Source organism: Humulus lupulus, chromosome 6, assembly GCF_963169125.1.
Source record: "Humulus lupulus chromosome 6, drHumLupu1.1, whole genome shotgun sequence".
NCBI classification, from domain to species: domain Eukaryota; kingdom Viridiplantae; phylum Streptophyta; class Magnoliopsida; order Rosales; family Cannabaceae; genus Humulus; species Humulus lupulus.
In genome coordinates, this window is record NC_084798.1 from 22,947,457 (window position 1) to 23,011,149 (window position 63,693).

A 63,693-nucleotide genomic window follows, 5' to 3' on the forward strand; every position below is an offset into this window, starting at 1 on the left:
ATAGTTATATCAATGGACAACTTAAGATAAGATTTCTGTAAAAGTATATCTATAACATAAAGAGTGCAATTCTGATTTATAGTGGAGAAATATCAAAATTAATAAATTAACTATTATAATTAAAGAGTTTAATTATTTAGTTTCAATTTATTGGAGCTTAATGTTATAGGTCCATGGTCCCCGAAATGGCTCAAATAAACACTGGCAAAGGTAAAACAAAAATGGGCAAAATGACTTATTTGATAAGTAAAATATTTTTCTATGCATCAAACATAATTATTGTATAATTATGTGTAATTAATTAATTAATTATTTGATTTAACGAAAATATAATTAATTTTGAATTAATTTATTTTTGGGATTTATATAATAAGAAAAAATTATATAAATTCATATATAATTTATGTTTGGGCTAGTAGGAACCTTTCCTATGCAGGGCGGGTTCAGTTGATTCAATCTGTTTTGTTGGGTATTAGGAACTACTGGATGAGTATCTTCCTTCTGCCTCAGAGTGTTCTTAAGGAGATTGATCATCTTTGCAGAATCTTTCTATGGGGAGGTAAAGGAAATAGGAGCAAGTTTCATCTTACTTCGTGGGAGCTGGTTTGCTGCCCTAAGAGTCATGGTGGGTTAGGTTTCAAGGAGGGGCCTATTTGGAACAGATTGTTGTTATCTAAATTTATTTGGGCTATCTCTTCTAAGCAGGATTTGCTTTGGGTAAAGTGGGTTAACTGCATTTACTTGAAGGGGGCTCAGATTTGGGACTACAAGTTGCACTCGGATGCCAGTTGGTACTGGAAAAAATTGATCAAAATTAGCAAAGAGCTTTCTTCTTCTTTGTTGGTTTCTGCTTCAGCTAATGGGAAGCTGATTCTGTCTTGGCTGTATCATCAGGTGTTGTCTAGTAGCCCAAAGCCTATCATGAAATCAGTTTGGTGCTCTATTTCAGTGCCTAATCATAAATTCATTCTTTGGCAAGTGGTTCTTCAAAAGTTGGCAACTAGGGATCTGCTAAGTTTCTGTCATATCCCTCTTCCCTCCTTGTTGTGCCCGATTTGTGATCTTCTTCCTGAAAGTCGCTCTCATTTATTTTTTGAGTGTGTCTTTTCTAGGAAAGTAGTGCAGTCTGTTTTTTGGTTGGTTGCAAGGTCTCTGTTGGCCTCCTATTTTCTCAGATTGGTGCAGATGGCTGGAGGCAGACAGGAAGAACTATAAAGACTGGATCACTCTTGCAGCTCTAGCAGCTTCGGTCTACTACATCCGGTTTACTAGGAATAGATGCCATTTTGATAGTAATTGTCTTATGGTTTCTACTGTAACCAGTTTAATTAAGTCATCTGTTTCAGCTAGAATTCTTGGCTTAAATCTTAGAGCTAAGTTTAGGACATCTAGAGCAACTCATATGATTCAATATTTGTCTAATATGTCTTGACTGAGAGCTGTTTTGCTCTGGTTTTGTTGGCTGTAATTTGTGTGTTTTGATCAATAAATTCCTTTTTCTTGATCAAAAAAAAAAAATTGGGAAAAATCACATGCCATCTCTGGCATGTGGTACACGTGTAGCACAGTGCACAGTCACTGTGCTACACGCATAAGAGACTCTGAGTAGTTTCTTGGTTCCACAATTTTAGTTATTTAAATATTAAATAAATAATGAGATATTGTAATATGATTAAAATATTATTATATTAATCAAAATCTGATAACTGATTAGTTATTTTCAAATTGTTTAAAATAACTAATATTTTATTTTTAATATATTGGATATATTAAACATAGGATATCAATTTTTTCAGAACGTAACTTTTCAAGGATAGAAAAATATCTTGAAATCTCTCTAAGAGAAAGAGAACAGTGATACAATCATAGGTCACTGTTCTTCACAAACTTAGGTCCAAACTTTATCAGATCTCATGTGTTGAGAATATCTGATAAATAGATTTTGCCTATTATTTTGTATAGCGAGCCCACACTCGTTCTTTGTGTGCTGAGAACATTTTGGAAGATCTTGGTGTGAGATCTCAAGGATTTTGCCATACAAAAAGATAGCAGCAAGGAAGGACCTGAGGTAATTTTCTATTCATGTCTTTGATTCAATATATATATATATGCATGTGAAGAAGTAGATCTAGAAATCTTGAGGGATTAAATTAACAATTTTGATTGTTGTTCCGCTGCGTATAATCTCTGATTTGATCTATAAAAACCAACAGTAGTCACCGTAGGGGTGAGTCTAGTTGTAACGCCCTACTACCTAGGGACCGTTACACTATGTCTTTTAAATAGTGCTAAACTCGCTAAATGAGTCATTTGGCCATAATCGTGTAGCTAAACATAATTAACGGTTTAGGGTTAAAAATTTTGGTCAAGGATACAAACGTTTCACTAAAATGTTTATTGTATACATGGGATCCCGAAATACATTTAAAATGTTAATTACAATAAAATATTTACAACCAGTCAACCTAAGCGACAAAATAGGGCTTAACCCTAGTTCCTCTTTAAACCATCGGTCGTGGTGGTCAAGCAGCCGCATATGTACACATCGTCACCTAAGCTCTCCAACTCAAGGATTTTCCAGTTTTATTTTACCTTTACCTACACCACAGAGCACCTGTGAGTCGAGGCTCAGCAAGAAAACTTAAACATGCTCATAAGCAGTCAGTAATACATCCTCAAATAATAATAAGCATGCCTAGCAGTAATAACCCTATTCATGCATGCGACAAGTATAAATAAATGATTATGAAGTCATTTTGGCTTGACGCCCTAGAACATGGGACTAATAAGTCACCCTGGGGATCTGCCCTGTCCTTTGTATAACCAGCTTTCTAGCTGATCTAGCGTACTCGACGCTAGGTTGTCTTCGACCAATAGGTCGGTAAAGCGTATGATGCGGTTCAGGTTAGGCTAGATCATATGGCCCAGTGCTTATCACGCTAATGCCCTGCTTGACTTATAAGTCAATCCCTTACGACCAGTATTCAGTGTGTTATTGCCATACTTGACTAATAAGTCAGTGCCTTTCGACCAACACTCACTATGCTAATGTCGTCCTTGACTAATAAGTCAGTGCCCTTTTACCAGCGCTCAACGCTATTGCCGATCTTGACTAACAAGTCAGTGCTAGGATATGGGACTAATAAGTCACCCTGGGTCCCATTTCTCTATCCTCTATATAAGCGCACCTAGCGCTGACCAGCATTCAACGTGCTAAGGTTGTTCTTGACTAATAAGCCAATGCTAGGATATGTGACTATTAAGTCACCTTAGGTCTCTTAGCCATATCCTATGTATAAGCGTACCTGACGCATTTGGTTAACCTAACAAATACGACTAGCGCACCGCACTATTGCCGCTCTTGACTCATAAGTCAATGCCATACGACCAGTACTCAACACTATTGTCGTTCCTGACTGATAAGTCAGAGCTTCATGACCAGCGCTCAGCACTATTACCGCTCTTGACTGATAAGTCAATGCTCTTCGACCAGCACTCAACACTAGTTCCGCTCATGACTGATAAGTCAGAGCTTTACGACCAGCACTCAGCACTATTTTCATTTCTTACTGATAAGTCGGTGCGTTTCTCAAGTAAACAATGCATCCAAGCATATATCATATGTCAAATATCCAAATATAAGGCATTCAACATGCTTAATCAATAATCACAAGAATAATCATAACCATGCACATTTACAGAGACTTAAGCTCTGATCAATTCCATATTCAACATTCATGTCATGCCATAATCACATGTATCACATACTAGGTGCAGTTTTCTTACCTTTGGTCCAAGCACAGGTTACCAATAAATAACCCTCGAGCACGATCCTATTTCCAAGCCCCTAGCATTCACCTAGTCACAACCATAATATAGAATCCCATAAAAAATGAGTAAATAAAGACTTCCAAACCGAGTCCTAGCCTCCGGGATGTCGAATCCTACCAAACCGGGTAGTACGATCAATCCCAAGCCCTTAGGTATAAGTTCCCACGACTAAAAACACAATCTAGCCAAAGAAGCACAGGCAGGTCGCGACCTGGCCCTGAGGGTCGCAGTGCGCCTCCCAGACAGACAGCCCTCTGCTTGGGCTTTAGGGCGTGGGTTGCGACTTGCCCCCTAGAGTCACAGCGCTCCCCGAGGTAGATCCCCACCTGGTTCTGGGTTCACACAGGTTGCGACTTCCTAGAACAAGGTCGTGACCTAACCTCGAACCCAGCCATTTTCTTCATTTTTTCATTTAAAATCCTCCAAAAACCTATCCAAACATCACCAAATCCCAAAAACAAAGTTCCCAAACATCCCAATGGACCAAAACCATAAAAACCTACACTTTGAACAACTCAAAAACTCATCAAAGCATAAAATCCAATCAAAGCTTAGAAACTCGAAAACTCAAAATTTAAAAGTTGGATTACCTCTGATTGAGTCGTTTCCCAGCTAAATCCTCTGACTAATAAGCTTCTAATATTCCCTAGAATCGATATGACTCGATCCTTTCTCGGATTTGAGTCCTAAAACTCGAGTTCCTTTCAAAAATGCAAACGACGTCAAAAAGGGATAACGAGAGAGGGAGAGAGAGAATGTACTGAACGTTTTTTTTATGTTTCTGACAAGTTACTTCAAGCTTAAGTAACCTCAAGCAAATCCTAATGCTCGGGGTCGCAAAAACGCCCCCGTGGTAAAATAGTCAAAATTCCCATAATTCCCTCCTGATCTCACTAACTCCCAATATATCATCAAATAATCATTCTCATTACCCAATATCTCGGTAATGTGCTAAATACCCAATATACCCCTTGACTCACTCTAAGTCAAGTATGGGTCCCGTTGTGACTTTCCCACTAGTTTGCTCTCTAGGATTGTCTCGTGATGAGTAACTTAAATATATATATCCACATAATAATGTGGTCTCACTCACATATATCACACATATGCCAAATATACCCAAAATGGGCCAAATTACAACAATTACCCAATTAAACAGAAATGGCCTCACATGCATATTTAATACACCAAAATACGCATATCAAGTCATATTATAATATAACTCACACAATCACATATTGATACACATATATATCATATAATCACATAATTTTCATAATTTTCCATCTGAGCCCGCTAATCAAGGCCCTAAGCCTTATTAGGAAATTTGGGACATTACACTAGTAGAATTTAACCTATAATTATCTATCTTTCAAAATCTAATCTTGTCAAAATAACTAATGAACACCTTTCGTAGGGGGATGAATCAAAGCGTCTCGAGGCCCCATTAAGTTATTGACCTTGTTAAACCAACGGTGGAGATCGAATATAATTCTTAAAGTAAGCTCATTATTAATACAATATTTTTATTATTAATTTTCTAAAATTAATGACTATGGTTCTCTAAAAAATTGTAATAATTAATTTTTAAAACCAAAGTCCTATAATTTTCTATTAATTATATAGTCACATTGAAAAAAATTCAATTAAATTAGAATTAATTTGATGCTAAACAATATTTAGGTTTAACTATTATAATGAACCTATACAATTAATCCAACTCAGGCAAATGTGCCTTAAGAATTGGGCTTGCATTGAGGAGGGTTGGGTCCAGTATGCCGTTCCCACTACTAAGGCTCTCATACTTCCATACAAGGTCCAAAAGACAGGAATTTAAAAAAAAAATTTATTAATTGATTAGGCCTACTATAGTCATGTAAAACAAATGGACATTCACAAGTGGAACTGCCCACAAGAGAGGAATTTAAACTTTACATTTTCTAATGGGCCCAAATGAAATCTATCATTTTATGAATGTTTTATTTAGTAAGATCCATATATTAATCTAGCATGTGGGCCACTATATGCATCTAAGCCTAAGTGCAAACAGACATGTGTATAATTGGATGGGCCTAATCATGTTACTATATGAGCAAGTCTATGAATTTATGCAAAAATACCACAATTTATTTCATTTGCAAAAATACCACAATTAATTTTCTAGAATTTATACAAAAAATTGAATTAATTAAATTTTGCAAAAAATAATAAGTCTTGTCTTTAGTGACGAGTGTACATGCCTAGCTTGTTTATAGGAACCCTTAACCTTGGCTCGCTCTGATACTAAGTTCTAACGCCTTACTACCCAAGGATTGTTACACTGTGTATTTTAAACAATGCTAAACTCGATAACTGAGTCATTTGGTCATAATTGTGTAACTAAATGTGATTGACGGTTTAGGGTTAAAAATTTTGGTCAAAGAAACAATGTTTCACTAAAACGTTTACTGCATACATTTGGATCCCAAAATATATTTTAAAGGGTTAATTACAATACAAGATTTACAACCAGCCGACCTAAGTGGCAAAATAGGGTTTAACCCTAGTTCCTCTTTAAACCCTCGGCCATGGTGGTCGAGCAGCTGCATATGTACACATCGTCAGCTAAGCTCTCCAACTCAAGGATGGTCCAACTTTCTTTTACCTTTACCTGCACCACATAGCACCCGTGAGCCGAGGCTCAGCAAGAAGACTCAAATATGATCATAAGCAAACAATAACATGTCACCAAATTATAATAAGCATGCCTAGCAGTAATAACCCTATCTATGCATGCATGCAAGCCTAAATAAATGATTATGGGGTCCTGCACCCTGTGTAGATGACTGTCAAGCCAATCTGGGGTCATGCACCCTAAATAGATGACTATCAAGTTTATCTTTTTGGTACCTGCGCTCTGAATAGATGACTAATGAGTCTACCTCTGGGGCACTGGGGGCATGCACCCTGAATAGATGACTAATGAGTCTATATCTGGGGACATGAGCCCTAAGCCATTTGACTTTCCAGTCACCTAAGCCTTTTAGCCTTGGCTCTGAGTAACTAGCCTTAGACTAGCCTTAGACTAGCCAAGCGCTTTAGTTTTCTTCGACCAATGGGTCGGTCAAGCATTTAATGATCATGTTGATTAGATTTAATCATTTCGGCTCTGCGTTCAATATGTTAATGCCACTCTTACTCGTAAGTCAATTCCATACGACCAACGCTCAGTACTATTGCCGATCATGACTGATAAGTCAGAGCTTCACGACCAGTACTAAACACCGTTACCATTTCTAACTGATAAGTCAGTGCCACTCATAAGTAAGCAATGCAACCAGGCATATATCATATGTCAAATATCCAAATATAAGGCATTCAACATGCTTACTCAACTATCACAAACGTAATCATAATCCTGCACATCTACAAAGACTCAAGCTCTGATCAGTTCCATATTTTACATTCATGCCATGCCATAATCACATGTAGCGCATGCATCACATGCATCACATACTGGGTGCAATTTTCTTACCTATGATCCATGCACCGGTTACCAATAAATGACCCTCAAGCACGATCCTGTTCCAAGCCCCTAGTCACAACCTAGTCACAACCATAATATAAAATCCCACAAAAAACGAGTAAATAAATACTTCCAGACCGAGTCCTAGCCTCATGGACGTCAAATCCTACCAAACTTGGTGGTAGGATCAATCCCAAGCCCTTAGAGTTAAGTTCCCACGATTAAAAACCAAATCTGGGAAAAACTACATAGGCGGGTCGTGACTTGCCCCCCTGACAGAGAGCCTCTGCCTGGGCTTCAGGGTGTGGGCCGCGACTTGGCCCCCCTTGAGTCGTGGCGCACCCCCCAGGTAGACTCCTCCTGGTTCTGGGTTCATCCAGATCGCGACTTGCTAGAACAAGGTCGCGACTTGACCACGAATTCAACCATTTCCAACGTTTTTTCCCATTTAAAATCCTCCAAAAACCTATCCAAACATAACCAAATCCCAAAATTAAAGTTCCCAAACATCCTATTTTCCCAAAATCATTAAAACTCAAGTCTCAAACCATCCAAAAACTCATCAAAACATAAAATCCAATTCAAACTTAAAAACTCGAAAACTTAAAACTTAAAACTCGGATTACCTCTGATTGAGTCGTTTCCCAAATAAATCCTACAACTAATAAGCTTCTAATCTTCCCTAGAATGGCTATGCCTCGATCCTTGCTTGAATCCGAGTCCTAAAACTCGAGTTTCCTTTGAAAATGCGAACGGGTGTCAAAAAAGGAACGGGAGAGAGAAAAAACGTTCTGAATGTTCTTTTATAATTCTGACAAGTTACTTCGAGCTTAAGTAACATCAAGCAAATCCTAATGCTTGGGGTCTCAAAAATGCCCCCAGGGTAAAATAATCAAAATTCTCAGAATTTCCCCTTGGTCTTACTAACTCCCAATATATCATCAAATAATCATTCCTATTACCCAATATCTCGGTAATGTGCTAAATACCCTATATACTCCTTGACTCACTCTGAGTCAAGTATGGATCCCGTTGTGACTTTCCCACTAGCTTGCTCCCTAGGATCGTCTTGTGCTGAGTAACCCAAACATAACCATATAATAATGTAGTACCACACACATACCACATATATGCCAAATATACTCGTAACGGGCCAAATTATGAAAATTACCCAATTAAACGGAAATTGGCCCACATGCATATTTAATACACCTAAACATGCACATCAAGTCATATTATAATAATATTCACATAATCACATGATAATACACATAAATATCATATAATCACATAATTCCATAATTTGCCATCCTGGCCCCCTAATCAAGGCCCTAAGCCTTATTAGGAAATTTGGGACGTTACATTGTCTCCACTTCACATTCATGCCCAACTCAAGCCTTTGTTTCTGTTTCTACAACTCCGTCTTTGTTTCAGATTTGGCATGGTCGATTAGGCCATCCGTCTTCAAAAATTGTAAAGTCTATACTACAGAAATGTAATATTCATTCAATCGATAAAAATGCCTTTGAGTTTTGTCATGCTTGCTGTCTTGGAAAGTCTCATAAATTACCTTTTCCTAATTCTAAAACCATCTATACTAAACCATTGCAGCTCATACATACGGACCTATGGGGTCCTTCACCAAATCATTCATCTTGTGGCTACTCCTACTACATTAGCTTTGTTGATGCATATAGTAGATATACTTGGTTGTATCTCTTAAGATCCAAATCTGAAGCTTTTCAGACTTTTTTAGTCTTCAAAAACCAAGTAGAAAAAAAATTTGACACACAAATTAAAGCCATCCAATCTAATGATGGTGGTAAATTTAAAGCATTTGATCAGTTTTTACAAGCCAGTGGCATTTTGCATAAAATATCCTGCCCTCACACACATGAACAAAATGGTATTGTAGAAAGAAATCATAGACATTTGGTTGAATGTGGTTTGTCTCTACTAGCACATGCTTCCATGCCTCTAAAATTTTGGGATGAAGCCAAAATACTATCACTCCATAGTAGGGGCCCTACAATACCTCACAGTCACGCGACCAGAAATTTCATACAGTGTAAATAAGGTCTACCAATACATGCAAAATCCCTTACAAAGTCATTGAACATCAGTGAGACGAATCCTGAGGTATCTCCCTTGCACTATTGACTATGGTCTGCACTTACAAAAGTCTCCCTCTCTTAATCTTGTTGGATTTTGTGATGCAGATTGGGCTGCTGATCCCGATGATAGACGATCCACAAGTGGTTTTTGTATCTTCCTTGGTGCTAATTTGATTGCCTGGAAATCAAAAAAACAACAAACTGTTTCGAGGTCTTCTACAGAAGCAGAGTTTCTGAAAACTTGCAAATATCACAGCTGAACTCACTTGGGTTCAATCCTTGCTCAGTGAACCCAAAATTGGTCTCCCTCGTCCTTCTGTGGTCTGGTGTGATAACCTCAACACAGTAATGCTATAATTTCTAATCCGCTTCTTCATGCTAGGACTAAGCATATCGAGCTTGACTTATACTTTGTTCAGGAAAAAGTTTCAATAAAATAGCAGGAAGTTCGACATGTACCAGCATTTGATCATATTGCATATTGCTTTATAAAGGCCATTTCCAGCTCAAGGTTCCCTGTTCTTCATGGCAAACTCACTGTTGAGTCTCTCTCAACCATGAGTTTGAGGGGGGCTGGTAGGGCACCTCTGTAACTGTCTTGTAACTGCATTAGTTACCACTGTTAGTTCTGTTATTTGTCCTATGCTTTCTGTTGTTCTTTCTGTTGTACTCAGTTGCTCACTTGTATATATACTCATATGTAGTCATTTGTTAGCAAGGAATGATAATTTTCTTCATTCAATTCGTTCTATTTTACAAGTCTTAATAGTTGTCATCTTCCTTTGAAGAATGTTTCTCTGCACCATCAAAATTGAATATATTTATATAAATTATATTTGTATATGGCTGATATGATATGTATATGCATTAAGGTCTTCTGCTGGTTTATTTATGAGTTGTTACGTAATATATGTTAGAATTTAAATAAAGAGAATGGAGAAAATTAACAAACATAATAATATATTATTAATTGAAGAACAGAAAAAATAAATATAAAATAATAAATTATAAAACTGGTAATTGAAAAGAAAGCCGAGGCACGTAAAACACGCTTTCCTTAAAGCAGATTTGCCCCCTCTGCCTGATTGGTGTTAGAGGATACGTGAGCAACCACTTCCCAGGATACAACAACTAACGAGTAGAGGAATACACCACTTTCACTACTCCAGCGAACTCGGATTAATACATTCACTCTATCACCTTAAGACTTACGAAAAACAAAGAAGAAGAAGACAAGAGAGCTTGTTAGTGAGTGACTCTATTTGTTGGTGTCCCTAGAATGAAAGGTGAAGCCTCCTTTTACAGGCTTCATATGGGGTGGAATACCAAGTGTGGACACAAGGGAATTAATGCCAAAAATCCCACAAAATTAGTGATATTGATCAATCACAATCTTTACCATAATTTCTGATATCAATCAGAATATTCACCATTATTACGGTGATTACATCCTTGACCAAATCTGCATTTATTAGCAGCTATCAATGGACCACATTTAAGGCATCAATTTACATTCACACATTAGCCTAAATTGGCTATTTATTATATATAAAATATAATTTTTCCAACAATCCCCCACATGAATGAAATTGATCAACGATAAGGAATACACAGAGAAAAGACTCACAATGAATTGACAAGACTCGACTCGACTCAACACCGTGATAGAATTCTACGGTAGATACCTGCATAGGATAGGTGGGTGTTAACCTTTGAACCTTCCCTTGTGAAAATATATTTACCTTACTAGCTGATCAGTGGACGCGATGTCTTTGAACTATCTGCTGTTGATGTAAATGATGATATATCTCACACAGATATCTTCCTGGCATCATATCGGTTCTCATGATTATGTTCATTTTGGCCATGAACATCCGCCTGGTTCTGCGAGAGGTTTTAGAGAATTTAGCCCCCACAATTCTCCTTTGAAGCGGCCCCACTTCTCTCTCACATAGGTGACCTCTTAATTAAGAACAATCCCGCATTGCCCCATTCGGACTTCCGACGCATAAAGGTCATTAAAAGCTTAATGCTTATCCTTTTTCCACAACAGGAATCACTGTTTCATCAACAGAATGGGTAGGGTTAGTCCCCACAGTGATCTTACAAGGTTTATATAATTAGGTTGTCCCATTGAACCTAGATCTTGGGATCTCCAGTCAACTAGGTTGGGTTTTCCTTTATATCTACCTTATTTCTTCTGGGCTTAAGTCCCACTCCTTCTGATGTCTTTTCAACTTGATCTCTATTTAACCCTTTGGTTAGCGGATCCGCAATATTATCTTTTGACTTCACATAGTCAATTGAGATAACTCCAGTTGAGATCAATTGTCTAATGGTATTATGTCGTCGACGTATATGTCTTGACTTACCGTTATATAGAACATTCTTTTCTCTGCCAATTGTTGCTTGATTATCACAATATATACATATTGCAGGCATAGGTTTAGGCCAATCTGAAATATCCTCTAGGAAATTACGTAGCCATTCTGCCTCTTCACTACATTTATCCAGAGCAACAAACTCAGATTCCATTGTAGATCTAGTGATTACAGTTTGTTTCGAAGATTTCCATGAAACCGCTGCACCACCTAGAGTGAAGACATATCCACTAGTACCTTTTGAGTTATGAATATCAGATATCTAACTTGCATCATTGTATCCTTCAAGCACAGCTGGATCTCTGGTGTAGTTTAGCCCATAGTCATGAGTATACCTTAAGTACCTAAGTACCCTTGCAATTGCTTTCCAGTGTTCAACACCTAGATTACTCGTGAATCGACTCAAAGTACTTATAGTATAGGCAATGGCTGGTCTAGTACAACTCATCAAGTACATTAGACTTCCTATTACTCTAGCATATTCTACTTGGGACACACTTTCACCATTATTCTTGGATAAATGCTGACTTGTATCAATTGGTGTTCTGGAAATTCCAGAATCATCTTTACCGAATTTGTCAAGTATCTTGTCCACATAGTGTGACTGACTCAAACTGAGTCCATCTGGCGTCCTTATAATTTTTATCCCTAAAATTACATCAGCCAGTCCCATATCCTTCATGTCAAACCTTGAGTTTAACATTGTTTTGGTGGATTTAACCATTCGATGGTTGCTTCCAACAATGAGTATGTCATCTACATACAAACATAGAATGATGTATCCCTCGTTTGTGGTTTTGATATACACACATTTGTCACACTCATTGATTTTAAATCCATTTGTCATCATGACACTATCAAAAAAAAAAAAATTGTGCCATTGCTTTGGTGCTTGCTTAAGTCCATATAGTGACTTAACAAGTTTGCAAACTTTCCTTTCTTTCCCTGGAACTACAAAACCCTCGGGTTGTTCCATGTATATTTCTTCATCAAGATCTCCATTTAGAAAGGCAATTTTTACATCCATTTGATGGACTTCTAGATTTCGCAATGCAGCAATTGCCAAAATCATCTTGATAGAATTTATTCTCGTCACCGGAGAATAAGTATCAAAGTAGTCATAGCCTTCTTGTTGTTTGTAACCTTTTATTACCAATCGGGCCTTGTACTTATCAATTGTTCCATCTGTTTTCATTTTTCTTTTGAAAATCCACTTGGAACCTAAAGGTTTACATCCAGGAGGAAGGTCAACTAGTTTCCAAGTATGATTTTGCAGGATGGAAACAATTTCACTCCTTATGGCTTCCTTCCAAAAAGGACCTTCAATAGAGCTCACAGCTTCTTTATATGTTCGAGGTTCTGCCTCTATCATATAAATTAGAAAATCTGGTCCAAAATAATTTTCTATCCTTGCCCTTTTGCTTCGCCTTGGCTCTACTTGGACTTCATCAATTTCCTCTTCTTGTTCTCGATCATCCATCATTTCAGATGTTCGCTTAGAAGAGCTTGGTCCAACCCCATTATCTTTGCAAGGAAATACATGTTCAAAGAATGATGCATTCTTTGATTCCATTATCGTATTCTTGTGAATGTCCGGGTTTTTAGACTCATGTACAAGAAATCGATATGCATTGCTATTTTGTGCATAACCAATGAAAATACAATCTACTGTTTTTGGACCTATTTTCATTCTTTTTGGCAATGGTGCAATCACCTTAGCCAGACATCCCCACACTTTTAAGTATTTGTATGAAGGTTGTCTACCTTTCCATAATTCATATGGTGTCTTTTGATCTTTCTTTCGGGGAATCTTATTTAAAAGATAATTAGCTGACAAAATACCTTTACCCCACATGTTCTGCGGTAATCCAGAACTTAATAACATGGCATTCATCATCTCTTTTAAAGTGCGATTTTTCCGTTCTGCCACTCCATTGGATTCAGGAGAATAAGGTGGTGTTACCTCGTGAATGATTCCATTTTGTGCACAAAGTTCACTAAATGGTTCTACATATTCACCACCACGATCACTTCTTATCATCTTAATTTTCTTATTAAATTGATTTTCAACCTCTTGCTTATAGAGAGTAAATTTCTCTATAGCCTCATCTTTGCTTTTTAGCAAGTACACATAACAATACTTTGTACTATCATCAATAAAAGTAATAAAGTATTTGTTACCACCTCTTGTTTGAACAAATTTTAAATCACAAATATCACTGTGAATTAAATCAAGGGGTTCAGTGTCTCTTTCAACTGTTTTGAACGATGACCTGGTTAATTTCGCTTCTACACAAGTTTCACACTTATGTTTTGAATCAATATTGAATGTGGGTATGTGATTCAAGTTAATTAATCTACGCAAAGAATTATAATTAACATGACCTAGTCTACCATGCCATAAATTTGAAGACTCAAGAAGGTAAACAGAAGAAGTACTAGCTTTATTATTATTATCAATAACAGCATTTGGCTTAACAGCCATTACATTCATCTTCCACATGCCCTCTTTTACATAACCCTTCCCAATAGGAACACCCGCTTTAGTGAGTACAATTTTCTGAGATTCAAACACCATCTTGAACCCATGTACACTCAGCAAAGTTCCAGATATCAGATTCCTACGAATGTCAGGCACATACAGTACATTTTACAGCTTGACATTCTTTCCAGACGTCATCTTCAAGAAGACAGTTCCTTCCCCTTTTATCTCAGAGGTTGCCGAGTTGCCCATGTAGAGCTTCTCTCCATTTTCTAGTGTAGTCAGATCAGAGAATGCTGACTTGCTTGCACATATATGACGAGTAGCTCCAGTGTCGAGCCACCATTCCTTTGGATTCTCATCCACCAGGTTGACTTCAGAGACCACGACACATAAGTCTAATTCAGCGACCTCTTGGGATATCGCGTCCACCATATAGGTCTCATTGCCTTTCTTCTTGCGCAATTTGCACTCAGATGATTTATGTCCCATCTTGCCACAGTTAAAGCACTTCCCTTGGAACTTTGGCTTCTTTACAACTCCACATTTCGGTCCCAACTTGGGCCCTTGCTTGTGCTTAGGATTCTTCCCCTTTGAGCCTCTATCATGCTCCATCAAGTTTGCCTTGGCAGCATTAGGATTCAAGGTTCGCTTCTCATTACCTTGGTTATCCTCTTCAACGCGAAGTCTGAGAATGAGATCTTCAACACTCATTTCCTTTCGCTTGTGCTTCAAATAGTTCTTGAAGTCTTTCCATGCAGGGGGTAGCTTCTCAATAATTGCAGCTACTTGGAATGATTCACTCAAAACCATTCCTTCAGCATGGATCCCGTGGATGATCAATTGAAGCTCTTGCACTTGGCTTATCACATTCTTGGAGTCTACCATCTTGAAGTTCAAGAATTGACCAACCAAGAATTTCTTGGTGCCAGCATCTTCAGCCTTATATTTGTGGTCCAAAGAGTTCCACAATTCTTTGGTTGTTTTCTTCACACTGTACACACCATACAGAGTGTCAGATAAGTCATTCAGAAGATAATTCCTACACAGGAATTTAGCGTGCTTCCAAGCGTCAATTGCTTGCTGAGTTTGCACATCTATCTCATCCTCTCCAATAAAGGGAGGATCCTCTTTTAAGAAAGAATCTCACAAGATTCAATGTTGTCAGATAGAAAAGCATTTTCTGCTGCCACGTTTTGAAGTTCACCCCAGTGAACTTATCCGGTTTCTCATTATGGTTCACAGGAACCGTTGAGACCGTTGGTACCAATGGTACCGAAACTTGCACAACCTGACCCTTAGATTGGTCCTTGGTGGTTGAAGCTGGAGTTCGGGGAGATCCTTCAATGCTTCCAGTAGCAATGACATCCATATTTTCAGCCATATCTGATTGGTGTTAGACAAAATTTAGTTATTTTACGTTTCAAACAATAGTATATGATAATTTATAAATATGTATTCACTACCTAAAACAGTACTAAAACTATAAAAAAAATCGCATAAACTAATTGAATTAGAGAGATCCGAATGAGATAATAAAAGCATTTATACAATCAAACATGGAAAAAAAATATTAAACATGAGGCATTAAGAGCATATAGCTGGCCATCAAAATACAAAAATAACATAAATAAAATTATATGGATTTTAAGGACGTGAAGACAATTAAAATAAAAAAGTTATATTGATCATGTGTAAATAATGTAAAAGGTAAGAATCAAATCAATATATATCATTATAAAATCAGAGAAAGGATGACAGAACAATTTTTTTTTTTTTAAAAAAAGAAACTAATTACATTGTATCATAAATTACACATATTTATAGCATAATATAAAAGATATCCTAAAGGAAAAACAGATATGTAGAAAGAAAGTATATAAATACTATAAATCAAACATAAATTGATACAAAAGAATATGACAAATAATATGTCGAATAATCAAACATAATATATATATATATAGAAGTCACAGAAAACATAATCATGCATACAAACTTTATATATAAATATATATGATATGAAGTGGTTGAAAACACTGTAATGAAACCGAGATCAATAGTTCACAGTATATATACATATAAATGGAAAAAAAAATACACCAAAATTTATTTATAACGAAAGAAATATGTCCTTCAACCTGTTGATCTTCTCCAAAATGAATCTGCTTTAAGATTGTTAGAATTTAAATAAAGAGAATGGAGAAAATTAACAAACATAATAATATTTTATTAATTGAAGAACAGAAAAAATAAATATAAAATAATAAATTATAAAACTGGTAATTGAAAAGAAAGCCGAGGCACGTAAAACACACTTTCCTTAAAGCAGATTTGCCCTCTCTACCTGATTGGTGTTAGAGGATACGTGAGCAACCACTTCCCAGGATACAACGACTAACGAGTAGAGGAATACACCACTTTCACTACTCCAGCGAACTCGGATTAATACATTCACTCTATCACCTTAAGACTTACGAAAAACAAAGAAGAAGAAGACAAGAGAGCTTTTTAGTGAGTGACTCTATTTGTTGGTGTCCCTAGAATGAAAGGTGAAGCCTCCTTTTATAGGCTTCATATGGGGTGGAATACCAAGTGTGGACACAAGGGAATTAATGCCAAAAATCCCACAAAATTAGTGATATTGATCAATCACAATCTTTACCATAATTTCTGATATCAATCAGAATATTCACCATTATTACGGTGATTACATCATTGACCAAATCTGCATTTATTAGCAACTATCAATTGACCACATTTAAGGCATCAATTTCCATTCACACATTAGCCTAAATTGGCTATTTATTATATATAAAATATAAATTTTCCAACAATATAATTACAATAATAAATAGATTTTATAAATATTATACTCTATTTTGGATTAACGATAAATTATTTATGGATTATCAAAATTATGATCAAATTCCTAATTCAGCTAATAGATTTTACAAACACCATTTATTAATTGAACACTTTTCCAGGCGCAATTTTTATTTGCGTCACTAAAAGTGTCCGTAGAAAGCGGCAAAATTATTTTCCGTAATTTGTCATCCTTATAGAATGATACAAGAGTAAGAAAAAAATCTTTTTTTTATTTCTTTTAACATTTTATTCATGGTTTTTATATTTCATTCATAATAATTAATATATTTTCTTTACTGATCAGAATTGTTTAAAAACGATTTGTTCATGACATGCATAAATAGCATTTTGGTACATCTTTTGTACTTGAGAAAGATCTCTTAATGAAACCCATAATTGTATAAGTGTAAAGGAAGAAGAAAAAACAAGAAAACGATCTGAGGACTACAAAGCTCTGACTTGTGCCCAATCTCAAAGCTAAAGATTCAAATACTTAATTAACATTAAGGAATTCAGCGTTTATGTCATAATTTATACAATTCTATTTTGACATATTCACATAGTATTTTCCTTGTTGCAAATCTTATATTACAAGTGGGCTCTGTTGTTCTTTGTTCTCTTGTTAATGCTTAGACAGATCACATGTAATAATGTCTCCGTCATAACAAAACTTTGATTTTGGACTTGGAGAGACAAAGCCATGTGAACTTTCAAACGCTAATGGCTCCGCCAAATACCAAACGTACCCAAATGCCTTCAGAACCAGTTATTCATAAGCCTTAAATGTAAACTTCTCCATATGAATCCATTCCTCTCTCTCTATATATATATAGGTAACATAACCACTCAGCTAAATCATCAAGTCCTAACATTCCCTACACCAGCTAGAAAATATTTTTGTGAACCCCATACTCATTTCTCAAGAAAATACATAGGAAGATCAACATGGCTTTTGGATTGCCTGGTTTTGTTCAGGGTAAGAAGGCTCTTCGAAGATCACCTTCGGGCATTAAAGAAGCTGATTTGAAGTCCAAAACCATCCCAAAAGGCTACTTTGCAGTGTATGTTGGAGAGGAGCAAAAGAAGCGATACGTAGTACCTCTTTCGTACCTAAATGAGCCTGCATTTCAAGAATTGCTAAGTATGGCTGAAGAAGTATTCGGATATGAGCATCCGACTGGTGGACTCACAATTCCCTGTAGAGAAGACATCTTTATTGATCTCACTTCTCAGTTGAATTGATTGTAAATCATAGAACCAACATAATTTTGCAGAAACAATTTTGTAGATCATATACTTTTATCCCGAAAAGGAAATTGCTTGACTACCTGTAAAAGTTGTATATAGAAATTGCTCATTTCACTCGAGTCTACATGTTCTCCTTTCATTGGAAATTAAACTGAGATCTTTGGAAAGATTCATCTCTTCGTGTCATACTTCGTTCTGTTTTGCTTACACCGCCATTTTCTATCAAATAATATCTCTTGCAGCTGTACCAGCTTCAAAAGCCATGGCCTTTATCTGATAAGTCACACATAGTACTAATTTAAAGCATTCATCCTTAAGAAGACTAGCAGATTCTTATAAAATAACAAAGGCAAGTAATTGAATAAGTTCAGCAAAAATTTGAATGTAATTTTTCAGTTGTTGATCATATATCGGGCCATTTCAGATCCTTATAAGCTCCCCATATACAGACAATAAGTTAAATCAATGTATTCTTTAATAGTGTGTAGTTTTAATTCTTGAATCAATGACCAAAAATTATACCATTTTGATTTAGAGACTGGAAGTTAAATGATATAACAATTAGTTGCATACAATAATTCACATCGAAAATAAATAAAATAAAATTAGCAAGATGGGTTTATGACTATAGTCAAAATCTTCGCCTTTCTTTATTATTAAGTTAAAGAAAGAAAAGCAACTTCTTTCAAGAATTTGAAATATAATTTTGTTCTGAAGCTTTGAATACAGTATACTCATTAATGATGAAACATACACTCAATTTCTTAGTACTTTGTGCTTTAATTTTTTTGGTTTTGAAAATGCCAAAAATGAATGTAGACCAAGAACATGGACAAGGATTCCTTAGAAAAAAAAGTTCCAATCACACAGAATTCATGGAAGAAAATTTCCAATAATATTCATTTGTATCAATCTTGGAGACAACTTTTTGTTAGTCCCAAGGAAAAAATATATACAATGTATATGGCATTGTCTGCCTAAAAAATTGTAACAATAATTAGTGTTAGCTGTTATCATCTATAGGTATCTAAACTCATCAGACTAGGAGCTTAAGCGAGAAATAAGATCAATGAAGGCATCTTCTGTGCAGGGAATTGTAAGAGCTCCCATTGGATGATCGAATCCAAATTCTTCTTCAGCTTGACTTAGAAAGTCTTGGAATGAAGGCTGGTTCAAGTATGCCACAGGGATCACAAATCTCTTCATTCTGCTCTCACCTCCAACATAAACTGCTAAAAATCCTTTTGGAATATCTTTTGTGCTTGAAAAAGGCCTCTGAATGAGTTGCTTGGCATGAACTAAGCTTGCAAAGCGGAAACCCATGATTGTAATAAGAGTGTCTAAAAGAAGAAGAATGAAGCAAAGGTGGGCAGAGATATCTAAGAAAACTTGCAAGGAGAGCTTTTAATCTGGGAATTTGAGAACTTGGGATGGTATAGATCCCAGTCTTGTGTGTATTTATAATCAATAATACACTTGATAAGATCGATATGGGGTCTAATGAATGGTCAAAATTAGAAAGCAAATTAGCTGAATTGTCCTTGTGCAATCACATGGTGTTGTCTTCCTAGTCATTTTTATAGATACAAATACAATACCAATTCAAGTTTTCTCTGCAATTTTCTTACTCTTCTTCCCAGCCCCACCACACTAACTCAAAACAAAACACTTGTAATTAGATGTGTTAGGCATGTCTCATATCCACAGGGACACACATTTTCATATCAAAACTAAAGCAACCCTTAATGTGAAGTCTTTATCTGATCTTTCAATAGCTATTGCTGCATTATGGGACAAAGTTTCTTCTTCTTAATTAGTTGTGCTATTCATTGCTTATAGGCCACTCATAATGTTCTTAAATAAATTTTTTTTTTTAAAAAAATAAACGAATATCTTAATAAGTATTCTATCCAAATTCATTATTTAATTTCAAGTAGGAGTTTCTAATAAGGTTATAGTTTCAGTCAAACCAAATTCTTCTGAGATAATCTCAAAGACAACTTCATGCATTGATGTTTCATAATCTCAACCAAGTCCCAGCACCAAACTACCTCAGCACAACCTATTACATATACATACATTCATTATATGTATTACTAAAAATAGTTGAATAACTATTCATCACATCAAATGGTAAAAGCGTATTGAAAGGCATGCACAGCCTACATAAGACTCTTATTCATTAGAAAACAAACCTCAGATTTATGTGGCAATGACAAAGAACATAATGAGTAGCCTGCAAGGAAGAGAGAGGTTGTAAATAAAATACTATCAGAAAATCTTCTTTGTCAACCGGTAAATGGGCAATGACAGCATAGTTGATGATGACAAGGCCATTAATGCAGCAAAAAAGCCAGTCACCTAACATCATATCATAAAGAAGACGATTTCTTATTTTGTAGGTATAAATATGTGGCCCCTTGCTGTAGGGTGTTGGACGCCACAACACGTGAAAACGTAATTACTTTATTGATACAGAAGTAATTACACCAAGACTTGATTACAATTCTTGACCACACACACTAAACACTCTAGCTTACACTCTTTGGAACACTTTTAGATGCACTTTGTGTACTCACTCTTTTTACACACTTTTGGGACACTCACTTTGCTACTAACTTGGACACACATTACATTTGTATTTATAGGCTACCAAGGAAACATCTACATCTTTCTAGAATTTTCTAACTTTATAATTTATTTAACTACTTTCTTCATTTTTCTAAATGTTTCTAGAACTTTCTTTATTGTCTAATTAGTTCTAAGTTATTCAAGAACTTTCTAGAATGTTCTATGTTCTTCCTAGTATATTCTAGAACATTCTAGAATTCTAGAGCATTCTAGATACGGTAATGACTTTTAACATAGGGGACATGTCTTGGACACTTCATTATACAATTTATGTTCAAAATAGATGAAAGATTTAGGCATCAAATAGAGATCTCAATCACAAAAACAGAAATAATGAACAAAAATGTACCTCTGCATGTTCTGTGATACCAGTGAAGGTATCATTGCTTCCTGGATGTAACAATCTGTACCCTTTTTTTATTTATATTTATGAATATTATTTGAGTTGGCCAAATCAGAAAAGGACTGTAGGACCTGATGCTGTTCTACTTTCTTTTCAACAAGCTGGACATACAGGTTTATGACCACACAACTATGAGAGCATAAAACATAAGCATTGATGAGTAGGATGTCAATAGACCCCAATATCCCATCAACATCAAGGGTCTTGAATGTGTATATATACATATAAGATTGGGATCATTTGCACCTCAAACTTTTACATTCTCAAGTATTCAGCTTTCCTTACAAACCCTTTGAGATCTATTTTCTTTCTTCACATTTTCTTCTTTCTTTTTCCTTTAGAGACATATACAAGAATGGGTTTCAGATTTCCAAGCATAGTTCATGCTAAGCAGCTAATTCAGAGACCTTTTTCAAGTTCAAAAGATGTCCCAAAAGGACATTTGGCAGTTTATGTTGGGGAAAACAGAATGAAGAGATTTGTGATCCCCGTGGCATACTTGAACCAGCCTTCATTCCAAGACTTTCTAAGTCACGCTGAAGAAGAATTCGGATTCGATCATCCAATGGGAGCTCTTACAATTCCCTGCACAGAAGATGCCTTCATCGATCTCATTTCTCGATTGAATGCCTAAAGAATGGCATACACATTGACTATTGACAATCTCTAACAAAAATGATTGTTACAATTTTGTAAGGAAAACAATGCCAATACCATGTAAATATTTTTTCTTGGGGATCAACAAAAAAAGTTGTCCCTAAGATCAAGATAAATGAATAGTACTACACTTTATTCTTCAATCAATTGTACCGTTAATGTTTATTTCATTTATGTCTATATCCCATTCTATTATTGTCACATAACAGCACCCAACTTTTATACTTAGTTATAAGTGTTTGATTTTTATTATATACTATGTATATTCTCATTCAGGTATACATGACTCATTATTTATTGGATAAAATTATAGACCAAGGGCAAAAATATTGAAGAAATTTACGTTTGAGTATTGGAGTCATATCCATTTCAATAATTTAATCTGTATTGGATTTACAGCTTTATTAGAAGTGTTTTTTGTTTTTATTACAGTTTTATGATATCTAATTTAGTCAAAACAGAGAATACTTGCTACTATCCCAGGTAGGTTTTATAATTAATTTTATGCAGGATAGAAATTCTATATAACAAATTCTCATTTTCACTAGTTGACCCATATGCATAACATTAACTACCAGAATCTGAACGAAACTTGTTACCTAACTTACTTTTAACTAAATTGGGATACCTTTAACTACATAAAAACTTGTTACCTGTACTAATTTTGATAAAAAGAGCAATCCAATTTTTGTTAAAATCGGGCTGTGAAATTGGGTTGGGGTTGTAAAATTGGGTTGGCAAAACTTGTAAAGATTGGTTTGCAGCTGTACAAACAAAACCATTATTTGCATTATATTCATGTTTAGTTGCCGGCTAAGACATTACATGTGATTATATATACTAAGATAATATTTCTCAATAGTCCACATCAAAATGTCTGTATTTAGTCATTCAAGAATGGTTGCTAGCAATAAACATTTTTTTGGCGGGTCCAAAAAAACATCAAGGCCTTGCAATGGACATGGTGTCTCCTTAATTAAGCTTTAATCCATCCACCACTCATTCAAGCCAACAGATGATATCCTTCCTTTACTTTTTTTCAAATATAAATAAGCATAACATTGGAAGCTAACCATCAACCCAACAAATCACATAACCAAAGCTTTCCACTTTCTTTGAGATCTTCTCTCCATTCTTCATTCTCATCTATTCTTGTTCCTTCTCTACATAAATCAATCACTATGGGTTTCAGTTTGCCAAGAGTAGTTCCAGCTAAGAAATTGCTTCGACGATCTTTGTCCAACTCAAGCAAAGCAGCTTCAATGGCAGTAGATGTCCCTAAAGGCCATTTAGCAGTTTATGTTGGAGAGAACGAAAAGAAGCGGTTTGTTGTTCCTGTGTCATTCTTAAGCCAACCTTTATTTCAAGAGTTGCTTATCCAAGCTGAAGAAGAATATGGTTATGATCATCCAATGGGAGGCCTAACGATTCCCTGTAGAGAAGATGCATTTATTGAGCTCATCTCAAATCTGAACATTTCATGAAACTGATTAAAATGATGCAGATTCATTGAAACATTTTTGTAGAGTGAACAATATAGAACATTTTTTTTCCCACCTTACATTTTATTTTCTTTTCCTTGAGGAGTGAAATCTTTCTCCCAGAGTGAGAAATGTATAGAGGATGTTATCAAACATGTTATTCGTACTACTATAAAACTAATTTTTTTTCTATTTCTTTCAAGATTTTGTTGTTTATTTCCATCCAATTCATTTTTATTCATGGCAACATGTTTTAATCTTCAGGACTCAAAATTATGCAGTAATTTGGCTATAGTCTCTCTCATTAGTTGACAAATCAGTCACTTTCGAAGTTTGATCTTATTCCCAGACATTACATATACATAGAAATTACTAATCTAATTCATGTTGTCAATAAATAATATTCTGTTGTTATAATTATAAAGTTTCTAGATGTACTGAACAGAGGAACTTTAACTAAAGCTTAGCTGTTGCTGTGTTAGTATTACAGAACAACATCACCTGGTAGGTCATATAACCCATGTAACCATTGAAAACTTGTAGGCCATGAAAGAGGTGGCCAGAATGGCTCTAATCCATAAATCCATGTGATTTTTCAACCAACTAATTTTTCAAGTTGATATATTGATTAGTCACTTAGAAATTATCCAAGTGGTGTGCGATGATGTTTATCTTATGGAAATCCATTTAATGATTAATAGTGTAGAAAGAAAAATCCATGTGGTTCTCACGAGTCATGACACCATACCTTTCCAATCATCATCATTCAGTTTATTGTGTTTGGATATTAGATTCAGGGCAAGACGAGCCTTCATTTCTTTTAGAAGTTTTATTGTTCTGTAACAAATGGATAAAAAGTATTTACGTTAATATGATTTGAATCTTCTTGTTTTTCAACCCTTCTCTGTTTCAAGAAGTCAAAATTTACCCTTTTATTTTTTTAAAAAAATAAAAATATAGAGAAAAAATAATTTATTTAATTTTATCATTTTGTTTTTAAATTATCATTTATTTATTTAATCAATATATGTAAATTCATAAAGATATAAAAGTAATTAAAAAATTAATTTATAGATAAATTTATTGTATTAAATACTATATGATCGTAATTTTAATATAATGTATATTCTTTCAATAAAAAAATTATTTTTGAAAAAACTTACCATAAAAATTTAGTAACTAATAATCACTCCTAAATAATATATAATGGAATGGGTAACTCCACAAACTAACCTTATTCAGCCCTATATTTATAACTCTAACCCTTAGTTAAAGTTTTTCACATTTTTAACCCTTTAAGACAAAATTACCCCTTTTGTTAAACAACCCAAATAAAACTCTAGTTTCTTCCCCTTCCCCCTTCTCGTCCATTGAAAACCCTCCCTCCCAAACCCAGATTTATTCCCGTCGAAGCTGCGATGGTACTCCGGCCAACACCCACCTCGTCCCTCCTCCCACTTGCGTCATCATCTCCACAACCACCAGCCCCTTTTACACGCTTGGTCCCGAACCCACGAACCCATCCTCTCCGCTTGGTCCCGACGCCGAACCCACCCACATTTCAGCCATATCGTCGAGCCCACGTCGCCGGAGCCCACGTCGCCGGAGCCCAAGGTTTACAACACCTAAGACCCCACACTCCCCTTGCAAGCCCGATACCCTAGCCCAAGGTATTGTTGTTGGGATCCCTTGTTGTTATTATGACTCCTTTGTTTATTTTGAATTTGTACTTTGGTTAAATTTCTAACTACTTGAGGCATGTTTTAATTGGGAAATAAGGAGTGAATTTAGTGTGAATTTGGTGTGAAGTGAAGTTATTGTGAACCATATGTAATTTCAGTGTGAACAATGTGTGAAATTGGTGTGAACCATGTGTGATTGTGGTGTGAATTTAGTGTGAACCATGTGTGAAGTGAAGTTGTTGTGAACCATATGTAATTTCAGTGTGAACAATGTGTGAAATTGGTGTGAACCATGTGTGATTGTGGTGTGAACCATGTATGAAGTGAAGTTGGTGTGAACCATGTGTGATTTTAGTGTGAATAGTGTGTGAATTTGGTGTGAATAGTGTGTGAACGATGTGCGAACCATGTTCCGAAATTATGGTGAACAATGTGAGAATGATGTGAGAACCATGTGTGAATTTGATGTGAATGGTGTGTGAACCATGTTTTGAACTTATGGTGAATAATGTGTGAATTACAAAAGGAAACTACACTAACTAACCCTATTAAAAGTGATTCTTGAACCTTTTCTTGATTATAATAAGTCATTATTAGACTTATTTCCTTGTAGTGAGGCAAGAGTATGATGAGAAACTTGTACATACTGTCAATATCAAATTGTACTGTCTTATTTTGAAGTGTTGAAATAATTTCTAAGTGATGTGTATTATGGTATGGCCTCGGCTGAAATCATGAATATATATATACATATATTTCTTTAATATAACCAAGAAAAGGTTGACTAGAATGAGGAATGGGACTGTATTTTGGGAACTTTTGAGGAAATATGTGTGAACTGTGTGTGAACTATGTGTGAACTGTGTGTGAACTATGTGTGAATTGTGTGTGAATTGTGTGTGAACTGTGTGTGAACTGTGTGTGAATTATGTGAGGTTGGTGTGAATTTGGGTGAGCTATGCGTGAACCATGTGTGAACCATGTGTAAATAATGTGTGAACCGTATGTGAAGAAAGTGTGAATATATCTGAGTTACGTATTAAGCGCTTATTTAATTTACCTTTTCAGATGTCACTCCTCATGCTTCCTACTGAAAGGCATTATCCAGCAAAGGCTGCGTATAGGGGAGGGAGCATTATGAGTACAATAATAGCGAAGTTCACGACATTTGACTTGTTGGAACGAGCGAAACAGTCACCATTCAAGCAATTCTTCTTAGCTCCGCCTCTACAATATTTTGGAGTTATTATTCACCAGTTACTGCTTAGGAGAGTTGTTGGTAGAGGAAAGAACGAATACTGCTTGAATTTTAATATTTGTGGTCAGAATACAAGGTTTGGAATTAGTGAATTTGGTTTGATCACTGGATTGAATTGTGGAATTTCTCCGGATCAGGCAAAGTATAAAGAAATGACCAAGAGTAAAAGACTTCTCCAGACATACTTGAACAATAAAGAATGTTTGTCTTCTGAAGAGTTGGAAGATGGATTCAAAAGGTGCGATGTGAAAGAAGACGTATGGAAATTAGGTCTATGTTTTTTGGTAGACTCTCTTTTATTACCTAGTGAACCAAAGAAGAAATGCTTTATTGATGTCCTTTCCATCGTGGAAAATGAAGATGACTTCTTCAACTATCCTTGGGGGAGATTATCGTACGAGAAGACATTATTCGGCTTGGCAAAAGATATGGAAAGGCTAAGGAATAAATACTTGAAGAATGTTGAGCAAAAGAGAAAAAGACCAGCACCTCAGTACACAATTTATGGTTATGCCATTGCTCTGCAATATTGGGCCTATGAAATTTTCACAAAGTTCTCTGCATTTGCTGATCAACAACCCCTGGCCTTTCCAAGAATGCTTAGCTGGTCAGCGCATAAAATGCTGAAAGAGAAAGATATTGAAGGTGTATTTAAGAAAAAAAGTGCAAGTCGTTAAGATTTTATTTGAGTTTGTGATTTATAAGTAATGTTTATACCTTATTAATTTATTATTTTGTTGCAGAATCTTGTGAAGGCCACGCTCAATCCAAGACCCGAAGAGAAAGAATTTCATGACTCTATTATTCAAGGACCAGATGAACTACTCATGGGACGTGTTATTAGCTTTGTAGACGATGATGTGAAATTGGAGTTTGAAAGGGAAGAACGTGAGGAATCTCCCACAAAGCCCGATGTAGCAGATGGGCATCGTCACGAGCAAGACAAGAAAGAGATACCAACTCCAATTAACACCCACCATGAAAAGTTGTTAGCTGATATTGACACTTTGAAAAGTAACCAACAAAGAATGGAGGAGAAGTTGGATTATCTAATTGAATTAGTGCTCTCGCAACGTAAAGGTAGTGATTTTGAGGATTCATTATCAGATGAGCATCTTGCTTCACCACACCATACATTTATTATGGAGCACGTTGTTGGAGAAGATAGCCCTAGCTGTAAGGTGGTATCTCCTGAAGATATGGCTGGGGTGGAATTCAAGAGAAGGAGGGTTCCAACGAAAAGAATTTTTGGTTTCGAGTTTACTGATCCAACTAAGAAGAAAAAGAAAGCAAAGACAATTGTAACTGATCCTTGTGAAATTAATCCCCTACAGCCATATGACGAAAAGCAAATGAGACGTTTTAAGAAATGGGTAATTGGTTTAAAAAAGAATGATAAGCCTATTTCTCTCTTGGCTGGTTCGTGCACTGCGAAATGGTTTATTCAGCTACTTACACCACATACATGGCTGGACGGACTGGTAAGACTACTGAAATAATTTTTTTTTAAAAATATATATAATTTGAATGTATATATACTTATAATATTTGGCATGCAGCACATTGATGCAGCTTTAGGATTGATGAAAGAACGAGTGTACACTTACAAGAAGACTTACTCCGAAAGATTCACCATCGTGGATTCTATGTTCCAACAGTTCTTTGAACCACATTGGGAACAATTCAACAAGAAGAAAATCAAATCATGCTACATTTGGCCACAAGAAGTGCTTGATTACTTGGTAGGTGATGATAACAATTTCAAAAGGAGTTGGAAAGACATTGACGAAGTGTTTACCCCAATTAACTTTTCTGGGACACATTGGGTGTTGTTAGAGATATCATTGACAAGCTGTCTTATAAAAGCTTATGACTCTAATATCACTGTGGTCTCCAACAAGGAGTTTGAGAATAAAATGAGCAGATGGGGAAAAATGCTACCATTTCTAATTCAATCCAGTGGGCTGTTAAGCCATAGGAAAGATGTCCAACTACAAGCACAGAAAGTGCGTTTTGAGTTCACAAGACTTGGCACAGAAAAAGTGCCACAGACCAAAACTAGGTATAACTATGTTAACCATATTTATATTAAAAGACTTTGGTCTTCCAATAATCAATATGGTCTTCCAATAATTACAAAACTTTATTTCCTTTGCAGTGGCGATTGTGGGGTATATGTCATCAAACATCTGGAGTACTTGCTAGCCAAAAAACCGCTATCCGAAGTAAATGACGACAACATGGATTTCTTTAGAAAAAAGACTTGTGTAGATTTGTTTTACCATAACTTACAACCATAGTTGTCTTTTATTTAAATATATGTATCTTACTTTTGAATGTATGAAGAAACTATGTCAACTTCATCTCATTAAATGGTATTGAATGACTTCGTTTATTTCATCTAAATAGTGGAATGGATAAATCCTTGTCACTTTTATCTTATTAAGTTATGTGTGAATTGGGTGTGAATTAAGAGTGAATCAGGATTGAAATATGTGTGAATCGGAATTGAACTATGTGTGAACTAGGTGTGAACTAGGTGTGAACCAGGTGTGAATTATGTGTGAACCGCGTGTGAAATATGTGTGAATAATGTGTGAACTATGTGTGAATTAGGTGTGAATTATGTGTGAATATGAATTAGGTGTGTCCGAAACAACAAACTTTAACACAAAAAGTCGTATTACTGAACCAATCTAAAAATTCAAATTCCGCAATTGAAGAGTACAAAGTAAAACAATAAAAGTACAAACTAAGCATGTCTAGACGGCGGGGGACAAACAGTGGTGCACGTCACTCGATTGTGGCCCAAGACACCACATCTACTACATCTATGTTGTTTGCTATTCTTCTCACCCTTTGATAAACGTCGTTTCTTCTTTGGACGACCAGCCTTCTGCTTCACTAAAGGAGGAGCTATCATCATACTTCCTATGTCATTTGGTATCACCCAAGATTCTTCATTACCCAGCGTATATACAGATCCACCATAGGATGACAACCATGCTTCAACTGTGTAGAATCTGGAGCATAAACTATATGGACTAATGCCACGATCTCGAGCACCAGCTAGAGCGTGTTCACAAGGAAGACCTGTCAAATCAAATCTTCTACAACTACATGTTTTCCTCCTCAGGTCGACATCTCCATCAAGATCACCATCCAATACTGTTATTTCATACTGACTAGACGGAAAAGAGAACGAGGTAGTGGACTTGTCTGCTAACTTTCGCAAATCAGCTTCCACTTCTGTGGCAAGAGGACTTGTAGCCGCTGATGCTGCAGTTCGACGCTCGAAAAACCATTTTTGTAAAGTGTGCCTCATAAATTCCATGAGACAAGTAATTGGCCACCCACGTGCCTCAGCAATGACATTGTTCCAACTTTCGGCAATACCTGTAGTCATTAAATTATATCGATGACCAGGAAAGAAAGAATGAGCCCACTTTTCAAAACCCACTTGATTCTCTAAGTATTGAGCAATTGCAAGATCTTTGAATTTAATCTTCTCAAAATGGCGTAAAAACTCTCGCTTTCTATAAGCTTTCGCTGCAAGGAAGAATTCTTCATGGCAATGGTCAATTTTGAACTTCGCACGGATATTCATGCTAACATGATGTATACAAGCACCGTGGTGTGCCTCGGGAAAAATTTTAGTCAAGGCACTTGCTATACTAGTATGTCTATCAGACACGAATACTAGATTCTCCACTTCACCAATCGCTTCCTTCAACCTCAGTAGAAAATACAACCATGAGTCATTATTCTCTGAGTCAACTACTGAAAATGCAATTGGATATATTTGCTTGTTAGCATCTTTTCCCATGGCACATAACAAAGTACCTCCACACCGAGTAGTCAAGAAGGTTCCATCTACACATATAACTGGGCGAATATATGTTTTAAACCCCATTATAGAAACACCTAAGGCCATGAAGCAATATTTGAACCTACCTTCATTGTCCATCTGCAAATGAGTAACAGTTCCAGGATTTTTTTGCTCCATCATGTATAGAAATGAGGGAAGTTTCTGAAATGATGATTCTGGTGTACCTCTTATGTAAGCCAATGCATGCTCTCGACACCTCCAAGCTTTAGCATAGCTCATATGAACTCCATATGATAAACTCATATCTTTTACAATTGACCTTGGCTTGTAATTAACATCATCACCCTCAAATTTTCTCCTTATGACATGTCCAATAAGCCATGGGGATGCCTGACGGTGATCTTTATGTCGAACATCCAATGAGCATGTGTGTTCACCGAAAAATTTACGAACCTCGAACATATTGGAATTAACCAATTTTGTAGCCCTCAACCTCCATTTGCATTTATCATCAACACATACTGTACACCATATATTTTTCGCAGACTTCTTTACTTTAAACTCAAAGTTTTTCTTTAATGCATAAAGATGGAGTTTCATCTTCAACTCTTGCTTGTTCTCAAATATTTGACCCTCTTTTATTTCCCACAAATTGATACTCGAAGAAGATGTCAGTAATTGAGCTGTTGAGGCTGAAGTAGAGCCTTTTTCCCCTTGATTCAACAAAAGTGGAGTACTCCATAGATTATCTTCGCCAACCTGTCTTACTTTACGACCTCTATTATTTGAGGAATCATGGCTCTTCAATACTTCATTGGAGGTTGACTGTTGTAAATTATGCTTCACAAGTACATCATTGCAGGTAGACCTATCAATATTTTCATTATCATCTGAGCTTAATGCATCATTATTATCATCATCACAACTGTCTTCATTGCCATCTGCATCATTATTATCACCATCACAACTATCTTCATTGCCATCTGCATCATTATTATCATCATCACAACTGTTTTCATTGCCATCAATGCAAAAATCATCATTCACTTTGGTTTCAACTGGAGGAATAGTATACAACTCACGTGTTTTAGTAACCAAAGGATCATTACTTCTCTTCTCTATAGTAGACACACATAGGGGTGTCCGGTGATTGATAGATGTTCCTATCTCATCAAGAAAAAAAGCAACATCATCATCATTACTAATTAAAGATGGAGGGATACCTTTACTTCCAAAATGATAGATTACATTTAAGTCAAGATCAATACGAGACTTGTCAGCTCCGATTAAAGTATACAATTGATCAACAAGACTATTGTAAGTGATAGTCTTTGGCACCTTCATACCCTTGCTTTGTTTAGCACTAAATGACCAACCTTCGTTCAAAACTTGTTCCCACGATCCATTATATAACACCACAATATTTATATGTGTTTGACCTGTATAACATATGACAAAAGGTTCGAAATCCAAAGGTTATTAGGTAAAACTAGCCAAAAGAAACAAGAAATAAATGTGTGAAGCAAGCATGTGCGAAGCATGTGTGAACCAAGTGTGAAACGTGTGTGAACAGTGTGTGAACTGTGTGTGAATTATGTGTGAACCAAGTGTGAATCATATGTGAACCAAATGTGAATCATGTGTTAAGTACTCGTGAACCAAGTCTGAACCAAGTATGAATCATGTGTGAACAAAGTGTGAATAATGTGTGAACAAAGTGTGAACGCAGTGACCTAAATTGCGAAAATGTGAACCAAGTGTGAACAAAGTGTGAATAATGTGTGAACAAAGTGTGAACACAGTTACTTAAATCGCGAAAATCATTCGAAAATTCGTCATCTCAACATAAAATTATCTCTTTTCACAGATTTTTTAGTGTATAGTAGTTCCAAAATTCTATTTAAACTATTACACAAGACACCCATAACCTATAAATAAAAAAATACTTACTCATTATCAAATCAAATGTTCAATCTTCTTCAAGTTTGGGAGATGATTTTTATTTAATCTTCTTCAACTTGGGTGAGAAGAAAAGAGATGTGGGAGATAACGTCACTTTCTAAATCTTGGTGCGAAAAAATGGTGATGACCTTTGAGATTTGATGATTTGAGAGAGAATATGTGTTTGCTATATTTTGTGAGAGTAGATCATTTCCATGGCTGCTAGGTACGTGCAAGACAAATAAAAGAGAGAACAACTTAATATCTATTGAAGGGTATTGATGTCTTTTTAAGTGCCTATAAGGTCATTAATGTGAGAAACATTAATGAGGGGTTATGGTTATAAATCTATGGTGAAAAAGGGTTAAATCATGGAGTTACCCAATGGAATTTGGAGCGATGAGAAATTTGGATATGTAATCAGAAGGTTGGAATTAGGATTGTGGGCATGTTTGGAAGCGAGGTTACACTTGGCAGTGGTGGGAAGCTGAGCTTTGGAATAGTGGACCCAATATGGGTAGGGTCGGAAGTGGAGGCAAAGTTAGCCTGGTGGGCAGAGTTGGCAAGTTGGGTTGTGGAGTGATGGTATGGAAGGCGTATTGGGCTTTGGTAAATTTGGGATACTTGGTGGACGTGTTTCTTGGAGAAGATTACGAGCTGCAAGCCCAATATCAATGCTCTTAAAGGCATAAACAATGAACAAAACTAAGGTGAAGCGATTGTTGACTACCATTGTATATGGGAAATTTCACTTTCTATGCATAAAATGCAACCAAATTACAAAAAACTACCCCTCTCATTTTCCCCCCAAGCAAAACTTATTTCTCTATCTCTCTATCGCTTCCTCTATCTTTCTCTCGGACCTAACTCATAACCCCAAACCCCGAACTAACGACACCCAACTTCGCCTCCACCGAGATCGAGTCTGACTTGGGTCCTCCACGACCATCGCCGCCTCCAAGGAAACGAGACACCCCATCACCTCCTCCAAGGAAACGGGACAACATTGCTGCTTCCAAGCATTTGACGGGAAACGAGACACCCCATCGCCTCCTCTAAGGTATTTTCGAACCCAAATGCTTCTTTGTTATTTATTTCATATGCAATCTAGGTCGAGGGGTATGAATAGCGTTTTGTGTATTTTTTTTCTGGGTTGGCTAATGTTGTTCGATGAGAGCTCGATATATGCTCGAATAGATAAACATATTTGGTTCGATAGAAGTTCGATAGTAGCTCGATACAAGCTCGATGGTATTGATGCATTTGAACTGGATATGGCTCGATGTTAGCTCGATTGGATTAGATCGATAGGTCTCTGTAGAGTCCAAGAACTTTACTTAGCTAGTTAGATAGTAGTAGTAGTAGTTGTAGTATATTTATGACTGTGGATTTTGGTTCAAACCGGGACTTAGTTGGACACTCGTAGTAACACTTGTAGATTTTATAAGTTTAACCTACACTTTAAGAATATTAATTATAACCTAAGGTTTGATTAATATGACTGATTATGTAGATGATAATTATTATACTATAAGGGTTAGATAGACCCAATAAGATAATAACACTTGTCATGTGTAGGTTTAATGAGAAATTAGGTATTTTTGAGGAATAAGTTTATTAAGAGTAATATTTGAACATCCTAGGGTCTGCCAGCAGCTTTGAAATCATTAAAGGACTTAGTCAAGGTTGTTTACTCAATTCAAATTAGGCTGAAAAAGTGTAATTACGTGTATAATATTTCAGCGTATGCTGATATATTGAAGCTCTAGGGGGCGATATATCGCCATACGAGGATACAAAAAACACGTAGCTTCGCACGACAACCTCGACGAGCCTCGGGTATATCAGCCCAAGCAATATATCGCCTAGCATGGGCGATATATCGGCTATGGTGCATGATTTTTGAACTATTTTGAAACCGAGCTCATTTTAATCCTTAACCTCTTGATAAGTCCAGAATCTTTCTGACCGAGTCTTCAGCCTCTGCTGAACGATTATTCAAATATTTTTCAATTTAAAAGTCATTATTTTATTCAAGTTAAATGAAGATCTTTTCATTCTTGAACTCTATAAATAGGACCTAGTACCCAGTCATTTCTTCATTCATTAAGCTGAGTTCAGAGCCTACAAGCTGCTAGGATTACTTTAGAGTGTAAATACTTGGGTTGGGGTTATAAGCTTAATCATTATAAGCTTATCAAACACTTGGGAAGTAAGGTTTATAGTATATTTCGGTTTGAGGTGTAGTTCGGTCATAGAAGCATTCAAGGTATTCCTAATTCTAGTCCCTTTCTGTATTGTTCTTAATAGTTTTTCTCTACTCAAATCCTAACTCAGTACTCTTTATTCTTGGCTTGGCATCTAAAGATCTTTGAACTTGAGGTTCTTGTTGGTAATTATCTGTCTCAAATGGTTTAGTTCATTCTCTTCCTCTTCTTCTTTTAGAAATACTCACCTTCTCATTTTGGGTATTTAGGAGTGTTCCAAAATCCTGACTTTGTTCTCATCATCCCGATATATTGGTAAGGAAAATAGGATAGTTTTATATGCTTATATGTTATGTTGATATGTTATGATATGTCTTCTTATGTTTCATGGTTATGATTTTCCCTACCTCAAATATTAGACAGGGGACATAGATGGGTTATCATAAACCTACCATGTGATCTAACCTACCTCAGATATTAAAAAGGGGACGTAGATGGTTTATCACATGTTTTAATGGCCATTAATAGTATAGTCTTATATGATGTACGTCTTTATAGATATATGTTTATAGCTTATAGTTTATGTGTATGATTTTGCTTCATGATTGTAGTAGATTTTCCTTGCTGGGCATTAGTCTCATTCCCACTTCTACAATCTGGACATCAGTCATCGGCCATGAGATGTCGGTTCCGCTTAAACTGACTTACCACATGTTCATAAGTCGGTTTACACAGAACCGACCTATCATGTATAACAAAGGTAAGCATGGGAGGTCGATTACGCAGGAACCGACCTACCATGTGGACATGGTAAGTCGGTTAACATTGAACCGACCTCCCATGCTTGAAGATGTCATAGTAGGTCGGTTCCTGCAAAACCGACCTGCCATGTTAATCATGGTATGTCAGTTCTATGTGGACCGACTTACCATGTCCTACATTTCTAACATGGTAGGTCAGTACTATATGAACCGACTTATCATGTCACATTTTTATTTATTTTACATTATTTGAATTTTAAAATACAATAATTTATTTAATAGTGTATGAAATAAATGTAAAAATTTTATATTTATTAATCTACATTATAATGTTTTGAAATATAAATAGATGAATAAAATTAATCAATTATTTATAATATAAAAAAATAATTATATTTTATAATGAAAAAATATTTTAATTGAATATTATTTATAATTTAAAATAAAAAACTTTATAAGTATTTTAATGTATTTAATTAATATTTTTTTAAATGACATGGTAGGTCGGTTCTATAGACTGACTTATCATGTCATTATAAAAATATATTAAAAATAGTCTAATTTGTTTTTGTATTATTTGAATTTTTAAATATATTAATTTATTAAACAATACATATATATAATTGATCTGTGAATGCAATAAGTATAAAAATAATATTATATATATTATTATTTGGAATTAAAAAAATTTAATTTAGTTTTTAGTAAGAAAATATTTTAATTTATAAATGACATATTTATAAATATTAGAAAAAAAATAAACTAAATAAGTTGGAGATTTTATCATTTTAAAATAAAATATCAACATATTAAAGTTATATATTTTTTAATTTTAACATCATAAGTCGGTTCTAGAACAGACATATCATGCTGCATCATAGGTCGATTGCTAATTAACTGACTTACCATGTTAAAATTATATATTTAGTTTTAACAGCATAAGTCGGTTCTAGAAATGACTTATGATGCTACATCATATGTCAGTTGCTATTGGACTGACATATCATGTTAAAATTAGGATGAAAAAAAAAGCACATATAAAATTAAGTATCCCGCGCATACTCTTATTCTTCACTGTACAGCCCCGCGAAATTTTTTTCTTCTTGTCTTCTTCATTCCGCCAGTAACCCAAATTGCAGCGACTCCCCCTCCTCAACTCTGGTCGGCAGCAGCTCCTTCCCATTATGGATTGTGGCGTAATACGGATTCTCCTCAACTCTGGTGATTTCTCTCTCTCTCTCTCTCTCTATATATATATATATATATAAAAATTATTGATTCAAGCGTATTGTTGATTGATATCATTCTCTTAGTTTCTCATATCTCTTCTCCATTGTGATTTCTTGTTGGTTTGAAGTTTATAATTCTGGTAAATTATATACTAAGCTTATATTTGTGGTGTTTTGAGTTGAACAAAGAAACTTTTATATGTGCAGGCAAATAGCTATGGCGGCGGGAAGGTTCTTGGCAGCTTGGGAATGTGTATTGAGGGAGAATGACATCGGTGGACTGTGTGAACGATTCGAGGATGAAGTTGCTTTTTAGTCTTTTAATTATGATTTCTATGTATTTCCGCATCTAATTTTGTAACCCATATATTTAAGTTATGTTATGTTTTTATTTGCAAAACAATGGGATCCCATATCCTACTTTGAATTTTATGTAGTTTAACATTCGTTTTACAAGTTTTAATAAAGTAATGTTTACTTCATATGTACGTTTTCTTAAAGATTAGTGTCTATGTATAGTAGTCATTAATGGTCCAAAGTCTAGAATAGTTGGGTCGTTACAATCTCAATAGGGTTCGATAGGATGATTTCTCGATAGGGTTCGATAGGATTATTTCTTGATAGGCTCGATAAGGTTCGATGGGATGATTTCTAGATAGGATTGATTGTTTGTTGATATGGTTAATAGAATTTGGCTCGATAGGAGCTCGATGAATGCTCGATTATTTCAAAATTAAGACATATTATTTTATCTCTATGTGAGCTCGATAGTGTCTCGATAGGCTAGTGATCTAGCTCAATGATAGCTCAATAGAGCTCGAAGACAGTGTTTACTTCAGTTTTTTTAATGAATTTTTTCTTAAAAAAAATTCCCGATTCTGTTTAACATTATGTTTTCTTACTAATTGTTTTCATGTGTCGATGCAGATGCTGAAGTTGCTTGTTCCGTTTCAAGATCACTTTCCTGGCCGAGTCACATATAGGGGTGGTGGGACTTTGGTTGATATTAAGAAAAGGTTTGTGGAGCTCGGCCTGATAGAAAGGGCTAAGGAATCCCCTTTCAAGCAGTTCTTCTTGGCTTCGGAGTTTCATTTCTCAGGAGTTTTAGTACACAAGCTGATGTTGAGGAAAATAGCAAGTCAAAAAGAAGATGAGGTGCATTTCCTTTTGGGCTCCAAGACCTGTAGATTTGGCGTGGGAGAGTTTGCTATGGTGACCGGGTTGAATTTCAGTTATGCACCGTCACAAGCAGAGTTGGATGAGCATCTGACCAGTGATCGCTTGATAAATGAGTATTACGATGATGCTGAGAAAGTAAAGCTTCTACAGTTGGAGAATGCTTTCAAAACTTTTACTATGGTCGAAGATGTGTACAAGCTGGGTATATGTTTGTTGGTTGAGGGGGTTCTAAATGCCATAGAGGGAAAGTTGAATATATGGCGAGATATATTGAAAATGGTTGAGGACATAGACTGCTTCTTCAACTATCCATGGGGGAAGTTCTCTTACAAGAGGCTTTTAAATTCATGTAAGAAGGACATGCAGCGCCAAAAGGCTAACTATGAAAGAAGAAGGATGCCAAGGTGCAACAGAAGTCAAAGTACAACTTTTATGGTTATGCCCCGGCGTTTCAACATTGGGCATATGAGGCCATTCAGCAGCTTGCGAAAGAGTTTGTTGTGAGTTTGGGAAATATGGTTCTAAGGATGCTTAGTTGGTCGCACTGAAAGAGTAAGGATTTCACCAAGGTTGTCTTCTCACCGATGTTATCGAAGGGCACTGTAAGTTATATTTGATTGACGTTAATAAGTTATGTTTATCTTTTATGATTATTTGAATTAAATCAATGGTTTATGTTGTTTGCAGTTGATCGTCCTTCCGTTGTTGAAGCCTTGACCATCAGAGGTCGATTATTATAGCTCTTTGACTAGAGGAGATGTTCCCCTGTATCCCGGGCTTGACTAGGATCCTGAGGAGTTTGATGGGGAGGAGGAGGAGACCATGGATTTTGAGAAATTGGCCGAGATAGTTTCTCAGGCTGCCCAAACAGCGAAGATTTTTTATGATGTTGTCCCTGAGGCGGAGGAGGTTGCAAATCCCACCCCTCCCGCTGCCCCTTCTGCAGCCCCAGCCCACGTTCTAGCCGATATCAAAGAGTTGATGAAACGGTTGGAGAGAGTCGAGGGTCGACATGAGACTCTCCTGAAGAACCAATCAGTGATCATGAACGCACTCAGTCATATCCTGGCATTTATTAAGGAACGACTGAGGGAATCTAGGGCAGATTCAGACTCAAAGTCACTGGATATTCCAGATGACTTTGAACTTGATCCATCCACTCCTCCCACCATTGTTGTGACACCTAATGTTGCGACTCTGGGAGTCGCTATTGTCAACTCTGATGAGGTTCAATTTAAGAGTAGAAGACGCAGGCCAAAACGGTTTGAGGACTACACTGATCCAACGAGGAAGAGACCTCGCACTGATGCAGCTGCAGATACAAATGAGGCATTGGTGCTCAACCCTCTCAAGAAGCCAGATGCCAAATAGTATAGGACACTCTGCAAGTGGTTGTTTGAAGCATCCCCAACAAGACTCTGAGGGATGTGAAGACAGTGTGTCACGATCCAACATGGTTTCTGACGTGGAAGACACCCTGTTCGTGGCTCGATGATGGGGTAAGCTATTTATTTAAAATGTTAACAAATTCTATCATGTTTTACCATTGTTTTAAGTTCTGTTTTGACTGGCTCGATATTGCTCGATAGGTGCTCGATATGAGCTCGATGGGGGGTATGAGCTCGATAGGAGCTCGATGGGGGAACAAGCTAGGTTTTGAGGTTAACTGTTTTGAATAGATCGATAGGGCTTGATAGGAGCTCGATATGAATTCGACAGGGCTCGATGCATGGTTTTCAAACTACATTTTCATTCATTTATGATGAATTTTGCTAACATTTTCTTATGTACTCTCTTTCTAGCACATTGATGCGGCACAACACATGCTTCGTAGGCGTCGCAAGTTTTTGTGATGAACATGGTGTTCTCACAAGTGATACCTACCATATATGATCACTACAAGAACAGTACTAACAAAGAAAATTACATTTGGGATGCTGACGTGATGTCCCTGGTGACCAACCTCGAGCAACAGTTTCTAGCGTCTTGGTCAGGAGCTCAGGATGTATATTGGTGCCAGAACTATTAGCAGTCTCATTGGTTTTCCATTGAGGCTTCTATTTCTAGTTGGACACTCACCATATATGATTTAGACATCTCGGTGATTAGTGACGCACAGATGGAGGAAATTATGAAACCATGGTGCATGTTGTTTTCTTCCCTGTTGTTGTAGAGTAAATTGTTCAATGATAGCTTGATGTTGAAGATTCCTGCAACAGGAAAGATGCCACATCAATTCGTATGGCGCCGCCTACAGCGACACGAGCTCACTCAGTCCAAGAGAAGGTAAACAACATCATCTCTATATTATATCAATTTCTAAGGAAATTTATAGTACTGTACATTTAATGTTTATATGTATTTTATAGTGAAGATTGTGGTGTGTATGCTATCAAGCATATTGAGTATCTCATTTCTGGCCTTCCATTGGACACCATTTGCGATAAAAATATAGAGTTGTTGAGGAACAAGTGGACGGCATACTTGTGGTATCAGAATGTGCGACCTTGACTGGCTTCCACACCATCAGATACTTGTATATTTTGATTTTTTATTGGACATATATTTATAAGAGTGATTATGATAGGCTCTTCATTTTTTATGATGATTGCATATATACATATTCTTTACATGTTATGTTTGTGTTTTGGGCTTCTTTGTGATAACTATAGAACTATATAATTGTTGTAAGGTACTATCGAGCTATAATTGAGCTCTATCGAGCAACATACATATTCGACTTTAAATTTAATTTAAGAATATATTATTGAGCAACCATCGAGCTCATATCGAGTAGTCATCAAGCCCATATCGAGCTATTATTGAACATATCAAGTTTATATCGAGATACTCAGAATTTAGGGGAACAAAAAGAAAAAGAATGGGAAACCAAGCAAAGTTAATAATAAAAACGCGTTCAAATTGATACAAATAGTTTATTGTCTAGCTTTGCATGAAGCCTTGTTGTGACCAAGACCACCACATGTACTACACTTACGCTCTTTGAGCAACACTTCGCTGGTCGATGGATAACGTTTTATCTTTGTTCTTCCTACCTTTTTCTTCTTCGGCCGACCAACTGGTTGCTTCTCAACGGGTACCTTAACTTGCATATTCTTTATGTCATCGGGAGCTGTCCACTCGTCCTCATTACCAGTTGGGTAAAAATTTTATTCATAGGACTCCCTCCACATCTCAGTAGTGTAGAATGGGGAACACGGTGAGGAAATGTTGACACCACAGTTGATGGCTGCAACCACTGCATGAACACAAGGTATCCCTATAATCTAAAACATTCCACAGAAGCATGATTTGTTCATCAAATTCACTTCATCATTTCCATTTGGGTCGACCACGTGAAATTCGAACTGTCCAAGAGCGTGGATTTTCAAGTACCTTGCATCAGCTGCAATACCTGCCAAATATTTCTCCATTAGTGGTGATAGTTTGGATGTGCAATTCTCTACCTCATCACGATGCCCAACAAACCATGACTGAAGTGTGAAACGAATGAATTCCACAAAAGTAGTGACTGGGAAGGTTCTTGCGTCTCTAGTTTTGTTGTTGAAGCTTTCGGCGTAGTTGCTTGTCATTATATTGTATCGATTCCCAAGAAAGTAAGCACGAGTCCACTTATCGAATTCAATACCCTCAAGATATTGACCGATGGCAGGATCCATTTGCTTTATATTGTCAAAGAACCTGTAAAATTTTGACTTCCAAAATGCATATGTCGCATTCCACATCTCCGTGTAACAGTGATCAATCTTGAACTTAGCGATTACATTCATACTTATATGATGGCAGCATGCACCGTGGTAGGCATAAGGGAAGACTACCTCAAGAGCATGAATAATGCTAGCATGCATGTCTGATACAAAAGCCATATTATCAATAACTTAAATGGCTTCCTTCAATTGCATCACGAAATACTTCCAAGAATTGTGATTCTCACTGTCCACCAACACGAACGCAATTGGATATTTCCCTAAAATGTTATCTTCTGTTCCAGCAGGACGACTAGAGCTGGTGCCAAGTGTTCGATGTCCTTGACTTGGTAGGTTCGCCCGTGCAATAGGACGTACTGGCTTATCTTGTACTTGTTCAACTTGCAAATCATCAGACCTGTCAATCAACATTTCTGCACTATAATATGCCTCTAAATCGTACCCCGACCACTCATTAAATTCAGCTACTGGATTGTCATTCACATATGGGCCATATTCATATTGGTTGTCCCTCAGGTCACCAATAGGACCTCCCACAGGATCTCCCACAAGGTCTCTTTCTGGAACCAAAGTGCCCACCTCACTATGAACTTTATTAACAATCTTCTTAACAAGAGTAACACACAAGGCAATCATTTCTTTCGTTGTTACTCCTAAGAATGCACGAACACCAAGATCACTTTCAACATGAACTGTTGTAAACGGTTGGTCGTCGCATGTGTAAGGAACCTCCGATTTCAACCCATACATCTGTTTATCAACACGAAGTTCCTTGTGCAATATGTCAAGAAGTTGCAAGTACGTTACGTCATTCTCCATCGGTATCACCATGCATTGAGCATCCTTGAAAATCCACTTCCTCCCTTCTATTTCCCAAACACCATTGTAAGATACAAAAAATGTAAACAATGGAACCTATTGTAATGCCCCGAATTTCCTAATAAGGATTAAGACCTTGACTAGGAGGTCAGGAGGGTCATAATTGATTTAATATGATATAAAATGAATATATGCATGTTAATGTGAATTATATTACTATATGATGATAAATGCATGCATATGGGTGTATTTATAATTATAAGGGCATTTTGGTAATTTGGCCCATTGGGTGCATATTGTAATTTGTGAATGAGATTTCATTATTATGGAGATATATTCGACCTATTCGGCATGAGACGATCATAGATTATGAGTTAGCGGTTTTGTCATAACGGGGTCAATTTTGGGGTAATAGAAATGTTTATTTGGTGATAGATTGGGAATATCTGAGATCAGGATGGAATTCTGGAAGTTTTGACTATAATGTCCCCGGGGGTGTTTTCGGGACCCCGAGCACTAAGTTTTATTTGAGGTTACTTAAGCTTGAAGTAGCTTGTCAGATAAGAACGTACGTTAGAAAACCTCTCGTTCTCTCTCTTGACGGTCCGTTTTACCGTTTGAGTATTTTCGAAGAAATCGTGAGTTCTAGGAGTCGGAATCAAGCGAGGATCGAGGCATAGCAATCCTAGGAAAGAATAGAAGCTTCTTAACCGAAGGATTTGACGGAAAACAACCCAATCGAAGGTAATCGAAGTTTAAGTTTTGAGTTTTTCCGAGTTTCTAAGCTTTGAATTGATTTTGTGAATCGTTGAGTTTTCGGTTCGTTTGAGCCTTGGGTTTTGAGGGTTTTAAGGTATTGGGAAGTTTGGGAACTTTGTTTTGATGATTGGGGAATGTTTAGGTATGTTTTTGGGGATTTTGGAATGTTAAAAGTACGTTTGGGAATGGTTCTAGGTTGGGCGCCACGGTGCTTGCCTCTGGAAATTCTGGGGGCCGCGGCCCAAGGTGCTAGGGCCGCAGCCCTTGCCCTATTTTCACCCCGTTTGCTCGTTTTGACCCCGGGAAGTTAGCTATGGGCCTCGGGAGTGTCCCTACTACTTGGATTAGTTGGGATTGATCTTCCGGAGGCTAGTTATTGGTTTGGGAACCTATGTTGATCATTTTATTGATGGTATCCTATATTTGGTTATGACTAGGTGACCGCTAAGGGCTTAAAGATTGATCGTTCTCAAGGGTCGTTCTTTAAATCATTCTAGCTCGAATCTGAGGTAAGAAAACTGGACTCTGTGTATATGTGACATGCATGGTTATTCTTGATGCATGTGGGTTGATTATTAAGTATGACATGCATGGCTATTCTTGATGCATGTTGGTTAATTGTTGAACGTGACATGCATGGCGGTTATTGGTGCATGTTGGATTGTTGAGTATGATGCATGTGATGCACGAGAAACACGTGATTAGGACATGCTTTGTATACTGGGTATGATGTTGTTCAGAGCTTGAGTCTCTGTGTTGTGCATGGACCTAATTGTACTAGTACCTGTTAGGTAAGCATGTTGAATGCCTTGTTTATAGATGTTGGACATGTGATATATGTTTGGTGGCATGGCTTACCTGTGTATGGCGCTGGCTTATTAGTCAGAATCGGCAATGGTGTTAGACCCGTCTGTAAAGCTGTGACTTATTAGTTAAGTTCACCACGGGCTGAGCACTGGTCGTGTTTCACCGACCCAAGAATCAGAAGTGGCAGTGCGTTGTGAACGCCGGGCCAAATGAAGATTAGATCTAATCGAGGTTGGCATTGAATGACCCATATAGGGTATTAATGCTGGACTGACCGGAAGGTCAATGAGAACTATAAGTGCTTACCTGGTCTAAGACCAGATGTTTACAGCCAAGGTATATAACCCCGGTGACTGTTTGTCACATGGCTGGGGGACACTGTCCTTAGTTACGACTCTAGAGTCGGGAGGATGGTTATGTTGGTGACCAATCACCATGCACATATCCTGATCAAACTTATGAAGGAACCACTTATCAATTAAGCCTTGGTGACCCTATCGTCACATGGCTAGAGGGAGCTGTACCCACTTCTGTGACTTTTGGCTATTATCACCTATCTGTTTTGGACCGTTGGTCCTGAATGGCTGTTATGATTATTGTTGATATTATATCATGCTTTATTGTGTTTTCTTGCTGGGCTTCGGCTCACGGGTGCTTTGTGGTGCAGGTAAAGGCAAGAGAAAGCTGGACCATCCTTGAGTTGGAGAGCTTAGGTGATGATGTGTACATATGCAGCTGCTCGTCCGCCACGGCCGAGGTTTAAAGTGGAACTAGGGTTAAACCCTGTTTGCCGCTTAGAACGGCCTGTTGTAAATATTTTCTGTAATAGACTCTGAAACTATATCTTCGGAATCCCAATGTATATATTAAGCGTTCTGGTGAAACGTTACATCTTATCCAAAGTTTTTAATCCCTAAACCGCTAGTCATACCTAGTTACACGATTTTGGCCAAATGACTCGATTAGCGAGTTTAGCACTGTTTACAAGGCACACCGTAACGGTCCCTGGAGTCGGGGCGTTACAACTTGGTATTAGAGCGAGCCAAGGTTTATGGTTCCTGAAGACAAGCTGGGCATGTACACTCATCACTGAAGATAGCTTCACTCAAGGAATGGTAAGTATTTCTGTAGTTGTGTGCATAATTGCTTAAATGGAATATAAATGCTTTACCTACACATTGTATTAGGGAGCATGAGATTCTGATAGAGCCTGGCTCTTGACTATATGATTATATGCTCCATGGAAATGTTTATGAACATGATCATTTGATTACTTGCTCCATGAATATATATAATTGTGATATTTGCATGTTGGAGTTGAGGTATGGCGTGAATGTTGGTCGAGCAGGGATTATGAGTAATGTATGAATGTCATGGGCATGTTTGTAGCACTGCAAGTGGTTTATGATTGTGGTGTGGTAAGATTTATCCCGTGGGGGGAAGCCCTTGATATGGTTATGGTGATTAATGGGTCAAGTTATTGACTGCAGATTGAATCAGCCGGTTTATATTCAAGGCAGATTATGAGGCCTGGTGATAGTTATACAGGGGCTGGGAGTTACAGCCAGGGTATTAGTTCTTCGTCTGCATCTCTAAATGTTCAGCAGACGCTTACTGATTTGCAATTAAGATTGCAGAGGCAGGAGGAAGAGATCAGGTATTTGAAGCAACAGCGGAGTCTGTTGGGTAGTACCCTTTCCTTTCCTGTGCCAGGGGTGGCATCAGTTTCCTATGCCAAAATCTCTCAAAATGATGTTGTATTTAATATTGGGATCTTTACAAAGACAATGGAGATGACTAACAACAATTTCAGCAAAAGCTTTGGCACTCGACGTGGGTTTGGGTGAGGGTCTCGTGAGAGAGAGAAGAGAGAGGAAGAGAGGGTTTTGGTCTTCTTGATATAATAGGATAGATATTTTGGGTAGATGGAGAATGTTTAGCATCAAAATGAAAGAATGAATAGTGGTGGTATTTTTTAGTAATATTAGAGACTATTAAGCATAAAAAGTAAAATTTCCCTTTATATTTATCCTCAAATTTTACAAAATGATAACATTGCTGAGAAGATTGAAATGGAAAAATAATGTAGACATATTCGATTCAAAAAATACGTAGGTAACTAACTGTGATTGATTTAAAAATAAATAAATAAATCTGTGAGTCTGTGACTGATACAACAATCAATTATAATGCAATACTTGGTGTGACACATTTGGTAAAAATGGTTCAATGGTTTCCACTCTCCAAAAAAGAATGGCAAATTGAAGTCTTTCTTGAGACTCCACACCACACCACTCCAGTTCAGAGTTTTGTGATCTGTCACTAATGGCTTGTTGTTGGTATATATTTTGGTCTTAACTCGTCTTTGATCTCTTCCACACAATAACTGTGCCATAAAAAATCAGACGAAGCCAATAAGTTTGCTCCATGATTCCAGGCAACATCCATAACCGGAAACCTTTGACCCTGCAAGTTCCATATGTTTTGGTCAGTTGACATTTAAACTGAACTAAGATGAGCTATTGAAACCTTTTAAGCCAACAAGACTGCGCCTGTAGCTTGTTTACACATGTATGCTTTGGCCGAGTTAGATCCTAGAAGTATACATTCGAATCCTCACTTACCGCCACTAAGTAATAAAAGAAAATCACAATGTCAGTTTTCTATATAGAAGCATAACGGTTCACTTGAAATTGGAAGATGCATAACAGACCAATATATTCTCCTTTCTCGGGGGAAAGTAGAGGACAGAAGGAAGCCCGGATGCTGTGTATTCGCGGGGTTAATTTGAGAGAGCAGAGAAGAGTCAAATAGCCTCGAACTTCTAGAGCAATACTACAAGGGGGGAAAAAAGAAAAGCCAAAGGTCATTAGCCAGTGTTCAAAAGAAATAGCAAAACTGACAATTCATGTTATGTTGACAGACCTGAAGAAAGTTAAATTTCCATCTTGAGTACATGTCAACAACACTGGGCTACGAGCCATCAGAGAGAAACTCCGGCATTGCACAGTTGTGACGGCAGATTTTTTCCTGCTACTGTCTCGATATCGATGAGAACGGGATAATGCTGCTGTGTGAGAATTCATACTTACAGAGTACATACACCCCTGCAAAAGTACCCCAAGAGACTAAACTGTCAACAAAGGAAAATGCTAAATTTTCAGATGGTAAGATAATATATATATACACGGACTCACCAGTGAATCACCACAAAAAATGAGCTAACCTGTGTGATCATGATCCATAGAGGTAACTCCATTGTCAAATACTTTTGGTGGTGAGTGGGTGACTGACTCGATTACTTCCTAATGATCAAGAAAAGAATTGTCAAATTGGTATCAGAAAATGCACATTCATTTTGATCTTTTCAATAATCATTCAGCAATTTGATCGTTAACAGCTGAGAACTTTGTTCGGAGAGTTCAATATACAGTGGGTATTCCAGCAGCATTGTCATGAGATTTTTGGGGTGTAGCAGGCTAGCAGCCATGGCCATGTGATGAGCGATTTGCTTGGAGCGCAATAGATGAATTTTTGAAGATACTGAGGAGACTTCTCCTCATCTGTGGAATAAATTCAGATATTGGGCAGCTAAATGAGTACTAAATGTAAAGGAGTTTTACGGGTTTATTTTTTGCTGATTTAGTTGGAAACTGGAGTTTCTTTTAATTGTATTTTTCTGGTTTGTAGTTGTTTAAGAGTTTTTCTGGTTGTAAATTCTTTAGTCTGTTCTCAGACTTGCTTGTCAACATCTTGAATTGCTTCCATTACATCCTTAGCATCTGATAGCTCAAAGAGAAACAAGATACCAGTGAAATATAAGTCCATCAAACTAAAGATGAGAAAGGTTTAGAACTCCAACCATGAAAAGCAAAATTGACAAACTAAAGAAACTATGATACAAAAATGATAAGATAAAATAAAGCAGATACACAGTGATTCTCAATGAGTAAAAAAAATTGACAATAAATTCAACAGCATGAAAAGAAGCAGGAACAAGTAAAAATAATGCTTTTTTCATTTCTAGCAACCAACGCAGCTACAAGTCTACAACTCACACAAAAAAAGCCTAAGTGAAAGTAATGGCATTAACTGACACATACATAAGAAGAATGACAATAAAAACAAAAAATGAAAAGTGCAGAGGAGAAAAATAACCCCTTTGAATGCAATCATTTTTCCACATAATTACCAAATTGTTTACCGTGGAACCCATTTAGGTGAGACAAAACTTAGAAACTAACATTTTAATCAATTCAACCTTTACAGAGGTGGGGACAATATTCTTCTCGTTGAAGATGTCTAAACACATAAACACTCGATGCATAAAACTATGATCTCCTCAGTGAACTTATTGTAATAAAAGCAACAAATAATTTTGGACACGAAACATTCCGAGTCTTTCAAAAAGCTTACCTCAATAGTTTAAGTGAAAGACTTCGAGACCAGAATGTTGGCTTAACAGCACAAGAGGAAAACCACTGCAGCAAAAATACAATATGTACCCACAATTTAAAATCAAATTCGAAATCCAAAAAATAATTTAGTTTCTTTGAGAATTATCATCAAACGCCTGGTATGCAACATTTGCATATGCACTTTCTTCTTCAGATATCAAAAAACATAGCAGAAATAAAATCACTGAGATACCAAAATGAATAAAAAAAAAACTGAAGCTTGAAAAGAAGAAATCTTCAGATAACCAAAACTCAATCAGTCAGAATCTCACCTCCATTACTGAAGGAAAAAAGTAAATGAAATCAGAGAGATTTGCAGCGGTGCTTTGGTGAATGGAATCATAAGGAAAAACAAGCATAGAATTGTATAAAAAAATTTGGACCATTTCTCGATTTGTGCGTGTCATCCTTGCGCAGGGGCCATGCTAATCTTCTCTGTATCGTTCCAATTTTATCGGATGTCCCCGAAGGGACGAGCTTACCTTCTGACATTAGAGTATATAAACATATGTAACAATTGTTTTCTGAGCAATGTGGGACTCGTGGCAAAATTATAGAACTTGCAAAATTCACTGTAGCCCGAACTTTGCATAATTGAGACTTGAGAGCTGCTAAAGATTTGGCACTTTGTGAAAAAATAACTACCCATTTTAGTGTTAGTTAACTACAAAGCATATTTAATTAATTTATACCCATATTTATAATACATTTTCAAATCTGTACTTACTCTAATAGACCTATATTCACTTTTCTTCAAGGTAAATAGTAGTTGAGATCCCAAAGTTTTACCACTTGTATCACATAGTTCATAATTTTTCTTTTTGTAGCAATTAGATCACAACTTTTATTTTTAGGCTCACATAGGTCTTCAATATTATATTTTATTAAATAAATTTTAATTTGTAAGGCTAAGAAATGATTTCAACCAAAATAATACATAACACCCATTTTTTTCCTCTTTAAACCCTTTTTAATTAATTAATTATTATCATACCAAATATATTATTTTGGTGATTGACTTAAATACTCTCTTGAAATATTAAAAAACTATAATAAAAAAATTTACATACTTTAAATTTTAGAAGTATGAAATTTATTAAGAGTGTTTCTATCTATAACATCATTTTTTTTCTCATTACACACATTTCTATTTAAACTCATCATAAATTGTTAAAAATTCTTTCAACACATATTGGTAAATAATAATAAGTGTGTAGTGAGAAAAAAAATGATGAGTTTGATAGAAATGTGTGTAGTGATAAAAAAAAAATTATGAGTTTAATAGAATGTGCGTAGTGAGAAAAAAAGTGATGTTATAGATAGAAACACTCATAATAAATTTAATGTTTCTAAAATTTAAACTTTGTATATTTTTTTATTAAAAATAATAAACTAATTAATATTAAGTGATATTAAATATTTTAGAGGTATAATAGAAAATAAATTTTTAATATTTGATAATAATATTTAGGTCAATTTACTAAAATAATATATTTGGTAATAATTAATTAAGTAATTTGGTTAAAAAGAAAAAAAATGGGTGCTACATTTTTTTGGTTAAAAATATCATTTTACACTTATAAATTAGGTTTTATTTAATAAAATATAACATTAGGGACCTAAGTGATACAAGTGATAAAGCTTGGGGACCCCAAGTGCTATTTACCATTTCTTCAAACTAACCAAAGTCACAAGCTCTTCTCATCCCTCAATTTGGTCTTAATTATTGTATTGGACAAAATGTTTTTTTCTCCTTGAATTATAGCACTCGTAGACTTTTACCCCCATAATTTTTTTATTTGTCAAAAATACCCCCGAACTATAGTTTGTAAACTTTTGTCCATTATGTCCAAAATAGTAACGGTTTGTTGATGTGGTAGTTAAAAAATATTTTAAAATAATTTTTTATTAATTAATTGATTTTAAATTATAAAAAATAAATAAAAATAACTTTTTTAATTAATAAAAAGTTATTTTAATTTTATTAAATTATATAAAATTCAATAAATAAAAATCAAGAAACATAAATAGTTTTTAGTCCAAATATAATTTAAAAAAAACCTAAAAACAATATTTCTAAACGAAATTATACTTTGAACTAAACTAAATTAAAATCTTTAATTTTTTGTTGGATTGTTTTCTAAATGTGTTTGATTATCTACGTTTGAAATATAGATTTGGTTGAGTTTTTAATTTAATTTAGTTTAGAAATATTGATTTTAGTTTTTTTTTACAATTATATTTGGATTACAAAAATTTATGTTTATTGATTTTTTATTTTATAGGATTTATATAATTTCATAAATTTAAAAATCAATTTTTATTAATTTTTTATTTTTAAAATGATTTTTATTATTTTTTCTAATTTAAAATCAATTAATTAATAAAAAAATTATTTTAAAATATTTTTTTAACTGCCATGTCAACAAATCGTTGCTATTTTGAATGGAAGGGGCAAAAGTCTACAAATGCTACAGTTCGGAGGTATTTTTTCTAAGCAAAAAAATTAAGGAGGGCAAAAGTCTATAAGTGTTATAGTTCGGAGGGAAAAATGATATTTTTCCTATTGTATTTTCTCTCTCTTTTGCAAAAGAAGCTCTACTCTTTATACACATGATGCCTATGCATATTGAATATTTATATATATCATCTATATTTTGATTTAAACTTCAAAATTATCAACTTATGATATTTTAAAAAATAAAAATTGTAGACTATAAAATTCAATCTTATACCATCTTTACTCATCAATGTCATATTGAATAATAACTTGATAAAATATTATCGTATCTCATACTTGAATCTAAAACTTCACACAAAAATTCTGATAATTAGTTTAAAAATTATCTAAATTATACAAATTATAAATGGATTAAACTCATCAATCTACACATTAATAATTTAAACAGTTTGAGTTTTGTTATGAAAAATTTCACTAATATTAGATCATCAATACAAGTAACATTATTTCTTCTTTCATCTATTTTTCCTAAACAAGTTGTCATATATTGTTTACTCGTTTTTTCGTTAACTTGTTTAACACCCAAAAAATAATATTGAGAAGATTTGTGAAAGCTAAATAAAGTATAAGAGATGTTTCTAGTGCCCAAAAATAATGGATAGAGAGTTTTATAGTGGTTCAGTCCCAAAAGGATGGCCTACATCCACTTAGTCACTGTCATTGATCTTGCAAGTCATGGATTACATTTGTATTAAGCTTTTAGCCATCTGTCTCCATTGAAGATGGAGAGCTCTATCTGTAAAAAGTTGCCGACCCTTTTTCCTCTCTCTCTCTCTCTCTCTCTCTCTCTCTCTCTCTCTCTCTCTTCTTGGTCCATACTCCTCTTATTTATATTGAAAAGTTAGGGTTACATTTGATTGTGGGCTTAAATTATTGGGTTTAGCCCAAGAATTATACAAAGTTACAATTGACCAGACCCTAAGCATGATCTGGGTTGATGGGTGGTGATACTCCAAAAATAGGTATTACAATTGCCCACAAGTCAGTCTTCATGTTTGCATAAGGCTAACTTATCGTGTTAACTCTCTTCAGGTTTCTCTTCACGAGGACCAAACCTTTAGGCCTTGAACATATCATTACTTGACCTCACCGATCTCTTAATGGTGATTCTAGTGCGTGTAGCCTCACAAGTTTTCTTGTAAGCCATTCTAGATGATTCAGACCTAAACATGTCAAATAGTGACGGTAAAAAGATCTGAGCTACTCGAAGACCTTAGACAATTATTATGCTTAAAGATTCAAGTGACTCAAGGAGACAAATTCATCCTGCTTGGTTCTTAGGTCCTCCAAGAACCAAGCAAAATGAATGCTCCAGGTTCTTAGGACCTCACGAAACCAAGCGATTATTTGATCAGGTTGAGTCTTTAATTATTGTTGATTATATTATAGCAGCGGTGTTAGCTGAAAATAACCAAACTCTGATTATATAGAAGATATATATTTTTAACTTCACTAATTAATTGTAAAATAAAAGATAATGGATCATTTAATTTATTTTTTTCTTAAGTTTAAAAGATGATTATGTTATATTATTTCATATAATATAATGTTAGATTAAATAATGTGACAAAATGCGATTTGTCACACCTTGTAACATATTATTGAGAGTTGCAAAATTGGACACATGTCTGTGCTCAAATTTTACATATTTTAGAGTTACAAAATCAGTTACAAATTTGTAACTCCCAAATATTACCCAATAATGTGTAGATTGAGAGTTACACATTTGTGTTTGAATTTCATGGACCCATTATGTAATATGGTTGTTGGAGACATGTTTTTAACACTCATTAAGTGTATGGAGGTTACGAAATCATGTGGGAAAATATTTGGGACGTTTTGGAAAAACTGAATTTTTGGAGGCTGAAATTGCTTGTGGTCGCGACCACTGATTATCCCTGGTTGTAGCCTGGGGGACAGAGGCTAGCGGCCGCAACTAGGAACATCTCTGGCCGCAGCCAAGGATGCTGACAGCCAACTCCAACTCCTTTTTCCCATCTTGAACGGTTCTAACACCTGATGTAACTCCCAAAATTCCCTCCAATTAAACATTTGTAACAACCATGGGGTTGATGGAATTTGAAATTCAAAGGGTGTCTCAAAACTCTATAAATAGGAGTCTATTGATCACTTGTAAGACACACCATTTTTTATCCATAGAGGCTTGATAATTCCAGAGAGATATTTCCTTGTGAAATCCCTTAGTCCTTAGAGAATAGGGTAAAATAAGCTTTTGGACAAAGGTCTTGAACCTTGTTCAAGTTGGTGATTCTCACTACTCTACACTTTGGTTGTATGAGAGTTTGTGTTCATTCTTTTGTTCTTCTTGTTCTTATTTTATTTGTATTACTATTGGTTTGAGTTTTTGATCTTCCTCTTCTATATTTTTCTATTTACTTGTTTTTTGAGCAATTGAGTTGTAACATTATTTTTATCAAACACCTTGTCTATTGTATTCTTGCTTAGAGTTGTATTTTGGTCTCTCTATTCCCACTTAATATAATAAATTCTCTAACAGATTATCTAAAATTTGATCATTTAAATTTTTGCAGTTTAAATTTATTTGACTATATTATTTCCCATGAGAAACTACCTATTATATGCATAATCTACAACCCCACAACAAAAAAAGACCCAACTTTATACTTATTACCAACTTATGACAAACTTTGTTATACATACTGAAACTACCCCTAATTTAATCTTCATTTCATCCTCACTCTCTCTCTCTATCATTTAGACAAAGGAAAAGAGGAAAAATAGATAAACCTACAACAGCCCCAGCCCCCAGTCGTCGACATCCTCCCCACCTCTGCCCCACCTACATCCCACTGCCTCCGCTGCCAAGCATACCTAGTCGAGACCTCCCCGACTTCCTCCCCACCTCCACCCATGTACCACCAACGATAACCACATCGCACTATGCCCCCGCCCCCATACCCACCCGTGACAACCCAGAGCCCCCTGCCTACGCCGCCAGCCTTCTCCGCCTGCTTGCGCCACCTGCCTGCGCCGCCATACCCACCTGCGACCTGCCACCATATCCACCCATGGCCACCATTTTTGTAAGGTAAGCTTTGTCTTTACATATATATATATATATTGTAAAACCTATAAATATGAGTGGTTTGATATGTTAATGTAGGTTGTATGTTAATAAACTATAATTTATGTGGAATTTTTAAGGATAAGTTTGATAGATATGTTGAAATGGTTTATTTCTTTCTCTTTTTTTTTTTTTTGAATTTTTGCCTCGCCAAACCTCACTAAGCCTCACTAAAATTTTAGTATCTTACCTCACCAAATATCGCCAAGTCTCGCTAAGATTGTAGTATGTTACCTCATCGAACCTCGCTGAGATTGTAGCATTATACCTCACCATACCTCTCCAAGCCTCACTAAATATGTAGTATGTCACCTCACCAGTCCTCGCCAGACCTCGCCAAGCCTCACTGGGACCAAATTTGTCACCTCGCTAGATCTCGTCAAGCCTCACTAGGACCAAATTTGTCACTTCATCAAACCTCGATATGCCTCGCCAGTCCTCACTGAGAGTCTAGTTTGTCACCTCACCAGACCAAGTCAAACCTCGCTAAGCCTCAATATAATTTTTGTATATATAAATATTGTTAAGTTTAATTTTTTTTATGATATGTTTGCTATGTTGGAAAAACATTCAGAGTACGCAGGGGAATAGGCGTGGTGGGCCCATTTGTAGAACAATAAAAAAATTCATTAATCATATAAACAGTTTATATGACCAAGAAAACATACAAACAGAAACATTGACATACAATATTATTAATCATGCAGCATATATATAAATACACAATATATTTATATATAACATATAAACACATAAACATATGAATATTCAAGAACATAAACATTTACCTCTTGAAGCCTATCAAGTGTCCTTGAGTCTTCTCGTATATTTTTCGATCTTCTGGAGTGTTCTCTACACCTCAAGATGTGTGTGGGCACATATAGAACATGGATTAGCAATTTTAGGAATAACAAGTATTTCTCAACACATGAGAACTTGGATTATAGTCTGAGAAATGTTAGGATAAAGAAGAAGAAGAAAAACTTTTTGTCTGACAAAAAATTCTGAGAACTATTCTGAATTGTATTTTATGTCTATGTATTGTATATCTTCTCTTTATTCTATATCATATATATAGAGATAATTCTACTACCTTATTATTCCTAATAATAATAATAGTAATATAATAATAATATCATAATGATGATAGGAATTGATTTAGGTAAATATCTAACTTACCAAATTTGAAAAACTAATTTCAAATTATTAATTAATTAAATAAAATAAATAAATACAACATTGATACAATAACAATGTAGTAGTACACGCATGGCACAGTCCTTGGACTGTTTCATGCATGAACTGCTATTTCCCTTTTCAAGGATATTGCATTTTTCTTTTATTTATTTAATTAAAATCAATCATCCATAGAATAAGGTATTAATCTTTTTAAGGAAAAGATGACAACCATATTTCAAAATTAAAATTTTTAAATTCAAAATTCAAATTGATGATCATCATTATCATCATCTTTTAAAATTCAATAAATCAAAAACTATTTTTGACTTACCAATTTTATTTTCTCCCACTCAAATAAAATAATTAATTTCAAAATTTTATTTATTTACTTATATATATGAATTTAAAAAATTATATATTTAAATTAATAAATATATTTTTGAAAATTAATAATTAATTCCAAATTAATTATTTAACCTTAATTATCATATAATTGCATACTTGACCCGAAGAATAAAAGTCTTCTCAAATTTCCAAATTACAGTTTTACCCTTGTATCAACTCTTACCTTGATATGGTGTTGATAGAGCAACCCTGTGGACTTATGAACCTATAATATCAAGCTCCAATAAATATTAGATTATTAATCAAAGCTCTTTGATTAAATAATCATATTTATTAATCTCATGATTACTCCACTATAAATATGAGATTGAAATCTTGATAATCATAGACATATACTTACTGAGTACTTTATTAAAGAATAAAGTGTCCATTGATATAATCATTACATACAACATTAATCCTCTACTAATGGTTCATAATTAAAAGGGAATAAAATTATTGTTTTACCATTTTAGCTATATCTTGTTCCTAGAGTACCATTGACTTTACTAGTGAAGGTTGTGTCACAACAAGTTTGCGACGTGAGCGATCATAACCTTTTCAGTTCCAAAAGTTAACCCAATATGGAACCATTATTCAATCTATAAGAAGGTATAGATTTCACATCTGTTAAACTATGTCCCCATCCATATACATCATCGAGTCTCCAAAACAATTGTTCTTATAGCCTGATCATTCTGACAAACCTTAACACATGAATCAAAGGATCAGATGACATATATAGGAGTTCATATCAACCTCAGGATTAAGATAATCATGTATATGATCATCGTTTGATGTGTTTGATGTGTTTGATTAATACTATGAAACGGTGGTTGAACAAGCATTAACAAATCACATTTGGTCCAATTCTATATATCACTATATACAAAGTACATTCGCTAAAGTGTCATACTACACTAGCGACCCAGATCTAGGTCACTTGTATTCATAATACTACCGAACCGTACTAGCAGTAATTAATCTAAAGATTCCATAACTTTATTTTACTATGAATTGTTTTAAGTTTATTATCTTAATCTCGATCCTCTCATACCAATATGAGATTAAGACCACATAGATAAACTTTGGAATTTTTTGATAAATTACTTAATAATATATCATAATATCGGACATAGTCTATATATATAATAATTCAATTCAATTATTTATTTTGTTTAAAACATTTGTCAACTACAATTGCTTTAAGGGCACTATTCCCAACATGCTAATCTTTGCAGATGGCCGACTTGATAGTTCAAGTTGATGATCACTTTCCTGGTCGTGTGATCTATATAGGAAGTAATCGTTTGAAGACGATTATAAAGAAATTTGAGGAGAAGGGTTTAATGGAAAGGGCAAAGTAATCACGTGTCCAACAGTTCTTCAAAGCAAAAGAATTACAGTTTTCTAGAGTCCTATTATACCAGCTAATGTTACATAAGGCTGAGAGCAAGAAACATGACAAATCACATTTCTATTTGGGGATCACTCTCTATAGATTTGGTGTTTGGGGAGTTTGCTTTGGTAACCAGTCTGAATTTTAGTGAAAGTCCCTCAAAGAAGGAGTTGAAAAAGCATATGACTAATGATCGGTTGGTAAAGTAGTATTTCAATGATAAATAAAAAATTATATTATGTTAGTTGGAACAAGCTTTCAGTGGCTGTGAAGATGAGGAAGATATTTATAAATTGGGCATGTGTTATCTAGTTCAATGGATATTGTGTGCCCCTGAGAACACATCTGGAATATGGGGAGATATGCTAAAGTTGGTTGATGACCTTGACTACTTCTTTAAGTATCCATGGGGGAAGGTGTCTTTCGAGAAGTTGAATCATGGGATTCATAAAGACATGAATGTAACGCCCTAATTCCTCATAAATTATCAAGAACACATTGTTGGATCATAAACATAAACGTTGCTCTTTTATTGAATGAAAATTTAAAATAAATAAATGGATCCATGATTTTACAAAAATAAAATAATTGTCTTTAACATATTAAAATGAGCAACATTTAAATAAAACTTTAAAAGAAAACATTCTTTAATAAAAATAAATAGGCCCGCTTGATCTTCCTCGGCTATATGGTCCCCACGAGTACATCACGAAGCTCCTAGGTCCCACTTGCCACCGACTTTTCTATCTTTAATTGCTTGAAACAACAACATCATAAGGGGTGAGCCTCTAAGCCATGTTAGGAAAATACAAACAAGAGTCAGTCATATAATCATATAATCAAACATATCATAAATTTCACAAGAGTCATTACAAAACTTATTTATACTAATCATACTACATCATAAAACCCTAGGTCATATCATAGCCTAAAACATGCACGTGACAAGTGTCACACTCTCAATTATTTTATCTAAACCTTAGGTTATAATAAATATCATTTCTAGGACCAGCAATATTAATCAAACCTTATGTTAAAATTAACTACTACTACTTCTAATGTTGCTGCTGCGCCACTGCCACTGCCACTGCCACTACCACTATTGCTACTGCTACTGCTACTGCTACTGCTACTGCTACTGCTACTACTACTACTACTACTACTACTACTACTACTACTACTAACTACTACCATGAAATCGATGTATTCCAATTCTGTCTGAACTCTTGAAGATCCACCTGAGAATGTTAAACCTATTGGTTGCAAATGGATATTCAAGAAGAAGAGAGGAGCTGACGGGAAAGTAGAGACTTTCAAAGCAATGCTAGTAGCAAAGGGCTACACATAGAAAGAAGGAGTTGATTATGAAAAAACTTTTTCACTTGTGGCCATGCTCAAATCTATCTGCATACTCTTATCCATAGCTGCATGCATGGATTATGAGATTTGGCAAATGGACGTTAAAACAACTTTTCTGAATAGCTATCTTGACGAAACCATTTACATGTCTCAACCAGAGGGGTTCGAAGTTAAAGGTCAAGAGCAAAAAGTTTGCAAGCTTCTTAAGTATATTTATGGACTTAAACAAGTTTCGAGATCTTGGAATCTTAGATTTGATGAAACAATCAAAACATTTGGTTTTGAACAAAATGTTGATGAACCTTGTGTTTACAAACAAATCACAGATAAGATTGTGGTATTCCTCGTTCTTTACGTTGATGATATTCTACTCATTGGGAATGACATAGAAACATTATCAAAAGTGAAAAAATGGTTAGTTGAGCAACTCCAAATGAAAGATTTGGGAGAAGCCAAATATGTTTTGGGAATTCAGATCTGTAGAGATTAAAAGAATAAAATTTTGGCACTGTCTCAAGCAACTTATATTGATAAATTTCTAGAACGCTTTGGCATGCAAAACTCCAAGAAAGGCACCATGCCTACCTGGTCAAGAGTTAAATTGTCTAAAGAAAAATGTCCACAAACACCTCAGGAAGAGGACATGAGATAATATCCCTATGCCTCTACAGTAGGCAGTCTAATGTATGCAATGTAATGCACAGTCCTGACATCTGTTATGCAGTAGGGATATTTAGCCATTATCAATCCAATTCTGGATTGAGTCATTGGACAGCAGTAAAGAATATTCTCAAGTATCTTAGACATACTAGAGATTACATGCTTGTGTATTCAGGTGGAGACCTGAACCCCACTGGATATACTGATTCTAATTTTCAATCAGACAAAGATAGTCGAAAGTCGACATCTGGATCAATTTTCACACTTGGAGGAGGTGTTGTAGTTTGGAGAAGTGTTAAACAATCCAGTATTGCGAACTCCACAATGGAAGCCGAATACATAGCAGCTTGTGAAGCAGCTAAAGAGGTTGTGTGGCTCAAGAAGTTCTATATTGATCTGGAAGTTATTTCAGGGATGGATCAGCCACTTGTTCTGTACCGTGATAACAGTGGGGCGGTAGCTAATTCAAAGGAACCTAGAAGACACAAGAGGGGAAAGCACATCGATACGAAATATCACTTTATCCGAGAGATAGTCAACCGAGGAGATGTTGTTGTCTTGAAGATTACCTCTAAAGATAATCTTGCAGATCTGTTCACAAATATTTTATCTATTAAATCTTTTTAGGGTCATGTAAGAAGCATGGGATTAAGAGAGATGCCTCATTTTCTTTAGGGCAAGTAGGAGATTGTTGGGAATTGTGCCCTTAAAGTAATTATAGTGGACAATGATTTTAATGAAATAAATAAATGAATTGAATTATTGTATATATGTAGCTTATGTACTATATTATTGTTAATAATATTAAGTAAATATCAGAAAATTTTCAAGTTCATCTATGTGGTCTCAATCTCATATTTTTATGAGAGGATCGAGATTGAGATAATGAACTTAAATAGTTCGTAGTAAAATAAAGTTATGGAATCTTTAGATTAATTACTACTAGTACGGTCCACTAGTATTATGAATACATGTGACTTAGATCCTGGTTACTAATGCAGTAGGACACTTTAGTGGATGTACTTTTCAAGCTGAGAGTATGTAGAACTGGACCAGATGTGATTTAATAATACTTGTTTAAATATTGTTTCGTAATATTATTAAACACATCAACTGATGATCATATTCAAACTGATCTTAATCCTAAAGTTACTATGAACTCCTCTATATGTTACTTGATCCTTTGATTCATGTGTTACGGTTTGTCAGAATGATCAGGCTAAGAACTATTGTTTTGGGGACTCAATGATGTATATGGATGGGGACATAGCTTAAAAGATATGGAATCTACACCTTCTTATGGATTGAATGATGATTCCCTATTGGGTTGGCTTTTGGAACTGAAAATGTTATTGACGTCAAATTCATAATCAGATTATGAATTAACCTTCACTAGTAAAGCCAATGGTACACTAGGAATCAAGATATAATTAAAAGAGTAAAATGGTAATTTTATTCTCACTTAATTATGAATCATCAATAGAGGATTAATTTGTATGTAATGATTATATCAATGGAAACTTTATGGTTACAATAAAGTACTCAGTAAATATATGTCTTTAATTCTCAATAGTTTAGTCTCATATTTATAGTGGAATAATCATGAGATTAATAAATATGATTATTGAATCAATGAGTTTTGGTTAATAATCTTTTATTTATTGGAGCTTTGAACTATTGGTTCATAGGTCTCCGGGGTGGCTCTATCAACACTAATCAAGGTAAGAGTTGATACAATGGTTAAACTTTGAACGGACTATTTGAGAGAAAATTTATTTTTCGGGATAAATATGCAATTATGTGATAATTGAAGTTGCACAATTTATTATTGCATTTGTGCAATTTTTGAAATTGTGTAGAAATAAAAAAAATGATTTTAATCAATTATTTTATTTAAGTGTGAATAGATAAATATGGATAGTCAAAAATAGTTTTGATTATTATATTTATTTAATTAATAATAAGATGATAATAAAAATTCAAATTTTGAATATTGAAATTTAAGTTGTTATCTTTTTCCTTAAAAATATGATACATTATTTGGATATCTAATTATTAATTAATTAAAATAAAAATACATGAAAAAATCAAAATCTCATTTTTCAGGGATAGGCCACACGCATAAGGCTTGGACTACTCTATGCGTGTGGCACATATGATTTTATAGGATATTGGTTTTTTATTTTTATTTTCAATTAATTAATAAAACATTTTAAAAGGGGTTTTAAAGTAGATTGTTAGATTTTTGTCTATTATCATTATTATTATTATAAAAGATGATTGATTTTATTATTATTATTATTATTATTATGATGGTAATAATGCCTATATATTCTATATGATAGAAAATAAAAACAACAAGTTTTAAGAGAGAAGAAAAACTATCATCTTTTTCACAAAACAAAAACATTTGTCTCTAGCCTATTATCAAAAGTCTCATGTGTTGAGAATACTTTTGATTCACAAAATTGATCATTGTTCTCTATGTGCCCACCCACATCTTGAGGTGCAGAGAATGTCTTGGAAGATCTAGGTGTGAGTACACAAGCAAGGATAGGAAGATCAAAATACATACAAAAAGATTCAAGGATTCTTGATAGGGTATAAGAGGTAAATCATTTCGTATTATTTTTCATATACATATTATATATATATATTGATTAACATATTGCATATTAAAAGATCCTCATATAAAGTTGTTTATATGAATTTTTTTGTTGTTTACCATTACCGCAATTTCCGATTCCGACAACCGTTCCTAACAGCCCCATATTTGGCTAGCCAACTAGAATCATATCAAAGTCATCCATAGCCAGCTCAATCAAATCCACGAATAACTCTCTACTGTCAACCTCTACCGGTAACGATCTGACCCATCTCCTAGAGACTACCAGATCCCCAGTAGACAATAAGATCCCAAATCCCACAGAATAATAACCGCATGGTCTACACAATCTATCAATCACTCTACTAGATACAAAGGAATGTGTATCCCCAGAATCAATCAACATAGTATAAGATATAATAGCACTAGAAAGCTGACATGTCACGCTGAGGGACATGCATCAGCCTCTAACTATTTTAGTGCACACACTCGAGTTGGTGTCAAGCTGTCCGCCTTCTTTGGTTCTTCATTCTTTACCTCAGGAAATCTTTCTTGAGGTGCCCAACTATACCGCATAAAAAGCAAGCCTTCAATCAACATTCTCCCAGATGACGTCTCCTGCATCTGGCATAAACTGGATAAGTCCTCCTGCTCTCGTTGACGCTTTGGCAGCCAATCTGTATACCTCGTGGTCTCCTGTCGTGGCCTAAAACTATAATAGTGTTTGGGGTCTTTCTCTTTTGGTCACTAGGGCCTCCACACCTACCAGATCCTGTAAAGGGAGGTCCCACCCTCCTTGTGTCTCTTATGGTCACGTTCTTGGGCCATATCTTGTTCTCTGCACCCTCAGTAGTAAGGGTCTTCTCTATTATCTGAGCATAAGTTATCACTCCAGGTACAGAGGTGATTCTAACATCCCGGGCTATCATGGAATTCAGCCCTCGAACAAAACTTTCCTTTCTTATTACATCAATTGGCACCAAGTTAGAAGTGAACTTGGCCAACCTAATAATTTCAGAGCGTACTCTGTCACTATCATGGCGCCCTGCACCAAATAACTGAACTCAGCTGCCTTTACAGCTCTGACTGCATCGTTATAGTACTTATCATTAAACAGATCTTTGAACTCTTCCCAGCTCAGAGTTTTCACATTCCTGGTCTGGGATACCACTTTCCACCAAATTCGAGTGTCCTCCCAAAACATAAACGTGGCACAGATCACTCTCTCATTACCTACCACCCCCATAAAAGTCCAGGATGGATATGGTCATACCCATTCACTATTCAGCTCGCAGTGGATCTGGCCCTCCCTCAAAAGTAGGTGGGTGTTGCTTTCTAAAGCGCTCATATAGAAGCTCCCACTTGTTCTCAGCCCCGAGCTGCTGCTGTAAACTGGTACCACGACAGGTGGCACAATTGGCGCAATGTTCCCTGCTAAAACCTGATGCTGTCTCAACAAGTGGATCTCATCCTCTTGTCTCTGTAGTCTGGCTTGCATTTCAGCAAGCATCTGTTGCCAGTTCTCAGGGGCTGGTGGAGGGTTTTGACCCTGGTCATTATCTCTGACCTGAATTTTGGCGTCGACTAGTTCATCTGATTGCCCTGGAAGCATACTTCCAAGTCAATCTGAAATCAATGACTTGGCTCACCAGGCAATAATAACGGTGCCCAACACCACCCCATGGTCCAAAAATCAAACAAATAAGCATACACATGCAATAACAATGCTAATATGCATTTCAATAGCTTTCGCATTCAGCAATCATGCTAATAAGCATGTCTTTTCAAACTCATGCTCAACCATGGTGCTAATAAGCACACACTTAACAGTTATAAACAATTAATAATACTAATAAGCATTTCTTGAACATTCATAAGTATTTGTAGTGCTAATTAGCACGTCTTTTGTCGTTCACATAGCAGTCAAGGGCTAGGTGATAAATTCATTTTAGTGTCATTTTAGAATGTGTTTTTGTGGTAATCTTGAGTCTTTATGTGTGTTTTGTGCAAGATTATGCTTTTGTTTGTCTTTGTTGTAGGTTGGTGCGATGAATCACGAGAAAAATGTAAAAAGAAGTGAAAATGGTGGAAAAATGATGCTCTTGGTAGTTGTTAGACTCAAAATGATGCTAAGGATGATTAAAAGTCAATTTTGGATGAAGAGACGAGTTGAAAGAAGTAATTTGAGAAAAAAATGGAATTAGAGCCGCGACTTGGGCTTAT

General features: G+C 35.6%; 9 protein-coding genes and 1 non-coding gene across 16 annotated transcripts; 5 read left to right on the forward strand and 5 right to left on the reverse strand.

The window, feature by feature from the left end:
* Nucleotides 1-14,481: 14,481 nt before the first annotated feature.
* LOC133784839 (uncharacterized) lies at nucleotides 14,482-15,697 on the reverse strand. Its single transcript, XM_062224112.1, has 2 exons — nucleotides 15,521-15,697; nucleotides 14,482-15,441 (listed from the first exon to the last, which is right to left on the reverse strand). The coding sequence occupies exons 1-2, from the start codon at nucleotides 15,695-15,697 to the stop codon at nucleotides 14,482-14,484; spliced, it is 1,137 nt and encodes a 378-aa protein (XP_062080096.1).
* Nucleotides 15,698-18,012: 2,315 nt separating this feature from the next.
* LOC133781888 (auxin-responsive protein SAUR22-like) lies at nucleotides 18,013-18,649 on the forward strand. Its single transcript, XM_062220995.1, has one exon. The coding sequence runs from the start codon at nucleotides 18,127-18,129 to the stop codon at nucleotides 18,421-18,423; it is 297 nt and encodes a 98-aa protein (XP_062076979.1). The 5' UTR covers nucleotides 18,013-18,126; the 3' UTR covers nucleotides 18,424-18,649.
* A 631-nt stretch (nucleotides 18,650-19,280) lies between these two features.
* Nucleotides 19,281-19,966, reverse strand: LOC133783879 (auxin-responsive protein SAUR24-like). Its single transcript, XM_062223482.1, has one exon. The coding sequence runs from the start codon at nucleotides 19,750-19,752 to the stop codon at nucleotides 19,471-19,473; it is 282 nt and encodes a 93-aa protein (XP_062079466.1). The 5' UTR covers nucleotides 19,753-19,966; the 3' UTR covers nucleotides 19,281-19,470.
* Nucleotides 19,967-21,723: 1,757 nt separating this feature from the next.
* On the forward strand, nucleotides 21,724-22,369 carry LOC133781895 (auxin-induced protein 15A-like). The gene has a single exon (XM_062221006.1). The coding sequence runs from the start codon at nucleotides 21,819-21,821 to the stop codon at nucleotides 22,095-22,097; it is 279 nt and encodes a 92-aa protein (XP_062076990.1). The 5' UTR covers nucleotides 21,724-21,818; the 3' UTR covers nucleotides 22,098-22,369.
* A 744-nt stretch (nucleotides 22,370-23,113) lies between these two features.
* On the forward strand, nucleotides 23,114-23,635 carry LOC133781894 (auxin-induced protein 15A-like). Its single transcript, XM_062221005.1, has one exon. The coding sequence runs from the start codon at nucleotides 23,302-23,304 to the stop codon at nucleotides 23,602-23,604; it is 303 nt and encodes a 100-aa protein (XP_062076989.1). The 5' UTR covers nucleotides 23,114-23,301; the 3' UTR covers nucleotides 23,605-23,635.
* Nucleotides 23,636-25,127: 1,492 nt separating this feature from the next.
* On the forward strand, nucleotides 25,128-28,389 carry LOC133784840 (uncharacterized). Its single transcript, XM_062224113.1, has 4 exons — nucleotides 25,128-25,271; nucleotides 26,352-28,022; nucleotides 28,101-28,283; nucleotides 28,378-28,389. Exons 2-4 carry the CDS (start codon nucleotides 27,369-27,371, stop codon nucleotides 28,387-28,389), a joined length of 849 nt encoding a protein of 282 aa, XP_062080097.1. The 5' UTR covers nucleotides 25,128-25,271; nucleotides 26,352-27,368.
* Nucleotides 28,390-29,293: 904 nt separating this feature from the next.
* Nucleotides 29,294-31,714, reverse strand: LOC133784841 (uncharacterized). Its single transcript, XM_062224114.1, has 2 exons — nucleotides 31,309-31,714; nucleotides 29,294-31,260 (listed from the first exon to the last, which is right to left on the reverse strand). The coding sequence occupies exons 1-2, from the start codon at nucleotides 31,712-31,714 to the stop codon at nucleotides 29,294-29,296; spliced, it is 2,373 nt and encodes a 790-aa protein (XP_062080098.1).
* Nucleotides 31,715-32,824: 1,110 nt separating this feature from the next.
* On the forward strand, nucleotides 32,825-38,191 carry LOC133784842 (uncharacterized). The gene is made up of 2 exons (XM_062224115.1): nucleotides 32,825-32,920; nucleotides 37,436-38,191. Exons 1-2 carry the CDS (start codon nucleotides 32,825-32,827, stop codon nucleotides 38,189-38,191), a joined length of 852 nt encoding a protein of 283 aa, XP_062080099.1.
* Nucleotides 38,192-45,800: 7,609 nt separating this feature from the next.
* Nucleotides 45,801-48,807, reverse strand: LOC133781893 (uncharacterized). Of its 7 annotated transcripts, none has more exons than XM_062221003.1 (6): nucleotides 48,530-48,782; nucleotides 48,217-48,281; nucleotides 47,027-47,105; nucleotides 46,726-46,907; nucleotides 46,514-46,635; nucleotides 45,806-46,266 (listed from the first exon to the last, which is right to left on the reverse strand). In XM_062221003.1, exons 3-6 carry the CDS (start codon nucleotides 47,057-47,059, stop codon nucleotides 46,202-46,204), a joined length of 402 nt encoding a protein of 133 aa, XP_062076987.1. In that variant the 5' UTR covers nucleotides 47,060-47,105; nucleotides 48,217-48,281; nucleotides 48,530-48,782; the 3' UTR covers nucleotides 45,806-46,201. The 7 variants fall into 7 exon arrangements, 6 of the variants coding, with proteins under 6 accessions (XP_062076987.1, XP_062076986.1, XP_062076983.1 ...); XM_062221002.1 differs by having other exon boundaries at nucleotides 47,027-47,101; nucleotides 47,232-48,281; XM_062220999.1 differs by having other exon boundaries at nucleotides 47,027-47,582; nucleotides 48,530-48,781.
* On the reverse strand, nucleotides 48,629-48,731 carry LOC133787223 (U6 spliceosomal RNA). The gene has a single exon (XR_009872257.1). It is a non-coding gene; the product is annotated as a U6 spliceosomal RNA (small nuclear RNA).
* Nucleotides 48,808-63,693: the final 14,886 nt, after the last annotated feature.

Coding starts and splice junctions, on each gene's coding strand:
- LOC133784839 (XM_062224112.1), bottom strand. CDS start 15,697: ATGGCTGAAAATATGGATGTCATTGCTACTGGAAGCATTGAAGGATCT. Junction 15,442..15,520: donor AACCGGATAAGTTCACTGGG/GTGAACTTCAAA, acceptor TTCTTAAAAGAG/GATCCTCCCTTTATTGGAGA.
- LOC133784841 (XM_062224114.1), bottom strand. CDS start 31,714: ATGAAGGTGCCAAAGACTATCACTTACAATAGTCTTGTTGATCAATTG. Junction 31,261..31,308: donor TGATAATAATGATGCAGATG/GCAATGAAGACA, acceptor CATTAAGCTCAG/ATGATAATGAAAATATTGAT.
- LOC133781895 (XM_062221006.1), top strand. CDS start 21,819: ATGGGTTTCAGATTTCCAAGCATAGTTCATGCTAAGCAGCTAATTCAG.
- LOC133781888 (XM_062220995.1), top strand. CDS start 18,127: ATGGCTTTTGGATTGCCTGGTTTTGTTCAGGGTAAGAAGGCTCTTCGA.
- LOC133781893 (XM_062221003.1), bottom strand. CDS start 47,059: ATGGAGTTACCTCTATGGATCATGATCACACAG. Junction 46,908..47,026: donor TATGGATCATGATCACACAG/GTTAGCTCATTT, acceptor GTACTTTTGCAG/GGGTGTATGTACTCTGTAAG. Junction 46,636..46,725: donor GGAAATTTAACTTTCTTCAG/GTCTGTCAACAT, acceptor CCCCCCTTGTAG/TATTGCTCTAGAAGTTCGAG.
- LOC133784842 (XM_062224115.1), top strand. CDS start 32,825: ATGGGTAGGGTCGGAAGTGGAGGCAAAGTTAGCCTGGTGGGCAGAGTT. Junction 32,921..37,435: donor GGAAGGCGTATTGGGCTTTG/GTAAATTTGGGA, acceptor GTGTCGATGCAG/ATGCTGAAGTTGCTTGTTCC.
- LOC133781894 (XM_062221005.1), top strand. CDS start 23,302: ATGGGTTTCAGTTTGCCAAGAGTAGTTCCAGCTAAGAAATTGCTTCGA.
- LOC133784840 (XM_062224113.1), top strand. CDS start 27,369: ATGGGACGTGTTATTAGCTTTGTAGACGATGATGTGAAATTGGAGTTT. Junction 28,023..28,100: donor ATACATGGCTGGACGGACTG/GTAAGACTACTG, acceptor TTTGGCATGCAG/CACATTGATGCAGCTTTAGG.
- LOC133783879 (XM_062223482.1), bottom strand. CDS start 19,752: ATGGGTTTCCGCTTTGCAAGCTTAGTTCATGCCAAGCAACTCATTCAG.